This window comes from Helianthus annuus, chromosome 16 (assembly GCF_002127325.2).
Source record: "Helianthus annuus cultivar XRQ/B chromosome 16, HanXRQr2.0-SUNRISE, whole genome shotgun sequence".
Lineage (NCBI taxonomy): Eukaryota > Viridiplantae > Streptophyta > Magnoliopsida > Asterales > Asteraceae > Helianthus > Helianthus annuus.
In genome coordinates, this window is record NC_035448.2 from 9,970,357 (window position 1) to 10,042,445 (window position 72,089).

Sequence of the window (72,089 nt, forward strand, 5' to 3'; positions counted from 1 at the left end):
GGAAACATTGTTGCATATTATTACACAACTTAACTAATAAAATTACTCATTATAATGTTTTAAAAAAATAAAAAACTAAAGAAACATGGCAGCCCAAATTCAGCAAAATTCAGCCCCATATAGTTGGGTTTTGTGGGCTAGTTTCAAGGTGTAACCCCTTCTAAACACTTCCAAAGCCCAACCCATTGAAACCCTAATCCTTCCCCCTATAAATACCACTTATAACCAGCCTCCCTACCACTTTTGCAACACTAAAAACTCTCAAAACATCCTCCAAACCGTAGCTGAAAGCAAAGGTTCGAGTAGATTGACACCCCTTCACGAAAATGAGCATAACTCACTCAATTCTTATCCGATTCACTCGATTCTTTTTCCTACTTGCTTGTATAATCATGGGGTTCGATTCCTAGACTTCTCCTTGGAGAAATCAGACCTGGAAATGCCCCGAAATAGTCCATAAACTTTCTGTTTGTTTTTATGTTCATCAAAAACTTGTTTAAATCTATGCAACTTGTGTCCAACACATCTCATACCTATGTCCTAATGCTTACAACTTATCCCATGGTTGGTTAAGCTTAAAAACAAGGTTGAGACATCTAAATCAGAGGTTAAAACCTCATAAACTTTCTGTTTTTAATTAGGGTTTTACCCACAAGTAATGTTCAAGTGTGAAACTTGTTGAATGTGTGATGGTTGGATTAGCTTGGGCTATCCTTCATAAGAATCCACTCATTACTTGATGTTTTGCTATAGATTAGTTGTTGTTAATACCTTGATACTTGTATGTTCATGACCCTCCTTGTTGTTTATAACAACAAGTGTAGTGGTGAACAATAGAGGTGCCTAAATGGAAGCTTGTTCTTCCTACCTCATGTATGTATTCTATGACACAAAGAGGTACCTAAATGGAGACATTAATCTCCTACCTCATGCTTGAATCATAAGACTTGTAAACTATATAATATCTAAGTTATTCTATATGTATACATCTAAGTAACTAAGACTTGATGATGACTTAATAGTTATTTGTTAAGTGGACGTTACATCATCTATGACCATGCCCTTGTTACGACTCTAATGGATCTTAGAATCCATGAAATCATACCAACTCTTTTGAGTTTCAATAGTGTCAAGAACAAGAGTTATGCGTACAAGATGATTATTTTCACCTATGTTACTTTCTATATATTAAAAACTCCGAATCTATAATCTTCCGTTATACGCCAAACTCACACACCTACGTTTCCTTGTGTAGAAGGACAAGGTGCTCCGAACTAATTCATCTACAAACTTGCTCTCGGAATTTCAAGTCACCACTTGTAAACCGTGAGTATACTCGTATTTCCCCCTTTTTACTTTTACCACTTTTGGGGTGTAACATGTTTACCTATTAACTTACACATGAACACTTTGTTAAACACATGAACGTTCCTATAACATGCTTGTATACGTGATGACTTGATACTTTAAACTTGGGTTATTCTTATGTGTTGAACTTATCATTAACTTCGTACGAGCCAAACCTTGACATATGTAGCGCTATAGGATTAACGACCCGCCCGTAAACTTGAGGTTATGTCTTGAGCATATTGCGTTTTCTTGGTTTGATATGTTAGACACATGCCATATTTAAGGTTTATCTTGAATCATATGCTTGCCATGAGGAATTGATCACACTTTTTAACTTATGCTATGTACGTACCAAACTTGTATACTCGCCTTTGCTTTTGCATTGAATTGTATTTTTAAACATGTTACAGGTTGATGATGATGAAATGAAAACGGATAGCAAAGATGCCTAAATACTCACTTAGACGTTTAGGTTTAAAGTGTTGTATCAATTTTGTTTATGTTATGTTGAACAATGTTGTTATTTGCTTTTCTTGTAATGTTTTGACATTTATTTTGGAAATGAAATTTGGATTATTAAATTATTGTCACAAATAGCGTTATGATGTCTCGAGCAATCTTCACACTTCGTCTCATCCCGATGTTTCCGCCATTGGTTGGGGTGTGACAGATTGGTATCAGAGCCATAACTATAGGGAATTAGGAAAATTGCCATGCTTTTGCCCTAGTCTATAGTTTTAGGAACTTTGTCTCTTATTTGTTGTTTAAAACATTTGTGCTCTATCTTACATGCTTCCTAGCTACACTTCTTGTTAATAAATTTATGTGCCTTTCCTAAGGCTAACACGAATACACTTTTGCTATTTTATACTCTTGTAACATCAACGAGACAACTTTACCAAAATAGGCGTGAAACCCACAATTTGGTAAACGACTCTCACTCTACCTTTAATCTATTTTTGCACGAAATTTCACCATTAAGCTAGGAGTGACATCCACAACTTAATGGTAATTTCCATTTCAACTCTAGTGGACCCTTGTCAAAGTGTCAAAATTTTATTTTGGCCGACAAGTACCAACCACATTTAGGGTACGAAATCGTCAAGTTAGGGGTGAAACCCGCATCTTGTCGATTAAGTCCCATTCCTTGATTTTTTTTATTCTCGCCAAAGTCCCGAATGTTCCAATCATTTAGAGATGTGTAGTAACCGGAAGGGTAAGATACCGTTAATCGCTTCTCGACGAGAGTATCTTACTTATAGGCCAAAGCACAATATCTCTAAATCGAAAGGACTTTCGACCCACTTTGGAATTGTCGACGTTTCTCTACCCGAAACATTCCTATGTTTTATTGAGCCTCTCTTTTATGTATCTCAATTTATATGTGATTTTATACTTGAACGTTCATTCATTTCGAAATGTCGTTTTAATCATGTCGCACATTATCGCAATCACAAACAATAATAATTCTCATGAACCAACTAAATTTATATTTTCCTATTCGCAACTTATGTGCTATACATGTTGAATGTGTGTTGGAAACTTATGCTTTATGTGAACTTTACTTGGTACTTGAACATCTACTTGCTTTGCATACACAAACCTTGTTTTCAATTAATGATCAAAGTCTCATCCTTTCCCTTCTCTTTCAAATCTTTTAGATGTCTTCTAGTTCATCCAAGAAACTCAAGTCAAAGAAGGGTTCGACCTCCTCCGCCATGTCCCAAAAGGATTGTATGAAGTTTATGGCTAAACAATTTGCAAAGGTCCTACCCGACATTGTTAGCAAGATCCAAACCGATTCACCCCATGGTTCGGTCGACTCAAAGGCCGACAAACCCAAATCGACCTTCCAATTTAAGCACTTCATGGCTTGTAAACCCTTAGAATTTACCGGCAAGAATGGCGCTACCGCCATGATGAACTGGTTTGATGCCATCGAGCTTACCTTCTTGCAAAGTGGTTGCCCTGACGAACTAAGAACCTTGAATGCAACCGGTGTGTTTCGTGAAAAGGCACTTGAGTGGTGGACAACTGAGCGTAACAAGAGAGGAAACGAGGTCGCACACGCTATGCCGTGGGACGATCTCAAACAACTTATGAAGGATCACTTTTGTCCCCCTCACGAACTCCAAAAGTTGGAAAATGAATTCTGGAACCTCACGCAAAAAGGGAGTGACATGGATGGTTTGATTACACGCTTCAAGCAGCTTAGTGTTCTATGCCCTGGTCAAGTAGAAACCGCCCCCAAAACCGTGGCCAAATTCATTCGTTGTGTTGCACCTTCTTTAACAAACCATCTTGCATCTGCCAACCCTCAAACCATTGAAGACGCGTACCGCATAGCTACCGAACTTAACAACAATTGTGTTCTTCATGGAACCTTTGACAAGGTTTCAACAAAGAATGCGCACCAAGCCACCATTGACTCCCCTAATGAGTCTAAACCCTCCCAGCAATCTAAGAGAAACCAAGGCAAGAAGCGGAAGGCTTCAAGCCAAAACTGCGCGGTCGTCACTCCGCCAAACCCACAACCCCTTCAAACTGTGCCTGCTTTCGATGGTGAACGCAAGGTTTATACTGGAACGCACCCAAAGTGCGACAAATGCCGATATCATCACCCCCCAAACGCTCATTGTCGAAAGTGTGACAAGTGTGGCCGGTATGGGCATCTCTCGCCATACTGTCGTATCCCCCCACAGGCCTACCAAAACCAAGCTCTTTTGGCTCCAAATCAAGTCGCCCCTGTGCGAGCATGCTTCACGTGTGGTGATACCAACCACATGGCCAATGTGTGTCCTCAACGATATCAACCACAACAACCTCGACAGCAACAACCACAGCCACAACCCCAACAACAACAACAGGTTCAAGAACCCGCTAGGGGTCGAGCTTTCCTTCTCACCACAGCTCAGGCTCAAAATGCAAACGACGTCATCACTGGTACGTTTCTCATTAACCATGTCTATGCTTCATGCCTATTTGATACTGGTGCCGATAAAAGTTTTGTGTCGTTAGAATTCGAGTCTTTGCTCAAGTGTAAACGCTCTAAGTTGCCAAAATCTTTCGCTGTCGAAGTTGCTAATGGTAAAACCGTCAAAGTCAATTCTGTTCTCTCCAATTGTTCACTAATCCTTAACGATCATACGTTCTCAATCGATCTCATACCTATGCAAATGGGTAGTTTCGACGTCATAGTAGGTATGGACTGGCTTAGGCGAGTTCGTGCTGAAGTTGTCTGTTCTGAGAAGTTTATTCGCTTGCCTCTTCCAAATGGTGATTCTCTACACGTCTATGGTGAAAAGCCTTCTCAAGGCCTTAAGCTTATGTCATGCATCAAGGCAAACAAGTGCTTACGCAAGGGTACCTTCGCCTTTCTCGCCCACATCGTGGAAAAGAAGGATAAAGGCCCAAGCATAAGTGACGTTCCTGTTGTACGTGACTTTCCGGATGTATTTCCCGAAGACCTTCCTGGTCCTCCTCCTGCTCGTTCTGTCGATTTTCGCATCGATTTAGTGCCTGGCGCTACGCCTGTCGCTAAGTCCCCCTATCGTTTAGCACCCTCTGAGATGCAAGAGCTCTCGAGTCAACTTCAAGAGCTTCTTAACAAAGGCTTCATACGCCCTAGTACTTCTCCTTGGGGCGCTCCCGTTTTATTCGTCAAGAAGAAAGATGGGTCCTTTCGTATGTGTATTGACTATCGTGAGCTCAACAAGCTTACTATCAAGAATCGATACCCTCTTCCTCGCATTGATGACCTCTTCGATCAATTGCAAGGCGCAACCTGCTTTTCAAAGATCGATCTTCGTTCTGGGTATCATCAACTTCGAGTACTCGAAGAAGATGTGCCTAAAACCGCCTTTCGTACGCGTTATGGTCATTATGAGTTCGTGGTCATGCCCTTTGGTTTGACCAACGCACCTGCTGTCTTTATGGACTTAATGAACCGCGTGTGCAAAGCATACTTGGACCGTTTTGTGATCGTCTTCATCGACGATATCCTCATCTATTCCAAGACGCAAGCAGAGCATGAGCAACACTTGCGCCTTATTCTTGAACTCCTTCGTACTGAACACCTATATGCCAAATTCTCCAAGTGTGAATTTTGGTTACAAGAAGTTCAATTCCTTGGTCACACTGTCAACAAACTTGGTATTCACGTTGATCCCGCAAAAATCGAAGCTGTGAAAAATTGGGTCGCACCTAAATCTCCGTCCGAAATCCGTTCGTTTCTTGGTCTTGCTGGTTACTACCGTCGTTTTATCTCCAACTTTTCGAAAATCGCTGTTCCTTTGACCTCCTTGACTCAAAAAGAGAGACCTTTTGTTTGGGGTCCCGAACAAGAAGAGTCTTTTCAAACGCTCAAGGACATGCTTTGCAATGCTCCTATCCTAACGCTTCCTGATGGTAACGATGATTTTGTCGTGTATTGCGACGCTTCAAACCTTGGTCTTGGTTGTGTCCTTATGCAACGTGACAAAGTTATCGCTTACGCATCGAGGCAACTCAAAATTCATGAGAAAAACTATACTACTCACGACCTTGAACTTGGTGCGGTCGTTTTTGCATTGAAGATTTGGCGACACTACCTTTATGGTACTAAATGTGTAGTCTTCACCGACCATAAGAGCCTTCAACACATCTTCAATCAAAAAGAACTAAACATGCGTCAACGTCGTTGGGTGGAATTGTTAAACGACTATGACTGCGAAATCAAATACCACCCGGGTAAGGCGAATGTAGTAGCCGACGCCCTGAGTCGTAAAACTCACGTCCAAAGTATCCGTTGTTTCCAACTCGTCCACGATCTTCAAAATCGCATACGTAACGCCCAGTATACATCCGTTAATGAGGGTAACCTCTACAACGAAATGCAATGTGGTGCTGAGAATAGTCTTGTGTCCAAACCCGATGGTATTCTATACTATCTCAATCGCATCTGGATTCCCAATCGTGACGATCTTCGCAATTTCCTGATGAAGGAGGCCCATAACACGAAATATTCTATTCACCCTGGTGCCGATAAGATGTACCATGATATGCGTACTTCCTATTGGTGGCCTGGAATGAAGAAGGATATAGCCACCTTCGTTTCTAAATGTCTTACGTGTTCCAAAGTAAAAGCCGAACATCAACGTCCCTCTGGCTTGCTCGAACAACCAATAATTCCCGTTTGGAAGTGGGAGAGCATTGCCATGGATTTCATCACTAAGCTTCCTCGCACTACAGCTGGTCATGACAGCATATGGGTCGTCGTTGACCGATTGACCAAATCAGCTCACTTCCTCCCCATTCGTGAAGACTTCAAAGTCGAGAAATTGGCTAAGGTCTACATGAAGGAAATCATCTGTCGTCATGGGACGCCCATTGATATCATTTCTGATCGTGATGCTCGTTTTACGTCTCGTCTTTGGGAAACTTTTCAATCTGCTATGGGTACTAAGCTTAACCTTAGCACCGCCTTCCATCCTCAGACTGACGGTCAAACCGAGCGTACTATCCAAACCTTAGAGGATATGCTTCGTTCATGCGTAATAGATTTTGGTGGCAACTGGGATTCATACTTGCCCTTGGCTGAATTCTCGTACAATAACAGCTATCACACGAGTATCCAAATGGCTCCTTTCGAAGCATTGTATGGTCGCAAGTGCCGTTCGCCTATTTCTTGGCACGAGATTGGTCAAGCCCAAATCACCGGTCCCGAGCTTATACAAGAGGCTACGGACAAGATTTTACAGGTTCGAGACAACTTATTGAAAGCCAGGAACCGACAGAAGAGTTACGCTGACAAAGGACGCAAACCTATGGAATTCGAGACAGGTGACAACGTGCTTCTCAAGGTATCCCCTTGGAAAGGCGTGGTTCGATTTGGCAAGAAAGGGAAACTCGCACCTCGCTACGTTGGTCCTTTCAAGATTCTCGAAAGGATTGGCAAGGTTGCGTATAGACTGGACCTGCCTGAAGGACTCAGCAATGTACACCCTGTCTTCCATGTGTCCAACTTAAAGAAATGCCTAGCTGACGAAGGACTCCACGTTCCTCTCGAAGACTTGCAAGTCAACGAAACACTTCACTTTGTAGAAAAACCGGTCGAAATCATGGACCAAGGAACCAAGCAATTGAGGCGCAGTCGAATTCCTATTGTCAAAGTTCGATGGGAAGGAAAACGTGGCGCTGAATTTACTTGGGAGCTCGAAAGCGAAATGAAATCGAAATATCCTCATCTTTTCCCTGAGTCTTCCTAAATTTCGGGACGAAATTTCCTAAAGGAGGGGAGACTGTAACGCCCTGTGTTTTGTACTTTCTATTTATAGCTTGTCTTACTCGTGTTGCTAATTTTGGAAGCTTTGTATCATTGTACTCGTTCCTTCTAGTACTCGTTGTAAACTCGAGATTTTGATCATGAATGAAAACTTGCATTTCCTTGTTACATACTATACATACACCATAATACGATTAATCATGAGATCATTTGATACTTCTTTGTGATACTTACAAACATATGTTGAACTTGTAAATATGTGACATATACTTGTTACTTACAAACATGTTACATACTTGTACATTACACTTTTTGCCTAGTTAAATCATGTTTTATTTCATATTTCACCTTGTTACAAGTTAGGGGAAACATTGTTGCATATTATTACACAACTTAACTAATAAAATTACTCATTATAATGTTTTAAAAAAATAAAAAAACTAAAGAAACATGGCAGCCCAAATTCAGCAAAATTCAGCCCCATATAGTTGGGTTTTGTGGGCTAGTTTCAAGGTGTAACCCCTTCTAAACACTTCCAAAGCCCAACCCATTGAAACCCTAATCCTTCCCCCTATAAATACCACTTATAACCAGCCTCCCTACCACTTTTGCAACACTAAAAACTCTCAAAACATCCTCCAAACCGTAGCTGAAAGCAAAGGTTCGAGTAGATTGACACCCCTTCACGAAAATGAGCATAACTCACTCAATTCTTATCCGATTCACTCGATTCTTTTTCCTACTTGCTTGTATAATCATGGGGTTCGATTCCTAGACTTCTCCTTGGAGAAATCAGACCTGGAAATGCCCCGAAATAGTCCATAAACTTTCTGTTTGTTTTTATGTTCATCAAAAACTTGTTTAAATCTATGCAACTTGTGTCCAACACATCTCATACCTATGTCCTAATGCTTACAACTTATCCCATGGTTGGTTAAGCTTAAAAACAAGGTTGAGACATCTAAATCAGAGGTTAAAACCTCATAAACTTTCTGTTTTTAATTAGGGTTTTACCCACAAGTAATGTTCAAGTGTGAAACTTGTTGAATGTGTGATGGTTGGATTAGCTTGGGCTATCCTTCATAAGAATCCACTCATTACTTGATGTTTTGCTATAGATTAGTTGTTATTAATACCTTGATACTTGTATGTTCATGACCCTCCTTGTTGTTTATAACAACAAGTGTAGTGGTGAACAATAGAGGTGCCTAAATGGAAGCTTGTTCTTCCTACCTCATGTATGTATTCTATGACACAAAGAGGTACCTAAATGGAGACATTAATCTCCTACCTCATGCTTGAATCATAAGACTTGTAAACTATATAATATCTAAGTTATTCTATATGTATACATCTAAGTAACTAAGACTTGATGATGACTTAATAGTTATTTGTTAAGTGGACGTTACATCATCTATGACCATGCCCTTGTTACGACTCTAATGGATCTTAGAATCCATGAAATCATACCAACTCTTTTGAGTTTCAATAGTGTCAAGAACAAGAGTTATGCGTACAAGATGATTATTTTCACCTATGTTACTTTCTATATATTAAAAACTCCGAATCTATAATCTTCCGTTATACGCCAAACTCACACACCTACGTTTCCTTGTGTAGAAGGACAAGGTGCTCCGAACTAATTCATCTACAAACTTGCTCTCGGAATTTCAAGTCACCACTTGTAAACCGTGAGTATACTCGTATTTCCCCCTTTTTACTTTTACCACTTTTGGGGTGTAACATGTTTACCTATTAACTTACACATGAACACTTTGTTAAACACATGAACGTTCCTATAACATGCTTGTATACGTGATGACTTGATACTTTAAACTTGGGTTATTCTTATGTGTTGAACTTATCATTAACTTCGTACGAGCCAAACCTTGACATATGTAGCGCTATAGGATTAACGACCCGCCCGTAAACTTGAGGTTATGTCTTGAGCATATTGCGTTTTCTTGGTTTGATATGTTAGACACATGCCATATTTAAGGTTTATCTTGAATCATATGCTTGCCATGAGGAATTGATCACACTTTTTAACTTATGCTATGTACGTACCAAACTTGTATACTCGCCTTTGCTTTTGCATTGAATTGTATTTTTAAACATGTTACAGGTTGATGATGATCAAATGAAAACGGATAGCAAAGATGCCTAAATACTCACTTAGACGTTTAGGTTTAAAGTGTTGTATCAATTTTGTTTATGTTATGTTGAACAATGTTGTTATTTGCTTTTCTTGTAATGTTTTGACATTTATTTTGGAAATGAAATTTGGATTATTAAATTATTGTCACAAATAGCGTTATGATGTCTCGAGCAATCTTCACACTTCGTCTCATCCCGATGTTTCCGCCATTGGTTGGGGTGTGACAAGAATACACTTAAAATGTCTGTTTTCTAAAACGCAATGGACTGAAAACACATAAAAAAGTGTTTTACCTAAAACGCAATGCACCAAAAACACAAAGAAATGTCTTATATGTAAAACGCAATGGCCAGAAAACACTTAAAAATGACTCATTCTAAAACGCAATGGACTGAAAACACCTAAAAAATGTGTTTTACCTAAAACGCAATGACTAAAAACACTTAAAAATGTGTTTTTTTCTAAAACGCAATAGCCAGAAACCACATAAAACTCTCTTATTTCTAAAACGCAATGGACACATAAAACTGACTGTCACTGTGAACTGTCTGAATTGTCTACGAATTACTGTCTTCAATGCACCAGCCAGGGGCTCTGCCCCTTGGACCCCGCCAGGGGCTGCCGCCCCCGGACCCCCGCAAAGATCGTAAAACGCAATGACTAAATCAAAAACCCAGATCATGAAAATGAAATTAAAGAATTTCTTACACGGATTGAAGCTGATTTCTTCATCAATTGACGAAATTTGAATGATAGAAACACTTATCAACGCTCGAATCGAACGAATCGAGTGATTATCTCCAAAATCACCGGAAAAACGAGATTTTTTTTATGAAATTAAACTGGGTTTTCTTCAAAAAAAAAGCTGAAGAATACGTTGATCGGGTTCTGAATCATTGATTGGTGATGAAAATCGCACTATAATGTAGTGATTATTGAGATAGAAAGTGAAGAAATAGTTGAAGATGGTGGGTTTTGAAAATGGTGGGTTTTTGAATTTACTGGGTTTTGAAAAAGGAAGAAGAAGGAGTTGGATTGACTAAAATACCCTTTCTCTTTATTTTAAAATTAGCCACATGTCATAATCCTATGGCTTCCTATCCTTCCTAACGAAAATTAACTTCCTGTTTAATCTTTACCCACGAATATATGTGATTTAATCTTAATTTAAGAAAGTGATTTATAGACCATCCATTACCATTTACCAATGACCTTTCTAAATCCAATTTAAATCCTTTGTACTATGAACAACAAAAAGCATAAAAACATATTTAAAGATCCCAACCGTAACAAAATTCTCTTTCTTTTGAACTAGTATTTAAGCCCACCATTGCATATGTTTCCTTCATCACTACCACCACCTCCAACAACACACAACAACCCATACTTATTATGGCTCTTTCTACTTCCATCCTCTTCCAACATCTCCTCCTCTTCCTTTTCATCTTCCACCACCCCCCACCGTGCTCCGCCGCCGGTGGATCATGGTCCCTTCTCGTCGAAAACGCCGGCGTATCCGCCATGCACATGCAACTACTTCCAAACGACCGTGTTGTAATGTTTGATCGAACCGAATTCGGCAAGTCCGCCATCAACCTACCCAAATGCCTCCCCGATTTAGCCGACTGCTCTGCCCATTCTGTCGAGTTCGACGTCGAAAAGAAGACCATTCGTCCGCTTACTATACGTACCGACACTTGGTGCTCCTCAGGAAGCCTAACCCCTGATGGAAACCTTGTCCAAACCGGCGGTAATGGCAACGGTGCTAAAGGGATTCGGGTTTATAAATCGTGTGATACGTGTGATTGGCAAGAGACGCCTAACGGGATGGCTAAAGGGAGATGGTATGCTACTAATCATATATTGCCGGATCATAGGCAGATTGTGATCGGTGGTCGCCAGGAGTTTAACTATGAGTTTGTCCCAAAGGGTGCGGGAGATGATCAGGCTATTGATCTACCATTTCTGGCTCAAACTAATGATGTGAATGAGAACAATTTATACCCACCAACTTTTTTATATTCTGATGGTAATTTGTTTATTTTCGCGAATAATCGAGCTATTTTGTTCGATTATGTTAAGAACCAAGTCGTCAAGACGTACCCCACAATGCCCGGTGGTGAACCGAGGAGCTACCCGAGCTCTGGATCGGCGGTTCTACTGCCTTTACATGTTAAAAAAGGGGTGGTGGACGCTTATGAGGTTTTGGTATGTGGGGGTGCACACAAAGAAGCATTCAATAATGCATTGAATGGGAAGTTTGATGAGGCTTTGGGCGATTGTGGGCGGATCAAGATATCGGATCCGAACCCACAATGGGTTATGGAGGCCATGCCAGGGCCTCGAGTCATGGGTGACATGGTGTTGCTCCCGAATGGGCATGTTTTGATTATCAATGGTGCTACGAAAGGAGTTGCAGGGTGGGATCTAGGGCGGGACCCAGCTTTCCACCCTGTAATTTACAGACCCGATAATAAAATCGGGTCTAGGTTTGAGGAGCAGAATCCAAGCGATATACCGCGAGTGTACCATTCCACTGCGGTTTTGTTAAGAGATGGTCGCGTTCTTGTTGCTGGAAGTAACCCTCACGAAAAATACGAATTCGGGAACGTGCTTTTCCCTACCGAATTGAGAGTCGAGTCGTTTTCACCGGATTATTTGGAACCAGTAAGTGCAGATTCACGGCCTGAAATAACCGCGCCCAATAATAACCTTGAGATGCAGTATGGAAAACATTTCGATATCTCATTCACCGTAAAAGGCCCTGTGGACCCGAATATGATCTCCGTGACAATGTTGGCACCACCGTTTAACACGCACTCGTTTTCTATGAACCAAAGGCTGTTGTTTCTTGATAGCGACGTGCCCGTCAAGGATGCGGGAGAAAATAGCTATACTGTCGGTGTGACCGCGCCTCCTTCGGCCAACATTGCTCCAGGAGGATATTATTTGGTGTTTGTGGTACATAAAGATGTTCCAAGTCCAGGGATATGGGCAAAGATTGAGTGATAAGTATTAGCAAGAAACCGTACCACTATTGTATTGGTTTGTTACTGTTCTTTTTAAATTGTCTTACTTTCAACGGACCACTCAATGAGTGCAAAAGTTGTCTGATTAAAGTGTTACTGAAAGGTTGTATGTGAAGATTGTCAAAGTATGTTTACAATAATGGAAAAAACCTTAATTTGAAATTCCTAATGGATTATACGTTTATTATTGAATTGCATACCATAATACCCTTTGTTTGATATCCACAAAATGTTAATGAATTGGCAAGTGTGTGTGTTTTTTTCAATGATAGTTAAATTTATTAAAAAACTAGTTTATAAACCTGTGTATCATATGAATTGAATATCAACCTGTATTAAATAATGCATGTATAATCTAACTTGACCCAAAGTTATTTTCTAATACACCTAACTTGATGTTTTCGTGAGTATGTAGTTTTTAGTATTGTTCTATTATCAGTTCCATAGCCTCACTCAAATCATAGCCTCATTCGATCAAATCATATTGATTTTCTCTTTCGTTCTTCTGAATTTTTTACTATAAAATCTTTAAGGTTAAAATGTTTCAGTAGTGGCCAAAATAATTTAATTTTGGACCTATAACTTATAGTTGTCATTTGTTATATAAAAGCGTGCCAAAAAATATCTAAAAAGAATATTTTTATTGAAACTACGATTTATCTTTGTTTTCAACCTAAGCACTATAACCATTCAATAAAATAAATAGAAAAACCGTATAATCTATATCTATATCTATACTATATAATAAAAGAAACCACTTTGAGGACACATCTCATTCATTGGAGACATCTATTTTTTAACATATTAAAATTAAATAATTATTTAAAATTAAATAATTATTTATGAGATATACTTAGAGATATACTATTTAATATATATAATTACTAGGTTAGAACCCCGTGTATTACACGGGTTAAATAAATATAACTTTATATATTAAATAATAAAAAAGTTATATCTTTATGAACCTCGTATATTGTACGGGTTAAATAAATGTAATTTTATATATCAAATAATAAAAAAAGTTATACCTTTAAAAACCATGTGTATTACAGAGCTTAAATAAATGTAATTTTATATACTAAATACTAAAAACGTTGTATCTTTAAAAAACCTGTGTATAATCGGGTTGAATAAATCTACCAAATAATTAAAAATTACATCCTTAAAAACCTCATATATTACACGTGTTGAATAGATCTAAAAAAGAGTTATATCTTTAAAAACCATGTGTATTACACAGATTAAATAAATGTAATTTAGTATACTAAATACTAAAAACGTCGTATCTTGAAAAAACCCGTGTATAGTCGAGTTGAAAAATCTACGAAATAATAAAAAAATATATCCTTAAAAAACCATGTGTATTATACGTGTTGAATAAATCTAATTTTACATAGCAAATGATACAAAAGTTATATCTTTCAAAACTTCGTGTATTACACGGGTTATATAAATGTAACTTTATATAGTAAATAATAAAAAATATATATATTTTTAAAAACCCCGTGTTTTACACGAATTGAATAAATATAATTTTGTATACCAAATAATAAAAAAAATTATATTTTTAAAAAATTAGGATAACATTTAATATTAATTTATTATCTATATATTTAATATAAGATAAGTAGGAAAGAGTGGTATTTGTTTTAAAAACATATTAAATCAACAATTTAGATTTAAGGATAATACTTTATTAAAATATGATAAGATTTAATATTAATTTATTATTTATTTATTTATTTAGTTAATATAAAATAAGTATAGATTTGAGGATACTTTCAATGAATGACACGTGTCCTAAAGTTGGTTTCTTTTATTATAGTAGATAGATGAGATATACGTAGAGATATAGTATAGATTAAAAACTTATTTAGAAAATATAGTATTAATATTAAATTATTATTTTTATAATATATTTCCTTAGATATAGGAATAGGTTACATTATAGTTTTATTATATCGTAGAGAGATTTTATTTTAATATTTACATTTATACTTTTACATCCAAATTTAGGTAACATATTTAAATTGTCTATGGCTCTTTATAATCAATAATATGTTTTAAATATATTTAACTCTTTATAATCAGTAAATGTTTTAAATATATTTATTTTAAATAAAATATTATATATTTTTTAAACATGTTTTATAAAAATAAGAATATGACTTAAGATGTAATTTTAAGGAGAGAAAAATTATTATTATTTAATAAGAGAGAAAACGCAGGAAATCAAAATCTGAAATTAATCAGAACTCAATTCGTGTACTACACGAGGTTTTTTAAAGATATAAGTTTTTATTATTTACTATATAAAATTATATTTATTCAACCCGTGTAACACACGTGGTTTTTTAAGATACAACTTTTTTTATTATTTACTATACAAAATTACATTTATCCAACCCGTGTAATACATGTGGTATTTAAAAATATCATTTTTTATTATTTGATATATAAATTCAACTCGTGTAATACACGGGGTTTTTTAAAGATATAACTTTTTTTTTTATAAATTACTATACAAAATTACATTTATACAACCTGTGTAATACATGAGTTTTTAAAAATATAACTTTTTTATTATTTGATATATAAAATTAGATTTATTCAACCCGTACAATACACGGGGTTTTTTAAATATATAAATAATTTATTATTTAGTTTTTTTTTTCATTATTTGATTTATAAAATTATATTTATTCAACCTGTGCAACAATACAAGGGGTTTTAAAGATATAACTTTTTTATTTTTTAGTATATAAAATTATATGTATTCAATCCATGTAATAAACAAAGTTTTTAAAGATATATTTATTTTACTATTTAGTATATAAATTCACATTTATTCAGCCCGTGTAATACACGGGGTTCTAATCTAGTAAAGATATATAATATGATTTTTTTTGTATTTGAATGGTGTTTATCTTTATTTAATTATATAATATAATATTAAACTGGGGAAAAAGATTTATATATAATATTAAAACTAGGTTAGAACCCCGTGTATTACACGGGTTGAATAAATGTAATTTTATATATTAAATAATAAAAACTTATATCTTTATGAACCTTATATATTGTGCGGGTTAAATAAATATAATTTTATATATCAAATAATAAAAAAGTTATATCTTTAAAAACCATGTGTATTACACAGATTAAAGAAATGTAATTTTATATACTAAATACTAAAAACGTCGTATCTTTAAAAAAACCCGTGTATAATCGGGTTGAATAAATCTATCAAATAATAAAAAATTACATCCTTAAAAACCCCGTATATTACACGTGTTGAATAGATATAAAAAAAAAAGAGTTATATCTTTAAAAACCATGTGTATTACACAGATTAAATAAATGTATTTTTGTATATTAAATACTAAAAACGCCGTATCTTTAAAAAAAACCCGTGTATAGTCGGGTTGAAAAATCTACCAAATAATAAAAAAATTATATCCTAAATAAATGTGATTTTGTATATTAAATAATAAATACTAAAAACGTCGTATATTTAAAAAACCCGTGTATAGTCGGGTTGAGAAATATACCAAATAAAAAAAATTATATCCTTAAAAATCTCACGTTTTACTCGAGTTGAATAAACATAATTTTGTATACCAAATAATAAAAAAAAGTTATGTTTTTAAATAATTAGGATAACATTTAATATTAATTTATTATTTATATATCTAATATAAGATAAGTAGATAAGAGAGGTATTTGTTTTAAAAACAATAGTAAATTAACAATTTAGATTTGAGGATAATATTTTATTAAAGTATGATAAGATTTAATATTAATTAATTATTTATTTATTTAAATAAATATAAATTTGAGGATACCTTCAATGATTGACACGTGTCTAAAAGTTGGTTTCTTTTATTATAGTAGTTAGATTAGGAGTAAGGATAAGGGTTCATTTATTAGTTATTAAAAAATAAAAATAAAAATTATAAAGTTGAAAGAAAGAATGTTGTCTGTCATTATTTGTTATTTATTAGAATCAGATTAGATATGTTTATAGAGTAATATGTTATGTTACGTCCAGCTTGCGATGTGCGCATATAACATGTATATATGTGGGTTCTCAGAGGGGTAAAGTGAAATTGCCCTAATTTTAACATTGTTTACAAATTTTGTGAAATTAACATTAAAATTAGTGCAATTTCCAATGCCGAGATCCTAATTAGTGTTCGACGAGTGCGCCGCTGAAATGAGTACAATCGGAGTTCGTTTGGGTCGTTTCTCCACTTTTTTAGTGTTCCCTAATGAGCCCTCTCTAATATATATATATATATATAGGGTGGAGTTATTGTAAAAAAAACAAAAGTGTGAGAAAGGTAAGAAAGAATCTCAACCATTAGATCTAAATTAATTGAAAAGGGTAAGATTGTAAATGCATTAACAAATTCAAATATGGTAATCCTTGATTTAAGGATTTGGAGAGAGAAAATCCTTGATTTAAGGAATATAACTGTCCATAACATCATTCATTTTAATTTTTTTGCATCATTCACAGAATCAGAGCCATGTTCATGACATGGTGTTTTAAAAAAATTCATAGTTCGATTCATAGTGTTTTACGAAAATAATATAACATCATTCAGTAAACAAAAATATAACACAATTCAGTACACAAAATAACACCATTCAGTACAAGATATAACACCATTCAGTAAACAAAAAATAACACCATTCAGAAACAAAATAACACCATTCAGAAACAAAATAACACCATTCAGAAACAAAAAAAACCATCCAGCAAACAAAAAATAACATCATTCAGTAAACAAAATAACACCATTCAGAAAATAATATAACACCATTCAGTACAAGAATATAACACCATTCAGTAAATAAATATAACACCATTCAGAAAAAGAAAACAACACCATTCAGAAACAAAATAACACCATTCAGAAACAAAATAACACCATTCAGAAAAGAAAATAACACCATTCAGAAAAGAAAAAAAATCACCATTCATAAAAGAAAAAAAAACACCATTAATGAAAGAATATAACACCTCTGTATCATCTTCTCCACTTCTGGCGCCGTTCGATGTAGATAGAAAGAGATCGCAGGACCACCACCACTGCCAATTCCGGCACCACCACCGCCGCACCACCACTGTCGATCCAGCACCACCACCGCCGCTGCCACTCGCACCAGCACCACCGCCGCTGCCGCTCGCACCACCACCACCGCCGCTGTCGCTCGCACCACCACCACCGTCGCTGCCGCTCGCACCACCACCGCCGCCGCTGCCGCTGTCGTGTTTGATCTTCCGATTGGCCGCTGTCGTGTTTCTTCTTCAGATTGATTATGAGAGAGATCAAAATCGTAGATGGAGATCATCTGGAGAGAGATATATATTGTAGGGATTTTGATTTACAGTTTCCATTTTTTGAATGGATATAAAGACTTTATTACCCCTAGAATTTTCAATTCAGTCCAAAAAATAAATCAAATTTTACAGTTTGGTCCCTATTAATCTCAACCATTAGATCAAAGATCTAATGGTGTATATTCTTTCTTACCTTTCTCACACTGTAGGCCTTTTTTACAGGATCCTCTACCTATATATATATATATATATATATATATATATATATATATATATATATATATATATATATATATATATATATATATATATATATATGGGACCGCTAAAATGAGAACCACCTCGAGTTGTAAGAACCGTGAGAACTACACCGTACGGGTCGAGGTGGACCAAATTTTTTTTCATAAACGTAGATGCGTGTATTATAAACACATTTGTGAAAAAAAGAATTCAAAAAAAAAAATGTCGTGTGTGTAGTTTTGAGCACCACAAGTTTGTGTTTACGGGTACAGTAAATCCTACCGGAAAATTTACGGTACCCGTAAAAATATATTTATGGTGCTCAAAAACTTATTTTTTTGATTTTTTTACAAATGTGTTTATAATACACGCATTTACGTTTGTGAAAAAAATATTGGTCCACCTCGCCCCGTACGGTGTAGCTCTCACGGTTCTTACAACTCGAGGTGGTTCTCATTTTAGCGGACCCCTATATATATATATAGGGAGAGGATCATGAGAAAACTATATATAAATGAGAAAACTAGAAAACTAACTAAAATCCACTAAAAAGGAGGGGGAGGGAGACTTTTAATGAAGGAGGGGGGACTTTTAATGAAGGAGAGGTAAAATTGGAACAAAAAATATATAACTTTTCAAACATTTCCCATTTCTCCATACGTTATCATTTTAAAACAAAAATGGCACCATAAGATCACAAATTTTCTTATCTTTCATTCAAGTATATTCGAGCATATTTTTTATGACATAAAAAAAGAGTTATGGTGTCGTCTTGTTTTCAACACTATTATTATAGTAGTGCACATGTGCAATATAACATGTACTACAATTGCATTACATGCTTAAAATTAGCTTTTTGAGTCTAGTTTAGCTTTTAGGGTTAGTTTTTTTGGAGGTTTAGGATTAGGATTAGGTTTTTGGGTGTGGGGGGAGGGGGGTTTAGGTTTTTTTTGGGGGGGGGGGGTGTTTAGGTTTTTTTCGGGTTTATGTTTAGGGTTTAGTTTTAGGTTTTTTGGGGGGTGGGGGGTTTAGGTTTTTGGGGGGTGGGGGGAGGGGGTTTAGGTTTTTTTTTTTTTTTTTTTTGGGGGGGGGGGGTGGGGGGTTTAGGTTTTTTTTGGGTTTATGTTTAGGGTTTAGTTTTAGGTTTTTTGGGGGTGGGGGGTTTAGGTTTTTGGGGGGTGGGGGGGTTAGGCTTTTGGTGGGAGGGTGAATTTAGGTTTTTGGGGGGTGGGGGTGGGGGTGGGTTTAGGTTTTTGGGGGGTGTCGGTAGGGGGTGGGTTAAGTGGTTTAGGCTTTCCGTATTAGTGCACATGTCCAGTACAACAAAAATATTTTTTTTTTTTGAAAAATTTTTTCCATACATAAAAAGTAGCGATTTTTCTTTAAAAAATTGTAAAAAAAAAATGGTATTTTTTTTTGTTTTTTTTAGGTTTTTTTAGTTAGTTTTTTGGTTTTCTCATTTAAACTAGTTTTCTCATGATCCATCCCCTACATATATATATATATATATATATATATATAGGGTAGGGTTCATGAGTGAACAATGATTTATTTGTGAACAAAATGAACTTATCCTGACCATTGATTTTGTAGATCTAGATTTTTTCTTTAATGGCAAGATTGTAATTATCTTTTGTAACTTACAAGTATTTTAATAGACACAAGGGTATAATTGTATATTTCTATCTTCATTTAATTAATAAATTTTTTCTCTCTCCTGATTTTTCTTTCCAATTAAAAGAATATTTAATTACATTCTCTATATTTTTTTCTCTCACATATTACCTAACTTAATATTTCATAATTTTAAAAAAATACAAACATTATTAAATATTGTTCCAGCTAGAACACAATTAAAAATATTTAATTACATTCTCTATACATATATGTATTAGATCAATGTTTGATGAAAAGATGTATAGTGGAAACAATATGTAGTAATACACAAGTGTATAAGTCTGATATATATCGACATGTATACACAATATACTTGAATAATACACAGTTGTATACGTCTGGTATATACCGACCCGTATACACATATGTACTTGAATAATACACAAGTGTATAAATCTGGTTTATACTAACCCGTGAAAACAAGATGTAATAATACACAAGTGTATAAGTCTTGTATATACTAACTTGTATACACATATGTTAAAAATCATACTTTAATTAGGTTTAATATTTAATTTTAAAAGGAACATAACAATTTATTTAAAAAAAAAACATTAGCCCTTCAATCTCTTATAATTAAAATAATAGAGAAATAATTAAAAATGAGAGAGTGAGTTAAGAGAGGAGAAAATTGAGGAATTTTAATTTAAAGTACTTGGCTAATGTCAATCTTATCCTTTTAATCTAAAAAATGATCAAGAGCCAAGATTAGTTCACTAAGTTCACTCTCAAGAAGTTGTTCACTTATGATCCTAATCCTATATATATATATATATATATATATATATATATATATATATATATAGGGGCCAGTTACCATACAAAATGGCTTATCGTACATTACGTACGCTACAACCACAGCCGCCCGATCTCGTGCGAATTCACACTTTGTCGTGCGATTTCATCAACCACACCTACATCCATGCGAGATGCAGTGATCCATGCGATTTCAAGCACACACATACAACATGCGATTTTGCAACTCCGTGTACGCGCTTTTTCTTACAACATGCGAATTCGATGTCGCGTACCGTTCGTACGTTAAGGGTCTGGCCAAAGAGAATAGCCACCTCATAGTCAAATAGTCAACCATTATTTTGCTTTAGTATAAGAGATAAATATAGATATATAGATAGATAGATAGATATATGTATAGACTAGTGCTAATACCCGCGAATTTTGCGGAGTTGGAAAATGGTATTTTTTTTATTTTTTTGAAAAAAAATACGTTTAAATTGATCATAATCAAATGCATTGGCTTGAAATTACCAGTTCATTCAGCTATGAACCTTTGTGGATATAAATATATCATACATATCCATTACCCGAGATTTAGCTATGAAACTTTATATATGATTTAATATATAAATTACGTACATGCACAACCTAAAAAGCATAATTGATAATGTTATATATACAATTTACATATCACATGAATTGACTAATATAACATAGCTTTTAAATTTACCACGATATCAAGTGAAATAGTACATGTCTGGTGCCCATGATCGGTACCTCTATCTCACAGTTGCTTTAATAAAATTGTATTTTTGTTCTGCTTTTTTGAATATAACATTGTTCTAATTACAATTTTTGTGTGTGTACCAGGTGTTTTGAAGTTGAAAAAATGGTTGTGTTTTTACAGTGGGTTCAAAAAAATGGTTGCCTACCAGGTGTTTGATCAATTGCTTCCCATTTTATATGTATTATTTCGGATATTGTGTTTTGAAGTTGAAGTTGATTTTGTGTTTATTTCAGATTCAGGGTCTAGGTTACCTCTTAAACGGGTCAGAATTGTCTTAGAAAGTGGTTGCCTACCAGGTGTTTGATCAATTGCCTCCCATTTTATATGTAATATTTCATATATTGTGTTTTGAAGTTGTTTATATGTTTATGTCAAATCCAGGGTCTAAGTTGCCTCTTAAACGGGTCAGAACTATCTGAGAAAGTGGTTGCCTACCTGGTGTTTGATCAGTTGCCTCCAATTCAGCTCTTTTTATGGCTGATTACACTTACATTGTGTTTCTCTACACAATCAATGTGATGTGTTTTTGGTGTTATTTTTCATTTTCTTCCGGTCTTCTTAAACAATCAATGTGATGTGTAGGTAGGGTGTTCAATTAACACACGACTCCAGTTGTGACTTAAACCGCATTTCCCTAAGGTATTGTTACAAGTTTTAAGTTAAAATGGTTTGATGATGGAGGAGTTGCATGTTTTTTTATGTGTTTTTTTTATGATTGGTTACATGGGTAGTTATAAAAATGTGATTTTTTTGGGTTTTGGTTATTAGTAGGCATTAAAATGTATCAAAACAAGATTTAAGAAAAAAATAAAAACTTTGATAATGAAGAAATTGTTAAAGTAGTTATTTTTCTTAATTTGATTTTGATATGCATAACAGAGATGTTGAAAGAAGATGCTAATGGTGGAGAAGTGTTGTCTGATATACGTGCTACACTCAAAGAATTGAATGACTATCATCCTTGCAGGTTCTAATTATTTTCGATCTTACAATAAAATATTTAAATTAAATCAATGAATGCTTCATATTAGGATGATTCTTATTTAAACTTATTATTATGGGGCTCAACTGAATCAAATATTGGATTTCAATAATGTTTTTGATAAATGCACACTAACTGCTCGATGAAATGCCGTGTGAAACTGAAAAGATTGTTAGGCATCTTATGCTATTGATAGAAGAGGTCACAATTTATACCTTAAAAATGGACAACAATATAAGCAATGGATCTGTTTAAGCAACGGTCTCACGATTCATTTGTACCTGGAATCTGGTTTTGAGAAAGTAATTAACAAATGGTCAAACACTTATGCTACCACTTGGAAACAAGAAATACACTAGAGGCGCATAATATGTTCAAGTCAAAATTCTGATCGTTAGCAATAAAATTGAACATTCCTTTTTCGTCATTTTTCTATTGAACTTTTATTTCAAGTTTTATTGGACTTACATTTTGTAGTAAATGTTTAAAAAAGTACGTAATTTATCTTTTTGGTCGTATCTTCATATTAGCTAATTGACTTATCTTCATACAAGTCTGAATGGTTATGTCTAATGAGTATTTTCTCTATTGAACTTCGTGGGGGGTGTTTAAAAAACCGGTTCGGTCCATTTTACAGAACTGAGAAATCTTACCAACGGTGGTGGTGCTATTGGTCGTGAAACCTCCAACGACACTCCGATTACCGGTAATAATTGTGTAGCGCAATCCGTTGTAATTCAATGAAGTTTCTGGACTGGTACCTGAAGATTGGAGTCGTATCAGCTGCAATCGGAGGCTCTATGGAGTATTTTATGATCAAAACCGGCTTCTGTAAGTCCCACCTTTTTTATAATGATATAATCCACTGATGTATTAGTTATTTCAGTTTTTATCATTTGCCAGTTGAATTTTGTTTATCTGTTTGTGTTTATGAAACTATATATTCTGGTTAATCATCACTATTAGGGGAGGAGAGGTGGTCACTAGTGATAGAATTCTATCACTCCCACTATCCAATCAAATCATGCCATGTCATCACCCAATATTCTATCACTAGTGATAGAAATGTAGGGGGGTGGTATCACTAGTGATGGAATTCTATCACTCCCAAATTTTTTTAATTTTCATTTTTAAATTGGAAATTAACAATAAAACACTAAATTATAAATTTCATTAAACTTAAAAAATAAATTACATAGCCATATAAAAAAACAACTAAACGGGTGGCATCTCCCAACCCCAGTTTGCGCAAATCTCGCGCTTTTGTTGAATGACAATTGACTTGAACGGTTCGTCGAGATGGGCGTGGTTTTCACACAAGATTTTTAAATCATTTTGTCTTTCAATCGTTTTCAAGTATTCCTTGTACGCCTGCTCGCGTTCAACTTTTAGGGACATCATTGTTTCTTTTCTTTGTTCGGCCTTCTTGAATTGGATCATTTTCTCCTCTTCGATTCTGAAGATCGACTCCGCCACCGCTTCCTTCCCTTTGCTTGACGATTCGCCACTTTTCTTGCGTCGTGGCCTTGTAGGTGTATCTTCTTCAACGGGGTCGTCAACGGGTTGATCGGGTTCGTCAAGGGGGTCGTCGTTTAAGTTCATTTGGGGCAAGTTATCCGACGCGGAAGTCGTGTAGTTCCCCGAATCGGATGTCTTTGATCTTTTCGAACCTCCTCGTTTTTTTGGAGCCGTAGGACCACGCATGTCAACCAACTCAACGGGGACCCACTTCGGGTGATTTCTCACAACTTCCCATGCCGCCACGTGTGGAAAACCTCTCTTTTTGTACAGTCGGCAATACTCATCGGTGGCTTGTTGCATGATTGTCGCCTCGCTCGCTCCACTTTGTGGGTTTCGGTTCTACATAAAATATAAAAAGGTAATATATTTAAAAAAAACCTGTTTTATAAAAAAAACAGTTTTCTATTTTATTAAAAAAACAGCTTTCTTTTTTATAAAAAAAACAGTTTTCTGTTTTATTAAAAAAACAGCTTTCTTTTTTATAAAAAAAAAACAGTTTTCTGTTTTATTAAAAAAACAGCTTTCTTTTTTATAAAAAAAAGAAAACAGTTTTCTGTTTTATTAAAAAAAACTGTTTTCTGTTTTATTAAAAAAAACAGTTTTCTGTTTTATTAATTTTTTTTTCTGTTTTACAAAAAAAAATTTGTTTTATAAAAAAAAACAGTTTTCGGTTTTATTAAAAAAACAGTTTTTCGTTTTTTTTAAACAGTTTTTTTTTAAATAAGAGTTTAAAAAAAATTAAAGTTTATAAAAATACATACCTTTTGAATGAAACAAACGTTGAACTTACTAATTTTCCCGTTCAAATCCGTCCATTTCGACGTCATTTGGTCCATGTTTCGTTGCTTTGCACCAGGAAGTCGGACAAAATGATTAATGACCCGTCTCCAAAACGTTTCTTTTCTTTGCTCGTTGGCATGTTTCTTGCTCTCCGAGATGTGCAAGTACGCCTTCACCAAGGACACCTCCTCCTCGGTCGTCCAATGTTGTCGGACGGTTGGGACGATTTCTTGAACGTCATCATTTTCTTCTTCTTCTTCTTCCTCTTCCTCTTCCTCTTCCTCTTCTTCTTCCTCTTCCTCTTCCTCGTCAAGACTTTGTTGTGGTTCACGATACGCGTTTGCCAAAAGATGGATGAGGTTGTTGTCTTCTAGTAGTGGGTCGAGTGTGTGGGGTTGGGTTTGATACGTTTGGGGATGAAATTGGTGAGGTTGAAACGGTGGGACGAAGGGTTGGTTTTGATACGTTTGCGATTGAAAGGGTGGATATTGTTGGGTTTGAAAGGGTGGGACTTGGTCGGGTTCGTCTTGCAACCTAAAGCGCGTCGGCTCGCCAAGATTCGCTCGAACCTTGGGTCTTACGGGATTTTTCTTCGTACCCGAACCTCTTTTTTTCGCACCCCCACCTCTCTTGCTTGATCCTTCCATTTTTGTTGTATTATTTTTGAGTTTTTGAGTTGAATTTTTAGAGAGTTTTGGAATTGAATTGGAGAGTTTTTTAATTGAATGGGGGGGAATAATTTGGATTTTATATAAAAACCCACAAATTCAAACGGTAAAAAAATGCCAAACGGTCAAATTCAAACGTTCCATTTTTTGAAATCCACGCGTGATAAATTCGACGCGTTGAATTATAACGCGTGAAGGGGAGTGGAGGCGGCGGTGTTATAACGAGTGATAGAAAAAATCACGGTAAAATAACGTGCCACCCCGTGTGGCCTTAGGGTTTTATTTTATCTTTATTCATCACCGGTGAATTTTTATATTTAATCTGATTTTATTTTATTTTTTTTGGGTTTGATTTCGGTTGTCGAATCGTCGAACAATAACTCTGCTGTTCTCGAGACGAAATCGAAACGAAATAAGTACGAATGCTTGAACTGCAACAAGGTTTTTACGTCGTTTCAAGGGCTTGGCGGGCATAGACCGTGTCACAAAAAGAACAATACGGTCGGATCAAAACACGACAGTGGCGAAAACAGTTTAGAAGGTGACTTTGCACATACTTGAAAGGCGAAATACGATAAGAAAACGAAGGTGAAAAAGATCAAAGGGCACGAATGCCCGATTTGTTTCAGGATGTTTAAATCGGGGCAAGCTTTAGGTGGTCACAAACGGTCCCATTTTATTAACGGGTCGATGGATCATTATGCGGCCATGAGTCACGCGGCTCCATCGTGTTCGGAGGTGTTGACTTAGCTATATACGTAGCTTGCTTTTTTGCACTCTTTCAATGAGGGCTATTTATAGTAGAACCCCATATTTAACAACTGTCCATATTTGATAGAACATGGTTAAAATTTATAACAGTGAGTTGCTTCTTATGCATTTCAAGAAAAATGATTGGTCCTGTTGTTATACAGGTTCTAATGACTTGTTATATGTGTGCATTGTGCCGTAATTGTAGTTGTTTACATGGTGGAATTCATGTCTTATATGGCTATCTTTTGTAAATATTTTAAAATAGATGTTTTCTTTCTGAGTCCCCTTTCTTTTTATCGGCAGGCACTTGGAGAGGCCATCTAAAATCTAAAGACTAAAACTCACAGACATCAAGATTGACATTAAAAGAGTCCCTAATAAGAAAACCATGGTTTCTGGTATAGGTATTGAAGTTTTTGTTATTTGCAGATGTGAAGAACAAGTGAAAGAGCAGTTCTTAGGGAAGAAAGATTATCTTCTAATTTGTATTGAAAGGGGAATCCTAGCATTCCATGTAGGGTTTATTCAAGATATTTCTATGTTGATATACGAGTAATTAATCTAATATATCATCTTCTCCTCTGTATTTACAGGAACACTCAGCTGAGGTTCCAATTTATAGTAATAAATCGGTGAAGCACATGCAAGTTTCTTTTAAGTTTTGTTAATTATTTTTATTTTTATTTAGCAGCATCAAGAAACCTCACTATATTCACTTTTTAAGTATCAACAATGCGTGTACATTGAGCTAGGATTAGGATCAAATGGATCCTAATTGTAAGAAGTGTAAGAAGGATTTATAGAGTGACAAGTGTCCAATAACCTAAAAAAAACCCACTACACAAAAAAACCCTACTGCAAAAAAAAAAAAAAAAAAAAAAACCCTTAAACATCCACCACCACCAAAAACCTAAACACCCCCCCCCCCACATCACCCACCCTAAAAAATTTTTTTTTTTTTTTTGCCGAGGGGGTGGAGGTGGGGGTTTAGGTTTTTGGGTGGGGGTGGGGGTGGGTGTTTAGTTTTTTTTAGGTTTTGGGGGGGGGGTTTAGGTTTTTTTAGGTTTTTTTTGGGGGGGGGGGTTAGGTTTTTTTTTAGGTTTTTTTTTTGGGGGGGGGGTGGGTGGGGGGGGTTTAGGTTTTTTGGGGGTTTTTTGGTGAGGTATAGTTTTTTTTTGTTTTTTGTTTTTTGCCGGGGGGGGGGGGGTGGGGGGGTTTAGGTTTTTGGGTGGGGGGGGGGGTTAGGTTTTTGGGTGATGGTGGGGTGGGGGTGGGTGTTTAGGTTTTTGGTGGTGATGTAGTGGGTTTAGTTTTAGGTCATCGGACACTTGTCACTCTATAAATCCTTCTTACACTTCTTACAATTAGAAGCCTTTGTAGAATAACTTGACCCCATTGAGCTAATATGTTGTGCTTTCTCTATCTTTTCTGAATTCATATTAACATTTTAATTTGAGTGAATTGCAAGTTTTGTCCTTTATCTTTAAGCCATTTTGCAAGTTTTGTCCTTTATGTTTAAATTTGACGAGTTTTGTCCTTTATGTTTGAAAATCAAGCACGTTTTACCCTTTGGGGCAAAACGTGCTTGATTTTTAAGGACAAAACGTGCTTGATTTTTCAAACATAAAGGACAAAACGTGCTTGATTTTTAAACATAAAGGACAAAACGTGCTTGATTTTTAAGGCCCAAAGGGTAAAACGTGCTTGATTTTTAAACATAAAGGACAAAACTCGTCAAATTTAAACATAAAGGACAAAACTTGCAAAATGGCCTAAAGATAAATGACAAAACTTGCAATTCACTCTTTTAATTTTATTGTCTTTGAAAACAAGCCCAAGCTATTTTTGGAAAGCAGCATTTCTAACGAATGTTTCTAAATCTAAGGAGACCGCGCATTTCTTTACAACAATTGTTGCTTCTATGGTTAATGTAAACTTAAGACCCCACATTTTGTTGTGCCAAACTATGTACAGAACATAGTATGCCCTAATTTAACTATCTCCTGTAGCCATTTAAAACTTACCCAGGCGTGAAACGCGTTAAGGTTTGAATTATATTCACACCCATATTATCAACTACGCCGCAACGCGGGGGTTACTCACTAGTTTAAAATATAAGTGTAACTAAATGTATGTCGAAATCTAAAGTAAGGAAACAAAGCAATCCTCATCTACCTTCGTGAATACAATTGCAAACAATTTTACGAGTCTAAAATAATGATATATTGAAAATAAAACAAAATAATTATAGGTTGTAGTGGGAAGTAGTCTCACACTTAACGTAGTAAATTTCATAATCTTCTATACTATATAACTAGTATTAAGCCCCTGCGTTGCAGCGGTTGTCATAAAACTGTGTTAAGTAGTAGCAATACTATACTATTGTTAGCGACCACCAACACCGAAAAAGCTCGTAAAAACAAAATAAATAAAAACGGGGAAAAAAATAACGCAGAGCGAAAAGCAAACGTAAAATCTTTGAATCACGCACGCTTGTTGCTGACGTAAAACATAGAAAAAAAACTAAGTCCATCCAGGACCGCGTGTGGGACGAACTTGTCAAACGTAGAAAAATAGACGTGACGCGACGGGCCAGTCAAACAGGAAAAAATATACGAAAAAATGTTGAACCTCACACGCACGTTGCGGTGCGTTAACTCACAAAATTTAGAACGAAACGAAAAACTTGGGAAAGATGAAAAGTTTGGTGGATCAAAATTGAAAATAAAAAAAACTGGGATTAAATTGTAAAAGATGAAAAACTTTGGGTTAAAAGTAAAAAAAAGAAATGGTCTAAATTGCAAAATTGAAGTTATTCATTAATTTTAGATAAAGATAAGCATAAAAATAAGTTATACCTATATATATTGGTTATTAATTAATATTAATATTAAAAGAAATTTATCAAACAAATATAAATAAAATTTATGAGGTTGAAGGAGAGAATGACATGTGTCATTATTTGGAGTCTTTTATTATAAGTTAGATAAAAGAAAACAATGAATGGACACTTGTCATTATTCTAGACTATCTTAATTATAAATTATTATTAATTAATTTAATTTTAAATTCAGGAAAATTTCGATTCCTTATAAAAGTCATAATTTATATCCAAATTTAAATTCCAAATGGATAACTATGATCTCAAAGCATTAAAATTCTAAACAACTTCAAAATCATACAAATTATGTTGTTTTATATATTGGATTCATTGGAGTTTGATACCTTATTTTTTTTGGTTAATTACTTTAAGATGGTTAAGACATTTATAGTTTTTGATTTATTGAATTTGTTATTATATGTTTATGTTTGTTTATCAAGTTGAATACATGATCAATAATAATTTGACTATTAAATATAGAACAGATATTATTATTAATTATAAAAAAAATACAGAAACTCTTAACTAATTAAAGTCAATTAATAAGTTAGTTAAAAACATCTATATATAAAAGAAACGTATTTGGGGACACATGACACTTCCTCGGGCCCTCTCTAATTATGTTTTCCCACTTAAATCAATCTACTAATTTGGCTGTCTTTGTTTTACAGGAAATATTTATTATATAGTTTAAATTGTTCAGCCCGTGTAACACACGGAGAACTAATCTAGTTATGAAAATATACAAAGATAATACTAATCAATTCAAATTATAAGTTACACATACTATCCTCCAATCCAATGGACCACCTTTGGGCTTTGGGAAGATCTATTTTAATTGGGCTTTGTAACTTTTCTTATTCATGTTGGCCCATGCATCTCATTACTCATATAGGTAGATTGTTGTTTTTTTCTCCGTACAAATCAGGTTTTATCTCGTAAATACTAATCGGTAATTTTCAAAACCATTGGACAAGTAAAGATCGAGTGATCTCGTACAAACCAGATTATACCGGCGATTTCGTTGAACATCAATGGATTCAGACGTAGCGATGATTCCTGCCGGTGACTCATCGAGTCTTCCAGGTCCATCTTCAAAGAAACCGAAGCGTTTTGAAATCAAGAAGTGGAACGCCGTTTCTCTTTGGGCTTGGGGTCGGTATTTCAAAAACCTAATTCTGATTTTATGCTTTTTTATGATTAAAATCTGTTTGATGTTGTTTGATGCAGATATTGTGGTTGACAACTGTGCGATTTGTAGAAATCACATCATGGATCTATGTGAGTTCTTTTTTTTTTACTGAAAATTGATTTTGTTGTTGGATGGATCCAGTCTTAACTCTTCTTATGTGTTTTGATTTATTCAGGTATTGAATGTCAAGCTAATCAGGCTAGCGCTACTAGCGAAGAGTGTACTGTTGCTTGGGGTAAGTTTTCGGTTCTAAACCCTAGTTTTCCCTACACAGTTAGTGACTTGTTTTTATGCTTGTAGTTGTGTTAGGCCATCCGTAGTCATAAAGCCCCTTTGTGGGCGTTATGCGACACGTGTCGTGCCATGTCACACACAGGGGCTTTATGAGGCGTTATATCACTACAGCCCGTAGTCATAAAGCCCCATCCTCATCATTACTTAATTAAGTAATAACCCCTTCAATTATACATATGTATGTATATATATGTGTGTGAGTGGGGGGAAAAGTTTGCAGATCCTTCACGCCGCTATGTCCATCACGCCAACAACATTTCAAACCCCCATAGCGCCGCCTGTAGCGGTGTTCCGCGGCGCTATGGGGCGCCATGTCCTTCTTCCCCGTGAGGTCGCGCCCCACTACGCATGGACTTAGTGTGAATATATGCTGTGATTGTAAAACTGTTATGACTGATCATTAGTTGTTCTTTGAGTTTTATTTAGTAATTAGTTAGTAAAGTAACAATTTGTGGTACTAGTAGAAAAGAACATGTTATCTAATTTTGTTATTAGTTTGTTTTATTACACTAATAACAATATGCTCACCACCCCAGATCTGATTTTTTTTCTGTAATTTATTCACGTTATTTAGTTTATATGTATGGGGCGTAACCAAGCTGACCCCAAGCTTGATAAACCGGAGTTCGAGCTTTTACTATTTTGAAATCGAGTTTGGCTTGTAACGCATCCTGTTAGCTTGTGCCACTTGTTTGTCTGAAGAGCTTAAACAAGCTAAAGCTTGGCTTGATCTCGGCCCTTCTTGTGGCGGAACCTGAGATCACTGGTTTGTTTAAAATTCACTATTTTGAATGTCAATTTTGTTCTCTGTAGTGAAAAATACTTATTATCTCTACGTTTTCCTGGCTTTTACCTGTGTGATTCAATCCGAGCGGCTAGTTTGTTTGCATGCCTTAATATTATATCTTACTGTATGATATTTTACCAAGCTATACCATCTCGCAGGTGTCTGCAACCATGCTTTCCATTTTCACTGCATTAGCCGTTGGCTGAAAACACGTCAAGTGTGCCCTCTAGGTACACACCTGCTATTTATCATCATGATGTTTTTTTAATTATCTTTATAACATAGTGTTTAATGTTTTCGTTTCGCAGACAATAGCGAGTGGGAGTTTCAGAAATACGGTCACTAGAGAATGCTACTGGGCAGGCAGGAAAGCAGTCACTGTCAGATGGAAGTTTATAAAACATGAAGCAAGAGAGGCGTTTGTTCTCTTGTATTTGTCGTTTGGAGCTTGAAACTTTTTATTGAACGATTGCAGGGTTGCTTTCACAAATATTATATATGAATTGTATTTGCTAAACATAGCCTGTAGGCTATGGTTAACCTCCACCCCTGACTTTTTTAGATCTCGTATCGTACATTTAAAAGCATGAACATGGCTTACAACAGCAACAAACCGAACATTTAGGGCAAGTAGGACTGCAGCTACAGTTGCATGTAATCTCGGGACACTTGCAACATCCTGAGGTACATGTTTTCTTTCGACCACCCCAACAACAGCAGCCTTTTGCACATGAAAACAAAAGCATGTACAACGGACTTTTGTGTTGCAACAGCCACAACAGCAACAACACCGTAACACCGAGCCAATTTTTCTCCTGGACAAACCAAAGATTTAGGATAAACAGGGGATTTATCTAAATGAAATCACCAAGGCCTTAATAATATATTTTCCAGCAGCTTCTCGATCTACCACCAACCTGATTTCTGTTCCACGACACATTAACAAAACGTTAAAATGTGTCAACTTGCACATGTTTGACTTGCTAGAGATAAGACATAATTCGACAATAGGGGAAATATGAATTGGGCCGGAATGACCAACTATACGAAAAGGGAATAATAATCTATGGTGGATGAAGTGAAGGAGGATTCATACATTGCGACGAGTGGATCCGGTGTAGCTTCTACATAATCTCCAAGTCTGTTTGCAGTATTAGTTGGTCAACAGAAGCAAAAATATACAAGAAGTTTATATAAAGACTAAAGTGAAGGAGCATATAATTTTGACATGATCATATATAATTGTAATTATGCAAAGAAAACATGTCAAGTAACACACATTACAAAAGATAACAACTTCAAGCTCTGCAAGTGATTTAATCTCATCCTGTTTACAAAAGATAACAAAGAAAGAATTGTAATTATGCAAAGAAAACATGTCAAGTAACACACATTATCTAAACCTTTCAAACTTTCAAGAAACGTCACAAATCGTTTAACTTTTAACATTTTGAAAAATCGTCTAAGAGCTTGTTAAAAACAAGTAATTCTTTTAAATTGTAATAAAATGCAATGTTTTAAAATCCGTTTTTTTACCACACTGGATTGGACTCAGAAAGGGTATAATCGGGTGTAGCAGGCGGTTTGACCGATGCTACTGGCCGGTTTTTAAAACATTAAATGTAAAACAATTGATCAACTATGGAGAGTACTATTTGTTGGTAGTTCAAGTGATGAGACTAGAAATAAAAGTTATTAACATTCACATTCACTACCCCTGTTAAACTATAAACGTGTGCTTTTCATTAAACTATAAACCGATTCCCCACCAAACCATTCAAATTATGTTGGAGAATTTCAAATTACTGGATGATTAGAGAGATGTGTAGTCACTCTCAGATCAAATTATTTCGACGGTTCACCCGAATAATTCAATCGGATACAACTCTGATTTTCGAGAATTAAACCAGGGTATGTTTTGTGCGTGAATTCTTTGAAGCAGCAGATGAGTCTTTTGAACCAGGAGATGAATGATCAAGAAAAAAGTTTTTTTTTACTCACTACAATTAAAATATGTTATAATATTCAAAATATGTTTATATAATAACAAACTATCTATATAGTTGTTGGCGCACAAAAATGTTGAACTACTAATTTAGCCGGTCTTCGGTATGCCTCCATTCAGCATATAGGCTAGCTGAGTTCCTGTCGGTCAAACTAACCACTAGCACTCCGTGGAGCAACATATACTTATAAGACCATCACTGGAGAGCATGAATAATAGTATAAGGCTGGTGGGTATGGTGACGGAGGGAAGGCCGGCGACGGAGGGAAGACGGAGGGGGCGGCGTGGGAGGACTGGCGTCGCGGGGGGGGGTGGCCCACCTGTTTGGTCCGTCGCAACCAGCACAACTCCGACGGGGAGGACGGGACGGAGGGGGACGGAGGGGGGCGGCGTGGGAGGACAGTGGTGATGTGGCGGCGCCGGAGGGAGGACGGGGACCATACCGAGTGGCCTAATACCTCCACAGGTATTGTGCGACATGTATTATTCCAATCAGCAAAGGGGCATTGTGGGACATTATGTTAAAAGGTGTATAGTGAGGCTTGAAATCTTGTAGGACATTATATTTTAATAGAATTAAATAAAAAATAAAAACCTTTAAAAATGCTATTGGCCAAAGATTAGGAAGGTGTGTGGTCATTGGCCAAAAAAATTGAAGGAAGACATGGATTTAAGAACGGCTGGGACCAAAAATTTGAAAAACAAGGCCCAAGGGGGAGGGTAAGTGGCGTGTTTGGGCTTTTTTTTGGGAAAAACGCCAAAGAAAACCCATTACAGGTGGTCTAAATTTTATTTTTAGTTTTTGTTTGTATTTTTGCTTACAGGTAAATAACATATATTTTATAGAGTTTATGTTTAATTAGTTGGATCTATTGGTAATGGTATCTAGTCAATGATAGTCAGTTTTCTAATAGTGTAAGTATGGTGTAGTTTGAAAGTGTGGACTTCATCCTCATTCAATTGTGTAATGTACATTGGATGCCTCGTGCAAGTTGTAAGTGTAATGTGGCACCTTACTCAACTCTCGAATCGATTGCCTATATAAATTAAAATATACTGAATCATAAAAGACGACTATCTTAAATATGATAAACGTGTTTTCATGGGTACTTGTTGTGATGAAATCAGTGTTCATGTGCGTTAAAGTTCTCGGATGTGATCTCTACGGAATTTTCCATCATAATAACCAAAAGCGATGCCACAATCTTCAGTTGGGAAATTCAAACAATATTGGTTTAAACAAGAAGTAAGATGATACATATATTCTAGGAAAATCCTCACAATAAATCTATATGACTAGTCAACTTACATAATAATAATTGATTTAAAAGACACAAGAATAAACTTGTGCGCTTTTAGGTCAAAACATCTATTGAAATGCCTCTTTAAACTTTTGATCCATGGTTTTATAGACTAGTAACATTTCTGGGGTGAGATAAAACTTTGCAACCAATAGATTCGGGGTTCGATTCTCACAATTAGGTTTTTCCCAAATCTATTGGGTTTTCTGCTGAATTGGTGTAAGACATTATTGCCCAGTTGAGTTGGATATGATCGTATGGTTCTGTTGGTGACAAGATGATACTTTAGTGTCCGTCAATAATCCAAATTAGTCGTTAAAAAAAAATATATAAAAACCTTTAGTGTGCGACCGACGAACATTGACTCGTAACTCGTTTAAGCTTGATTCAAATAAAGAGTTATCTATATAACTTGATATACAACCCTAGCGTTATCTAATATCACAACATATCATAAGTAAACTTTCATTTTTTTTTTCAAAGTAGAAAAACGTCGTTAAACAACTTTTTTTATAAAAACACAACCGAAGTCGTGGTCATGTTAGAAAACACACACAAAAGAAACACAAAGATCCCGATCCGGGTGAACCTATCTAATCCAATAACAATCACCCACGTATGCACAACCCACCAATGAAAATGACCGACCATTGGCCATTTCAAACCACCCAAACACCCGTTGTAAACTTGAGCCCCACGTTTCACCTTTATATAATAACCCACCCACCCCCAATTCAACAACCCTCTTCACCAATTCAAAACCCTAATTTCCCAAATCTCTCGATCTAAAAAAAACAATGGCCCGTACAAAGCAGACTGCTCGTAAATCCACCGGTGGAAAAGCTCCGCGTAAACAGCTTGCTACTAAGGTGTGTGATTTTGTTTAAGTCGATTTATTTAGATCTGAATTCGTGGTTTGATTTATTTCTGAAGCAGTTTTTGTGTTCGATTTTTATAGGCTGCTAGGAAATCTGCTCCGACAACCGGAGGAGTGAAGAAGCCTCACCGTTACCGTCCTGGAACCGTCGCTCTTCGGTAAGTTTTATGATAATTTACGATTTGATTTTAAGCTTTTTATTTATATATGAATTGAGTTTTATGAGGATTTTGTATGGTTATATGTTTCGTTATCGAAGTTAGTTTTTTTTAAGAACATGTTTGGTGATTGTTGACAATGAATTTAATTTCAATACAGTGAGATCCGTAAGTACCAAAAGAGCACAGAGCTTCTCATCCGCAAGTTGCCTTTCCAGAGGCTTGTTCGTGAAATCGCTCAGGATTTCAAGGTTGGTGCTTCTTATTCATCCTACATTTTAAAAATCATTATTTCAGAATCTTGACCGACATGTTTCTTGGTTTTTGTAGACTGACCTGAGGTTTCAGAGCCATGCTGTGTTGGCCCTTCAGGAGGCTGCTGAAGCTTACCTTGTGGGTCTGTTTGAGGACACAAACTTGTGTGCCATCCATGCCAAGAGGGTGACCATCATGCCCAAAGACATCCAGTTGGCCAGGCGTATCCGTGGGGAGCGTGCTTAAGATTGATCCTTATGGACTACTAGTTTGATTTGTTTTGATTTTGTTACAGTAGTATGTATGTATTCTTTACATGCTGAAATCTTGTTATCTAGATTATAACGTATTCGCTTTTATATAGTTTGGAATTGGTTATGGAATTGATGATCGCTAATCTTTCATTACGTCTTTATGCTTCACTGGAAAGGAGTCATATTGTACCTCCATGTTCTTTTCATCTTCTCTCCATGTTGCCACTGTCCCCCAACCCTTTCAAATGCATACCCTTTAAATTTAGAGCATCTTTGGCTAACATTTTTCAACCAACTTATTTGACTTAATCAAAAAGCCAATAAAGAGTTCTAGTGATCGGTAAATTACTTTTTGAGAAGGAGAAAAAGTTATTTTTGAAAAGTTAGAATATTGTAACTTTTTAAACTAACTTATTGACTTATTACCTTTTAATCATTTTACATCAATAAGCTAAGTCAAAACATTTTTTAAAAAACAACTTCAAACACTTTTTTTAAAAACTCTTTTTCAAAAAGTGGATATAGGCAATAAAGGATTTGAACTAGATCTTGTGCAAGATTGTTAGTTCGATTCCCAAGTCCACCCAGGTTTTCGTCCCAACACTTTTACATCATAAGTTGTTTTTTAAAAAGTGTTTGGCTTAGCTTATTGATGTAAACATGTTGGGACGAAAACCTGGGTGGACTTGGGAATCGAACTAACAATCTTGCACAAGATCTAGTTCAAATCCTTTATTGCCTATATCCACCTTAAAATGACATAAGTGAGATTTGGGAGACGTTTGGGATTCCTTTTTAAAAACAACTTTTTTCACATACAAAAAAACTTAAATAAGTTAAGCCAAACACTATAAAAATAAATTATTAACTTTTATAAGTCAATAAGTTATAAGTTGCTCCAAAATAAGCAAGAAGTTGGGTCTACATTACAGTCTTTTATTTGGAAAACTCGAATGCCTTTAAATTTTAATATATACCGTCACAACTTTTAATTTTAATAATTACAGTCACAATCTTTTATTTGAAAAACTCGTTACTCTTTCGTTATATAACACTAACCTGGTCTGTTTTAAACGTTAAGCTTAGTAATGTGCACCCCCCATGTGAGAGCAATAAAGTCTTTGTCTTCTTCCCCACTAAAAACCCAAACCAGGTGATTATAGCTTCTACACGCACACCCACCACATTCAACAACTCTCTTTCTGCTTCTTCACCATCAAAACCCAAACCAGGTGATTATAGCTTCTACACGCACACCCACCACATTCAAGTACTCTATCTTCTTCTTCACCATCAAAACCCAAACCTCCATAACCACCTACTGAAAAAGAAACTCCTCAAATCTCATCCTAAATCTACACTCCAAACCCTAGCAATCTCAACACAAATCAGAGGAGTCTGGTGGTGACGGTAAGGGAGATGAATCCGACATCAACATCCAGCGTTAGTGGTTGTGTTAGATCTTAATCCCGATGACGACACGAGGTGGCACTAGTCGCCGGATGACCAGAAGACGACGACACAAGGAATTTGATGACCAGATCTGTCCGGATCCAGTGGTGGCAGTAGATGGGTTCAATGGTTGGGGGTGGCTCTAGTTTTTCAGATGGTCAAGATAAGCGACATCGATACATTCGAGAACCGTTACAGATTTGAAGACATATGCAGCTTTTGGGGTAAGTATATTGATTTGCGGCGACATCGAAGTTTTCAGTCACGTCTCTTTTTGTTGTGAGAATATATAATTAATATATAATACACTAGAAGAAAGATTGAATTTTGATATGCGGGTGTTCCAGATTGCGGAAAACCCATATGTTTATGGTGTTCAAAGAGAGGGAGGTGTGGATTTGACGTATACAGGTCAACCATTTAGGATTGATGGGGTGTTTGGGATTCCTTTTAACTTCTGACTTATACCTTATAAGGAGTCAAAAGTGAGAAGTTAGAATTTCTTACTTCTCAATTTCTCCTTCTCCAAGCCATAAAAGTCCTTCTAAGGGGGTGTTTAGGACATCATTATCCAAGTCCACCCAGATCATCTTCCCAGGTTCCTTGAGTACAAAATCTGGGCTCCAATCAGTTTTCGATTCGGTGACCCTTACCGAGAAGTTCTAAGCACGCCGCCGGACATCAATTTGCTCCGAAATCTTCCAGCCATCAGTGACTACTAACCCCACCACTTCTAATGCCAAATTCCCATCGTTTAGAGATGCCCCTGAACCATGAACAATTCTGCCAAACTGTTCAGCAATGTTGTCAAAAACTTCCTTATCCCATAGGTGAATAGGTACCCTAGTGATCTTTAGCCACGCCACTCTTTCGTAATTTAAAGTTTGTCCTTCCCAAATTTCAAGTGTTGAGAACCAAGAGAACCAAGGTTCCTTCTTCTCCTATATGAAACTGTTCGCTGCACGAAAGCTGGGGAATGATAGCATGGCTCTCATCCCACCCACATACCGGATACTCAGACTATCAATATTGTTGAAGGAGAGAAGATAATTGATGCGTGTTAGTGTGTATATGTTTTAGGTATATATTTTAAGCCCTTTTTACACTTTTTAGCCAAGTTTTAAATTTATAAAACACGATATTTACTAACACTAAACACACATATGGGCAAGTGCACCCATCGTGGACGTAGTATAGTGTTGGTAAGATACCGAGGTCGTCCAAGGACACAAGAGCTTTTAGTACCGGTTTATCCTCAACGTCTAATCAAATCAAAATGTTAGAAAAAGATTTTTAAACTAAGAAAATAAAACTAACTAAAATGCTGAAAAAAAAACCAGATAGACAAGATGAATCACTTGGATCCGACTCGTGTGTAGTGTAACCTTTGATTATTTTCGCACTTTTGCACTTGTTTAAGAGATTATCTTAGTTATTGTAGTAGGCCCCTCTTTTGAAGGCGACGTTACCCTCAACCCAGTAGTTTGAGTCAGCAAGGATACAATCCTAAAGGGTCAGATTATTTAAAGATAATTAATTAAGTTATTAATGCATAATGTGGTAGGCCCCTCTTTTGAAGGCGACGTTACCCTAGGCTAAGTAGTCTGAGTCAGCAGGGATACAGTCCTAAGTAGCCGGGTTAAAGTTTTAATAATAGTTTAACTTATGAGGGGATCAAAGAGTTTGGACCCCCGCCATACAATACCTTTGGGTATTGAAGGAGGTCCTACTAAATTTGACCCAGGTCCTTTGCAGGATCTATACACTGAACAATGGCAAGACTCTTACCAAACCGTTCCCTTAACCCCCGACCAGGTAGCCAACATACCTCCATATAGACCGTGGAGATATGAATGGTGAAAATCTTTTATTTTATATAGACAGTAAAGTAATGCCAAGACACCACGGACAAACGATAAGGAAGAATCACCTTCAACATAAGAAACTAGTAATTAAAGTCATTGATACAAAACCAATTAAAAAGTGCAAAAGATTAAAAATAAAAAGTATTACACTAAACACTTGTCTTCACCAAGTGATGTAAGAGACTTAGGCAAACATGGCCTTTGATTGTCAAGAACTCTTACGATCAATCTTGGATCCCGAGACGACTCACACACTCTATGATGGACAATGGATGATGGTGGTGGATGATGGTGTTGTGATGGTGGTGGGTGGTGGGTGAAGTGTGAGAGAGGTGGTGTGCCAAGGGATGAGTTGCAAGAGCTCCAAACACTCCTATTTATAGGTTGAACAGAAGCTCGGACACGGCCCCGTGTCCGCTGGGCACGGCCCCGTGTCCATCTGACACTCTCTCTTCATTAATTGTAATTCGCAATTACAATAAATGCGCTTGCAGGAAGCTGACCACGCCCCCGTGTCCGTTGGGCACGGCCCCGTGGTGGGCAGTAGAAGCTTCTATGGGTTTGTCTTTTCTGCTGCTTCTTGGGCACGGCCCCGTGCTCGCTGAGCACGGGGCGTGTTCAGTCTTCCGTCTTCTTTGTTTTGCTTGGAAGATGCTGTCGGGGGGTCAGGCATATCACTTTTGTTCATTTTCTTGTATTTATGTTTGATTTTGCTGTTTTTTTGCTTCTTTTGTTATTTTGAGCTCATTTAATCCTGGAAATACAAAAGGAAGACAAAAGCACATTTTTTCCAACATTAGTACTAAAAAAGGGTTAGTTTTAAGCCACAATTGATGTAGTTTATATGTTGCATTTTGTGCACATCAAATACCCCCACACTTGAATCTTTGCTTGTCCTCAAGCAAAACTCTTTATAATGTGGCTTTATTCACTCACAAATGGAATGGGTAGAAGAGAAAGTTTTTGGGCTTGTCATAGAGTGTAGGGAATTCCAAGATTATTTAGTTTTTATTTTTATTTATTTACAATCTTATTCGTCATGATTTATTTAAAACGTTTCATAAGATAAATTATTTATTAGGGCATTACATACCTTTTTTTAAAATTCCATTTATATACAAGTTCACATACCTCACGGGAGAATCACTCAACACTCGGCCGAAGGTGTATTTTTAGTGAATCACTCGAGAGCGACATGGAACTTACTTCTACCATAAGCTTGCCAAGCAATCAATCCTCTTCCTTTTTAACTATATACCTTTGTAAATATCAAGAGGACTTTTTGGGTGAGGGGTTAGGCTTGGGCTAAAGGTGGGTGGTTGGGTTAGTGGTTAGTAAAAGGGCGAAAAAAGCGTAACAAATATCAGTTTCTGAAAGACTTTTTATTTTTCATATTTTTATTTTATTTTGATGAATTGTTCAAACAAAGTTATTTTTGTTGAACTTGTTTGTTTGTTTGGTTTCATCAAAATACAGATTTTTTTTTTCACTTTAAGTCATAAGAAAACCGAACGTCGTTACTAAAAGAAAAGGGTTAAAAATAAAAAAGGTTTAGGTGGGTAAAAAGGGTGATTATTTTGGGTTAAGAAATGAAAAGGTTTAAGCTCAAAGGGGTTAACTAGGGGGATTTTTGGGTAGGTGGTAAAAAAAAATTGAAAAATAATGATGTAGAATGAAAAAGGGTTAGTCCTAATGCCTCCATCATTTACTTACTCGGGTTTAAGTTGTTAAGGACCGTGAATGTATTGTTGTGGCAAGTTCTAGAGTCGTACGAACCAAGCGGTTATTCACACAAGATACGAAAAATGAGCATTTAGTGTAAAGATATATATTTGTATGCTCGTTAAAGGCTCAAAACTCACTTTTGTGGGAAATGGCTTTTTATGTGATCAAGTATATATAATCAAATTTTAACTAAGTTTGTCATGCCTTTTCGTAATTTTCATATGTTGGTTCTTTTTATCACGACGCTATCGGTTGTAAACTTGTAAAAATATAACCTTGTTAGAACTTGAATTTCCAACTTAAACTTTAGACAAGTAAAAAAAATGAATTTTTTTTTTTGAAAAAATTTGGGGTGATTAGCGGTTCCAATAGAGTTTTGTGTAAGGCTTGTTATTAGGACTTGCAAAATTCAAGGTTTTAGCATCCCCCCACACGTAAATTACACATTGTCCTCAATGTGTCCCAAAAATAAGTTTTTAGGTTGATTGAATGTGTAAAATGGTGTTAAAAGCAAAATTTTATGTTACTGGCATCCCGGACACGGCCCCGTGAGGACCGGGCACGGCCCCGTGTTCAGGTGCCAGCGACAAAAATTAAAGAAAAGAAACAGAAGCCTGGACACGGGGGCGTGTTCAGCGAACACGGCCCGTGTCCAGTTACCTGAACTGGGCAATTCTCTGCAGAGTGTGCAGCACGGGGCCGTGTTGGGCGGACACGGCCCGTGCTGAGCTTACTGTAATGAAGAAATTGTTGTCGGATGGCCCTGTTTTCGTGCATGGGGCTATGTTTCTCGTTTCCCTTGTTATCCTTCACCATCCCGAGTGTGTTTTACTTATCACAACATCAGTTAAACCTTAAAACCATCATTTCATTAAGAACCATAGAGAGATACATAATCCTAGGAAATAAAAAATAAAGAAGAAATAAAAAGTCCTAAATTAGATAGGTCTAGTGATACATAAAATTATCATACAGAGTCCTTTTTTTTCTCATTAAGAACCAAATTCCGGGAATAAATTCTCGGTATTGTAGTAGGACTCTTGGCCAGGGTTATCTTCCTAGATGTTGTTAAAGACATTCTTCTATCTCTCTTGGGAGGAAGAAGGTGGCCTCGTTTTGTAGGTCCCTTTTCTCGGAGGATCGAGAACAAACCTAAACCTTGTTATACAAACTCACTAGCGAGTGCGGAATCCAAGCTAGCGAGCAAACCGGGATGATGCAAGAACAAACACAAGAACACACAAGACTCAACGATTAACACCACTTGTATTAATGCGTAGAAAGTTTCCGGTTACAAGCACAATGTTTACAATCAGTTTGCAAACTCTCAAAGTGTGTGTGTGTGTTTCGGACAGAATGCTCTCAACTCTCTTTCTGTCTGTCTGTGTGCATCTATCTTTCACACTACACTGCATGGGTATATATATACCCAGCCCATGATGTCTGGTCGAAGGATCCGATAGATGGTCCGAAGGATCATCTATCGAGTACATTCCATTCGAAGGATGAGCAGGGACCTCGAAGGATGATCCTTCGAGGTCTACCATTCGAAGCATACCTTTCGAGCACCTCGAAGGATCAACAGTATCCTTCGAGGCTATCCTTCGATACAGACATACATATTACAAGTTATTGGCTAAGTCAAACTAGGAGGATAGTTGACTTGGTCAACTTACAGACTAACTTAGGACATCGTTCACATACAGAATTGTTATAGGATGCTTATCTTAATGATAACTAACTGAACAACAAGAGTGTTTTGGCATGACCGTACACTGATATGATTCTCTTACCCTCGAAAACTCACAAAAAGAATGTTTGTATATATTTATTTATTTACTGCTTAACTTTTATTGTTTTCTTTTTAAACAGTTTCGTCGTTTGGTGCATATCAGCACGACATTAGCGGTGATGTCGTTTGATAACACTCAAAGGATTTTAAATTGTTGTCTTTTAATTTCAAAAATACCAAAAAGATTTTAGGCGTGTTTTAATATAAACTTTATAAAAGCCAAAAAGATTTTCTTTCTACTTTATTTTCGATCGTACGATGTTGGAACTCGAGTCTTCGTTGCCTGAAACCTGAACGAAAACCGAACTGACTAAATCTTCATAAACGGTCGAAATTTGAAAGTTTTGAAAGTTAAGTCTAAAGTTGAGAAATTTTATTAAACTTTCAAACTGTCGGACGGTGTTTGATTGTGACATGGTCATTCGTGTGTCATTTGTTTATACTATATTCCAAGCAGTTGTTCTCATTACGCGTTTAGATTTCTTGCATGTGCAGATTCTAAAGGCTAGGAGAACATGGTCGATGACAAGCTTCGGGATGAAGACACAACGTGAAGGCACTCAACTGATGAAGATGATCGAGTTGCCGCTGGCCATCATCAACACCACAAGGATCTCACTTCATAAAGATCAAGTCATTCACGAGCATAACTCAAGGGGGAGCTTATGTTAAGGGGGAGTTTGTCAACACACTTCCTACATGATACAGGTAGTTTGTTGATACACTCTCTGCTTTCAAGGCGTGAAGACTTTGAAGATCCTCCGACATTGAAGACTTGAAAGGACATCAGAGTTTTGGTAACTCAAAGACCAAAGACCGTCGAAGTTCGAGACGAGTCTACAACTTTAGAAGATAAAGACAAAGCTACAGCCAAGGGGGAGTTTGTTGGTGCACTTGTGTCTGTACTTTGTCTGTATTCGGTCTGTATGTGAACGATGTCCTAAGTTAGTCTGTAAGTTGACCAAGTCAACTATCCTCCTAGTTTGACTTAGCCAATAACTTGTAATATGTATGTCTGTATCGAAGGATAGCCTCGAAGGATACTGTTGATCCTTCGAGGTGCTCGAAAGGTATGCTTCGAATGGTAGACCTCGAAGGATCATCCTTCGAGGTCCCTGCTCATCCTTCGAATGGAATGTACTCGATAGATGATCCTTCGGACCATCTATCGGATCCTTCGACCAGACATCATGGGCTGGGTATATATATACCCATGCAGTGTAGTGTGAAAGATAGATGCACACAGACAGACAGAAAGAGAGTTGAGAGCATTCTGTCCGAAACACACACACACACTTTGAGAGTTTGCAAACTGATTGTAAACATTGTGCTTGTAACCGGAAACTTTCTACGCATTAATACAAGTGGTGTTAATCGTTGAGTCTTGTGTGTTCTTGTGTTTGTTCTTGCATCATCCCGGTTTGCTCGCTAGCTTGGATTCCGCACTCGCTAGTGAGTTTGTATAACAAGGTTTAGGTTTGTTCTCGATCCTCCGAGAAAAGGGACCTACACGTTTTCCTCAACATCTTGCGGAGGAGGGGAAACGACAACCGGGATTCCTTGCAATATGTCCCGAGAGGGTCCCGGGTGCATAGCATACCACTCGGCTGGTATGATGACTTCAGGCACCACGTTCCATGCCCTTTGGGTTATTATAGGCACCAAAGGAGGAGATGCGAGAATGTTCAACCTCTTGCAAGAGGTTGACCTTCTAGAGACACCCTTCCAGTCCCACTGTTAGATGGTTGATACGGTCGACCAATGCTTCTTCCACCCCCGTCATTTCATCAATAGCCTCTCTTAGGGCGTAAACATAGTTTACAAGAGAGTCTTCCGCCGTTGATGACCTCCTCCCCTGTCGGTTGCTCCTTGAGTGCGATGAAGATGTTCCGCTTGTTCTGCTCGCCATTCTGGGAAAACAGACCGAAAAGAGCTCAATTTTTGCAAAACAGTCCCTCGGACACGGCCCCGTGTTCAATGAACGCGGCCCCGTGTCTGAGTGTCTGTAAGTTTTTAAACCTAGGAATCTTGGAGTTTTAAATTATTTTCCTGGTTTATAGGTTAATTTTAAGCACAAATAATTCAAAACAAAGTTTGCATAACTTATTTTAGACAAGACTCCTAGAATAAGAACTTTACAAACACTACAATAAAGGTTGGAGACATGAAGCTTCCAAGCTTTAATGGAGGTGTTGATTGAAAATTGAGGAAGAAGGTAATGGACAAAAGTGGAAAAGACAAGATGGCTCTTGAGAACCTTCTTTTAGAACATACCTAGGATAGTATGAGTGAAGATCTCAGGAATCTCTGTCTTTTGAAGTGGTCCAAATGAGCAGGAATCATGCTGCATTTATAGAAAATGACAGCACGCTGGACACGGCCCCGTGTCGGCTAGACACGACCCCGTGTGCAGACAAAATCCTGACACATTTTTATCCGTATTCTGATAAAATCAGAAGAGAATCTTTAGGTGGACACGATGGTGTGTTGACCTGGGCACGGCCCCGTGTCTGGAAGCTGTCTTATAGAGTTTACTTATTTTCAAGGAACTTATCCGGATCGGGTGGTTCCTTACTGGATGGAACAACCCCAAAGTGCCTAAGATACCTTAATTGATCTAGATTAAGACGAGAACGCAAGAGGTTGTCGGTGAGGGTGATTCCTATGGACAAGTCCAACCCTTTTCCGGGCTCTTGTTAAAGAAGGTGTATGCCGAATCGCTCAGGTCTATGTATGCATCGAACGAAGTCGATGGGAGTCCTTCACGGCACAATCGGCACAGGGACGACTATCGTCCAAGTCTTCACTAGAGTTGAAGGTATTATCGGGAGCAGCGAGGTTGTTTGAATGCGCCCCCAACACTTCTTCTTGGTAATCGTCTTGAGATGAATTAAGGAAATCCATCTTAAGTTCTCTTAACCAATTAAGAACTAGATCTTCTAGTTGAAATAGTTTATCAAGAAGCATTTCTCCTAGAATATCTGGTTGGGCGCCTTCGAGGGAGAGATAAGGATTATTTTTACTTTCGCCCCTCTTAAGGATACAGGCAAACGATGGGTCTACATAGTGGGGCTTATAATTTAGAAAATAACATTCTAATTCATTATGACCGCCTCCACATAATTGACATCACGTACCATAAGAGTGCCGAAAGTAAAAAAGATCATTATCACTCATTTTTGTGTCAGAAATTACCAACCGTCGGGATCTTACGGTTCTGTTTTCAGTAACTGAATCTTGGCACGGGGGCGTGTTGAATGGGCACGACCCCGTGTTCAGCTTACTGTCTGACTTAAAACAGGATTGCTAGTTCCAGTGATTGGGCATGGGGGCGTGTTCAGCGGGCACGGCCCGTGCTGAGTTCTGCAGAAGCTGAAAAATTAAGAAAATCCTAAAAAAATAAAAAGAAAATAGAAAAAATGATTAGGCCGTTGATTCCTAACTTTCTTAAAATCCTTGTGTCCCGGCAACGATGCCAAAAACTTGATGCGTGTTAGCGTGTATATGTTTTAGGTATATATTTTAAGCCCTTTTTACACTTTTTAGCCAAGTTTTAAATTTATAAAACACGATATTTACTAACACTAAACACACATATGGGCAAGTGCACCAATCGTGGACGTAGTATAGTGTTGGTAAGATACCGAGGTCGTCCAAGGACACAAGAGCTTTTAGTACCGGTTTATCCTCAACGTCTAATCAAATCAAAATGTTAGAAAAAGATTTTTAAACTAAGAAAATAAAACTAACTAAAATGCTGAAGAATAAAAAAAATAAAAAAAAAAACAGATAGACAAGATGAATCCCTTGGATCCGACTCGTGCGTAGTGTAACCTTTGATTACTTTCGCACTTTTGCACTTGTTTAAGAGATTATCTTAGTTATTGTAGTAGGCCCCTCTTTTGAAGGCAACGTTACCCTCAACCCAGTAGTTTGAGTCAGCAAGGATACAATCCTAAAGGGTCGGATTATTGAAAGATAATTAATTAAGTTATTAATGCATAATGTGGTAGGCCCCTCTTTTGAAGGCGACGTTACCCTCGGCTAAGTAGTCTGAGTCAGCAGGGATACAGTCCTAAGTAGCCGGGTTAAAGTTTTAATAGTAGTTTAACTTATGAGGGGATCAAAGAGTTTGGACCCCCGCCATCCAATACCTTTGGGTATTGAAGGAGGTCCTACTAAATTTGACCCAGGTCCTTTGCAGGATCTATACACCGAACAATGGCAAGACTCTTACCAAACCGTTCCCTTAACCCCGACCAGGTAGCCAACATACCTCCATATAGACCGTGGAGATATGAATGGTGAAAATCTTTTATTTTATATAGACAGTGAAATAATGCCAAGACACCACGGACAAACGATAAGGAAGAATCACCTTCAACATAAGAAACTAGTAATTAAAGTCATTAATACAAAACCAATTAAAAAGTGCAAAAGATTAAAAATAAAAAGTATTACACTAAACACTTGTCTTCACCAAGTGATGTAAGAGACTTAGGCAAACATGGCCTTTGATTGTCAAGAACTTTTATGATCAATCTTGGATCCTGAGATGACTCACACACTCTATGATGGACAATGGATGATGGTGGTGGATGATGGTGGGTGGTGGGTGAAGTGTGAGAGAGGTGGTGTGCCAAGGGATGAGTTGCAAGAGCTCCAAACACTCCTATTTATAGGCTGAACAGAAGCTCGGACACGGCCCTGTGTCCATCTGACACTCTCTTTCTTCATTAATTGTAATTCGCAATTACAATAAATGCGCTTGCAGGAAGCTGACCACGCCCCCGTGTCCGTTGGGCACGGCCCCGTGGTGGGCAGTAGAAGCTTCTATGGGTTTGTCTTTTCTGCTGCTTCTTGGGCACGGCCCCGTGCTCGCTGAGGACGGGGTGTGTTCAGTCTTCTGTCTTCTTTGTTTTGCTTGGGAAGATGCTGTCGGGGGGGTCGGGCATATCACTTTTGTTCCTTTTCTTGTATTTATGTTAGATTTTGTTGTCTTTTTGCTTCTTTTGTTATTTTGAGCTCATTTAATCCTGGAAATACAAAAGGAAGACAAAAGCACACTTTTTCCAACATTAGTACTAAAAAAGGGTTAGTTTTAAGCCACAATTGATGTAGTTTATATGTTGCATTTTGTGCACATCAATAATCCAACCGGCATAACTGTGTAGCATCCCAGACCGTACTGATAAGAGAGAATCTTCCCCAAGATCGTCTGTCCTGCTACTTCTTGTTGGATAAAACCACCTTTCTTCTCCTCCCCACCTACCCATGTAAACTAGGCAACTCCGGCGGAGTGGGAGCCTGTTTGGCCGGAGTCAGCGTCACCTTTGGCTTCCATGCATTCCCCATTAATGGAGGGATCTTCCATACCTTTGGTTGGAAGTTGAAGCCCCTATTGACATCTTTTCTGATTTCCTCCTTTTTTTTTCGAATTTTGCTACATTAGCCTGCACTTTCAAATCACCAATCACAAGTGAACAGATTGCTTTCACCATCTTCTCCTTGTCTTTCACCCCTTTGATCCTAATGAAAGGAAAGAAACGACCTGCTTTGTCTTTCCTTCTAGCCAAGTACGCGTCGGTCATCTTCCCACATTGTCGAAACTCCTTCCACAGCATCCCGAGTGTGCAGTATATTGTTAAGTTTGATACACAGAAGGATGTTGTCTCTCCCCCATCAATCGTCGACTGTTGTTGCTCCGACAGTTTTTCAGTTCGAGGGTCTCTCTCTCCTACACTCTCTCTCACCATTTTTTATTGAAAACTGATTTGATGTTGGTTTTGAACCTCAATTTGTGTTAATGTTTGGTATTTGGTGATTATTGAATTGGCTCTTATGTGATTATTATTGAATTAAGAACCAAAATTAGGCCAATGTGTGATTAATGTTCAAAAGGCAAACACCAATCTTGCGGTTTACATGTGAAAATTGCAAGATTTCTACCATTTTGGCATCAGAAAAGAACAATTTTGAAAAGGTTTAATTATTGCAGTTTGGGAGTGATTGGATTATTTTATGGTTAATGTGTCATCGAAAACCCAAATACATTGAATCTGAAAACTGGAAAGAAAGAGGGCACATGCTTGTTAATATGTGATCGGAGTGTCGCGCTCCAGTCAAAGATAAGATTTATATACCCAAATTACCCTTAACAAATAGCTAGTGGTAGTAAGAGGTCGAACCACGAAGAGTATGTGGTTTGCGAATGGACTTGGTTGATTTTTAATGGTTGTCACAATTTATGAAGCTTGCTAGATTATTTTTGTGGTTTTTCTTTGATTGAAAGATGTCGAATGGAATTAATAAAGTTGATTGGATTGATTAACTAATAGAAATTAAACAATTGCATGAAAACTTGATTATAAAATAGGATGGAATAACAAGGTTCACACCCGGTTTCCACGAATGCAAGACCTAGGGTTACTACGCGTTTGAATTTGGTTTACTCGAATTAGTTCATTAACGAGTTAATAATCACAAAGCTTAGGTGCCAATCGCTATCAACGTCATGGACAACAGACCACGATGCACTTCGTTACCTTGGACTAGCAAATCCTTTCAAAAGACAAGGCATAAATACGTGTATTCGTTTCACAAAGTCAAATTTAATGATTCACTCGACAATTCATAAATTCAATACAAACGTAGGACAATTGTCTAAAGATTCAAATTCAATTCAAGTTGTCACAAACCAAACATCAACACATAGTAAACCTAAATCTTACATAAGTCTACACCGGGGTGAAGCCCACGAGAACTAGCCTCTCATGGTGTACGAAACTTGATCAGTGGTTGAGGAGAGCTTGAACGTCATCATCTTGAAGCCTTGAAGTGGTGGAAATGGTGATTAGGGTTTGGAATGATTGATGGTGATGAATGGATGGAAATGTGAAAGTTGATTAGGGTTGTGGAAGTGATTATGATGATCGAATCGAATGATTGTCAATTGAATGGATGGATTCGAGGATGAATTGGTGATGTATCTTGGCTCCAAGAGGTGTTTCTAACTTCAAAATAGAGTGTAGCCCCCGAAAAATAGGTTAAAACCCCTTTAAAACTCGTCTAACAACAAGAAAAACAAGAATTTCGCGACAACCACCAGGGGGCGACGTTGCCGACGCTGGCTGGAATAACAAAACGCTGCCGACGAGTTAACAAGCTGTCTAAGGACATTTTGGGCGACGGGGTGATCCATGGGGCGTCGCCGACGGCCCCTTTGGGTGTCGGCGACGGTGCTTACTTTCTCTCATCTCCGTTTTTCGCATTTCGTGCTCCCGGTTGACCCATTTTGTGTCCCGGTGGTCCGTTTTTCACCCCGGTGGCCCGTAAATCTCCCAAAAAGGTCCTTAAACTCCGCTAAACCCGCAAAACATATATCTAATCAAAAGTAGGCTTTTCAACATTAAACGTTAAGTAAAAACTTAAACTTAAACATAAACGGACACCGGTTTTCGACCACGTATCACATCCCCACACTTGTCTTTTGCTTGCCCTCAAGCAAATCTGTCTTTCACTTTCACGTGGGTCGAACAAGAAATACACTCCCGTTCCCGAGACTAAGATTAAGGTCAATTGTCATGCCAAAGTTCAAACTTTTTACAATTTTCAACATAATTAACGGTAAGGTGAATAATCACATATAAAATGGTTATCCAAGATTAACCCGCCCTTAAAACCAATAAATCCTGCACATCCCTCACAATGTTCTCTCCACTCGGTTTAAAATTGGCTAATAGTTGATGCATTAGCGCTTTTGAAATAATCACTCAAACCGATTAGAACACGTACCCGCATAGGCTTGCAACTCAATCATTCTCCACCACCGTACACGAATACTAAACACAAGTCAAAAGGTCTTTGTAAGGGTTGCAACGGGGCTAGGCTAAGGGTAGGAAGTAGGATATTTAAAGTGGCTAAGGTGATGAAAATTCAATTTTTATTACAAACCACTAAACTAAACAAAACAAATTATAAAAAACTTTATTCCTTAAAGTTTTTATTTTAACTTGTAATTATTCAATCAGATTATGGTTTTATAAAAAAAAAATTATAAACATCAACTAAGAGGCAACAACTTTCGCCTTTTATTCAACAACTACTACACATCTTTTTGTGTTTTTCTCAATGCTTTTTCATTCTTTTTCACAACATTTTCTGATCTATATATATATATGTATAACAACTCACAACTAAACTACTATAATTGAATTTTCATCACACAGGTTTAAAAAGAAAAAGGCTTAAGGTTATGGGCTAAATGGGTTGTCAAATGAAAGGATTAGGCTCAAAGTTGGCTACTAAGGGATAAATTTTTGGGTAAGGATGAATAAATGGTGTAAAAAGAAAAGGTTTACCTAATGCCTTAATCATTTTTGTGCTTGCATTCGGTCTATGGTCTCAAACGTATCAAAAGAGGCAAGTTCTACAATACATGACTAATGGTCCACTCAAACAAAGGAATATGTATATATGTAATGTATACAAGTGGCTCAAAATCTCACATATAAAGGGTATGGAAAATGATATACAAAAATTGCAAGTTTCTTAGGCGGATTATTCCTAAATAACCACCCGCTAAATACCCGTCATGCTTATTAATTCGAACTTGACCATGACAAAAGACCAAATGGGTTGTGTCATCCCTCGTTGACTTGGTTACTTGTGCTTTTAAGATCGCTTTAAACAAATACATTTTGAAAAAAAATTTAAAATTTTTCTCCCATCCCCACACTTGAGGTAAACATTGTCCTCAATGTGTAGTATTTGAATGAACGGGTCAAAAATCGAAAATCTTTTACTTACTCCCCCATCCCCACACTTGAGGTAAACATTATCCTCAACGTGTAAGAACTAGAGTTTTTAAATCGCACAAGGGATGTGACACGGCTAATTTCCCAAAAAATCACCCCGAAAACTAAAGTACAATTACAACCCACTTATTACTAACTAAAAATCAAAAGTAAAAGGAAACGTATGCACCTGTGTCACACCCCTATTTTCCACGTGTCACCGGTGGGCCCGGTGGGGAGTATCGTGACGTCATTGATATCATCATAGTCAAACAACACAACATATGAATGCACAGCGGAAGCAAAAGATATAGATTCATTTCAACTGAATAAATTGTAATGTTTAAGTATCACAAAACAGTCGAAACAGATCCACAGGCGGATCAAATAAAAAGGAAACTGTTCAACAGACTTTGACATCTAAAGCTTGCGAGACTTGAGTAATGATGCCTGGAGTAGCCAGCCTATTTCGTTTAGTACCTGCACTTAGCCTTTTTGGAAAATACGACAGTTTGCACTGGTAAATACAACTTAACTGACTCATTTTGAAAAGAGTTTGAAAATTGATTTGAATGCACTTCGGCAAAAGTATTTTATAACTTGGGACAATTATTCAAAATAATCTTGTATACAGTTTTACTCAATTGTCGTCCATTAGGGCCGGTTGCAAGGCCGGACTTAAGTTAACTGACACGCCACAGGTATAATGCCCACAAGGTTGATTCCTTATAGTGGGATACCAGTTTTTACATAATGCATCTGTCAGGTGTACGCCTACACCCCGTGCTTAGGTCGTGGCCATTTCTTTGAATGATGCTAAGGATATCCGGGACATGGTCATTTAACCCCCAAGGGCCATACACCAAATAATACATATCAAACAGGTTATTTAATATATCAATCACAATACGATTTAAATGACTACATACACCCGACCAAGCGGTACTTTTATAGTACCGTATCCTAAGCCCGTATAGGGAAAATAAGTTAAGGGTATTTACCTGAGAAATAGTATAAATCAAATACAGCAAGTGCACGTAGCTTTTACTGGGCTCCTAATCTGGAACGAAGGATTTTAATAATCTATTAGAATCCTAACGGGTCTTTAATTAAGCTTATACTTAGACCAGTTAGTTTTCAAAAGGAAAACACGGTTCAAACGCATGATAAAGCGAAGACCGGTTTAGAATGTGGTTTTGACCCGACAAGCTTGTATGCTTGTTTAATATGGGTAACTTAATCACATTCTGGATTTTGATACAAAAACGATATGGTTTGACCCGTTTCGGCTAATATATGCAAACTAGTTACATAGGCCGATCCGAACGCGAAACATGCGTAACGGGTAACCATAAGAGTCATGAACATGTTCCACAAGTTAATATGCCTTAAATATGTTGTGACATCAGTAGGATATCTTCTATTATGCCCAAAACGAATTTAAAACCAATTTATGCCCCGTAGGGGTATTTTGGTCATTTAAAAGGTTATAAAAGAGGTTAAATAGTAATCTGAGTTTCGGGTCTGATGTAATCCATAAAAGTACTTAATTTACTAAGTTATATCAGTAGGGTATAACTTATATGTGAAATCTATCCTTTATAACCAAACTATGCATCTTAAGGGCATTTTGGTAATTTCACATAAGCCTAAAAGGTCAAAATCGGAAATCTAAGCTTAAGACCTTTGCTTACTGTTAGAATGTAAATATTTACTAAAAATATCAGTAGGCATCAAACCTTATATTTATAAAATGGTTTTAATACATATTATGCGTTAAAAACGCTTAAAAAGGCGATTTGGAGCCATTTCCGGGTTTTCAAAGGAAAGCTGATAATTTTATTATTCCAGAAGGCTCAAAATACTTTATTTACCATATTAGATCAGTAGAAAAAGGTTTGGGGTCAAAAGGATTTGTAAAACTCGTTTTATAGCCCAAAAGAGCAAAACCGGCAATTACCGAATTAAGCTTAGAATCCTAAGTTATGCTCAGCCTAAAAATAAATAAAAATCTTCAAAAATCCCAAAATATTATATAACATCAGTGGGTAAAAGTTTGGTATCAAAAATTGGGTTTAGATAGGCTATATGCTAATTATTCGGTTTAATTATTAAAAAGCTTTCTAATTACGCTAATGAGCATAACTCCTAATCTAGACCTCAAACTGATATCAAATTTTAGGGACAAGTCTATAAATCAGTAGTGAAGGTTTCTATTCTTTCACTTTATCAAAAATCACATTTTAAGATGATAAGGGCATAATAGTCAACATTTAAGCATTTAACGGAATCATGCATATGAATCGGATAACTAATGAACCAAGTTGTATAATCTCAGAGGGTTATACTTATAGGTAACTTGGTCCTATTAGAGCTCTAAGGCATTCCTAAATCATGCTCAAACGGGTCAGAACTGAAAGTCAAAGCATAAGTCAAACTATGCGACTTTCGATCCCGAACCAAGCTTAAACTAAAAATTGTCGAGTTGAACATGTTTAGACATGTTCTTACATTAATTACCAAGTTATATTAATGTCAAAATAGGTTGCATAGCTTCTATATTGCTAATTATGCATTTATTTGAAAATTAGTATTCTGTTGACTTTTTATAATCAAGTTTGACTCGACAATTGACCTAATTAGAGTGGGAATCAGAGGGTGACCTTTTAAGGGTTTAATGCCCACATAATTACCAACTCATAGGTACTTTCAAAATGAAATTTGACTGGAGCAATTAAGATTAATGACGAAGTCAAACCTTAATTACGACGGTTTGACTAAACGCTAATAAACTAAGCAAAACTGAATTAAAGGAGGTTAAGCATACTTACAATAGTCCTAAGCACAACTAATGATCACTAGGAAAGATGCTTGAGCTCCAGGAACCTCCAAGAAGTGAGTTGTGAAGTTGCAAGTGAATGAGCAATTGAAGATCACAACTTCATGGCCTTATATAGGTTTCTAAATTCAATTTGATCATGCCAAACAAGTCTAGGATTGATTCCAGATCATTACAAGTGTCCCTAGGCTCTTTAAAACCATCAAACAAGCTCCAAGTATTGAAAACCAGGCTTCTAAGTCGGTTAAACCGGCTGGAACAGGCAGCTGTGCACATTTTCTGCATCTGGGGACCTTAGGCGGCCCGCGTAAGGATCCATAAGGATCTTACGCGCCCCGTGTGGGTAGTCTGATCCGGTTACAAAGTTTCAATAATTGCATAAATGGTCCCTGGTCCTTCCAAAACTTATTTTTAACTTGTTTCTTGCACTATAAACCCCCAAACTTGACTTTTAAGGACCTCAAGTCATAAACCAACTTTGTTTAGTCCCCGGTTATTCATACGTTCACCGAAAAGTCTTAAATTTCAACGTTGACGCTTTTAATCACTCGTATACGAATATTGTCATAACTTTCTCATACTTAATCGAAACCTCGTGAAATTTTTATCACACATTCTTGTGAGTATAATTTATCACTACAAAGCTTCGGGTTTGCTAAAAGATCACTCAGAGGTATACTTTAAACATGTTGACACATTTAGCCACTGTAGTTTGTAATTCCTCACTTTCTTTCACAATTAGCTTCGTATGATCCATGATTTATTCGTTTAAGGGTATAAACATCATGTAGGGTTATTGAAAGATATATTTATTCATCGTTGACATTTTGAATCCTTTTACACACATAGATTCCCTGTTTGTCAACTTTAGTCCCTCTAATTCATTCCTTTACACGTTTTAAGTCCATGACACGTGTCGATATAATATTGGACATGAATTTTCGAGGTGTTACAACCTGATTTTCTCGTTAATGGCTCATGTGCTCTTCTTCTTTTCAAGAAAGAGGTCGTCCCACGAACATAATGTACCTACAAATCTTAACCCTTGTGTAGAAGCATGCTTCTCACAACCATCAAAATTTGTTAACTACCTAGTTCTACCACTTTTATGAAAACATTACCACGACATACGTTATTTCACTTTGATTTATGTGGAAAAAAATAATGTACAATAACAACAAACCTAACTCACTTTCGTAGAAATCACGATTGCATTTAACTTATGCAACAAGCCCTTTTAAACCTCCCGATAGCTCGGGAGGACGAGTAGGTCTCGTGAGGGTTATATAGGGAACACACCCACAAGGTTCATTTAACTAAGAAAATAAGATAAAACGAATAATAGTACTAACTCTACAACAATCATACCTGATTTGCCTTTCATGGTGGTCGAAGTGCACATTTGCCTACCGAGTTTCCAACATATGCTCGGTAGTTGGCATGCCGAATCCACTCTCTTTTTCTTCTATTCGGCATGCTTATTGTACACCTTCAGGGTCGCTTCTTACCAAACTGGCCAATGTCTTGCAACGCCACCCTTCGAAGCCTTATACCCGAACCCGCATCCCCAACTTTGTTGGTTGAAGTGATAAGTATGGGAGAAGGATGGATATGAATGTGGGCTTCTTTTAGATCTGACCTGTCTCGCGATGTTATGTCTTCCGCTCGGTTCAAACATTCAGTTTCTTGCTTCGGAAGATCTATAACCTCTTCCACCACATCACCATCCACCATTGTACAATTAGCCAAAACCTCCCGCTTACGTTTAATTTGGGCTATTTCCTCCGGTAATTGACCCACTTGCATCACCAATACTTCATGGGATTTATCTCTCACTTCCTTCGCCTTCTTCATATCTTTGATATCCTCGTGATATCCTTTCACCATGTTTATGAGAGCATCAAGCTTGGAGTGCATCGAATCCTGAGGTTCTTCGGATGCCAACTAAGGGTATTCATTACAATAATCATCATACTCCTCCCGGTAACTTGAGAAATGTGTCAATTCGGGTTCGTAGTTGTTATAACCTCGCTCTTGCTCATAATGGTAATCCATCTCTGAATAGTAATATTCTTGATAATTTGGTGGTGGTGGTGGTGGTCTATCGTATGAATAATGTGAGGATGGACCATTGAAAAATTCATAATTCATCCTCCCATATCCGTACAATCCGCTGAGATAGTCTTCCCGATCCTTGTATGCTTGAACCCGCTCGTAGAAACCAAAACAATCCTCTAATAGATGCTCTTCGCTTCCGCAACACTCACACGGATCATCGATGGTGCCTGCAAAACATGTACCTGCAAAAACAAGCTCGACCACCCAAAGTAAAATCACAAAAATACAAGAAAGAAAACTAAACTAAAATCAAACAAGCAATGAAATAATAAGCGCACTAGCTCCCCGGCAACGGCGCCAAAATTTGATCGGAGTGTCGCGCTCCGGTCAAAGATAAGATTTATATACCCAAATTACCCTTAACAAATAGCTAGTGGTAGTAAGGGGTCGAACCACGAAGAGTATGTGGTTTGCGAATGGACTTGGTTGATTTTTAATGGTTGTCACAATTTATGAAGCTTGCTAGATTATTTTTGTGGTTTTTGTTTGATTGAAAGATGTTGAATGAAATTAAAAATGTTGATTGGATTGATTAACTAATAGAAATTATACAATTGCAAGAAAACTTGATTATAAAATAGGATGGAATAACAAGGTTCACATCCGGTTTCAACGAATGCAAGACCTAGGGTTACTACGCGTTTTAATTTGGTTTACTCGAATTAGTTCATTAACGGGTTAATAATCACAAAGCTTAGGTGGCAATCGCTATCAACGTCATGGACAACGGACCATGATGCACTTCGTTACCTTGGACTAGCAAATCCTTTCAAAAGACAAGGCATAAATACGTGTATTCATTTCACAAAGTCAAATTTAATGATTCACACGACAATTCGTAAATTCAATACAAACATAGGACAAATTTTCTGAAGATTCAAACGTAATTCAAGTTGTCACAAACCAAACATCAACACATAGTAAACCTAAATCTTACATAAGTTTACACCGGGGTGAAACCCACGAGAACTAGCCTCTCATCGGAACGGAACTTGATCAATGGTTGAGGAGAGCTTGAAAATCATCATCTTGAAGCCTTGAAGTGGTGGAAATGGTGATTAGGGGTTGGAATGATTGATGGTGATGAATGGATGGAAAGGTGAATGTTGATTAGGGTTGTGGAAGTGATTATGATGATCGAATCGAATGATTGTCAATCGAATGGATGGATTCGAGGATGAATTGGTGATGTATCTTTGTCACGACCCCCGACCCACCCTGGATGGAATCGGGTGCCGTGAGCAGTCCAGTGGTACCGGTGATTATTTTTATTTTGAAAAACATTGCAGCGGAAATTTCATCAGGACCGTGAGTTAGGAAAAATATCATAGTTTAGAAACAACGGATTTTATTTATTAAATAGATGGGATAAACCCATGTTTTACAAAGGTAGCTTTTAATATAAAAACGATATTTCTTAATTTGATTTAATTAATGAAATAAGCCACTTCTTGAAGTCCTTCAGTGCTGGATCTAATCCTTACTCCAATCTACTGTAATTACCTGAAACGCGTTTTAAAAAGGTTTTGTCAGCGGGAAATACTGAGTGAGTTCATTCAGTTTGCACAAAAACATATTTGTTATAATTTACAGTATTAAGAGCGATTACAATGTTTTTCTATCAACCAATTATCAAGAATGGGTATTTGTCACTCGATTCATTTCTGTGACTGTGGTCATACCACTATTGGGTCCCGTTGCCCTAATAGTGACGGTGTAGTCACACAGAGTAATAATTACTCACATAGAGTAATATTCACTCACATAGAGTGATAAAAATAGTAATGTGCACAATACCCCACATACCAGCTGTAATTTGGTGATTACAAAGACTTAATCCCTGTAATTATAACCTTGAAAATAATTTGAGGTATTGTAATACTTACTCACAAACTGAGAGAAAATAATTTTTTAAAAAGAAGAATGACTCACATTATAAACATGCAGATTCATACGGCCAAAGTTTAGTCTACAGATAAGCCTTGATATATTGCAGATTTATACAGGCAAAGCTTAGCCTATTGATTTAGCCTTGTAACCTAGTACACACGAACTAGGTAGGTAACTTAATACAACAATTACGATAACTCACGAGATCAAATTCTCACAACGAACGACAAAGTGCGATACTTAAACATCCATCGATTTAACGACGAACGACAAAGTATAACCCTAATGTGGGTGGCACTTAAACATCCATTGGATATATTGATCGGTCGGAAAATGAATCGTAATAGCGATCGAGTTAATACCCTGTATCGTAGCAGCACCCTGCTATACTAATTAGTGTTTGTAACGATTTAACGCTACAAAGTGTTTGTAATGATTGAAAGAATTCAATGATGACCGAATAAATTTATCGTTTTCGAATTTGAGAGTTTCAAGGAATCGAATCTAGATATTTCGAAAGATGAGACATTCTGATGAAATGATATAGTTTCCAAGGTGATTATGTTTAAGCCAAAAGATATATGATTTATAGATTCTTAAAATGAATGTGAAGAACTTTTTTGGAATTAGTAAAATTCTTTGTCAAGAAGAAAACTTACCTTGATTGGTACCTAAGGAAGACTTAAGATTGACCGGGTCAAAAAAAAATGAAAACATGAAAATGTTTTGTCAGATATTAAATTATGATATGAGAAAATTAATGTGTTGAGATGGGTGATTTGTAAGAATACATGAAAAGACAATAAAGTTAGTGTATTTTTGTCTTATAATTGTATTCAGATGATTTTAATCAAAATGTTTGATTAAAGATAGGTGATATTTTGATTTATTAAAATCCTTTTTCCTTTTATGTTATCATAAGGTAGAATAATAAATAAATATAGATAGGTTTAAATATCAAAACCCGTGGTAACTTTGACAAAATAATGATATAGGTTTACCCAATATTCTAGAACTTATGATTATTATTTTTAAAATCAAGTGTGTTTAACTATAAGATTGTGGTATTTTAAATCATAAAAGTAGAATAATAAATGTTTATTTTAATATCAAGCATACTTAAATATTGGCTTGCGTAAATAACATTTGATATTTTAATATAAAAGAATATTTCTATAAGTATTTAATGTTTGTGAAATATTAATCAAGATGAACATTTATTTATAATATGTCTTGTTTATGATTATTTAGATAATTCTATTCGTCCCTTTTAATTGTTTTATGAAAATATGTCTTCTCTTTACAGTACAAAGTATATATATATTTCTATATATATAATATAAAAATATTTTTATATATAATTGAAATTTACTAAATAAGTATGATGACTTAATTACCTAGTCATTATCACGGCGGATATTGGTTAGTGCTGCCTTGTTTAAGCATAGGTGGCCAGTCCATGCCTAATTAAGGCTAGGCTATTCAATACATGCCCCTGATAATAACTCTAGTATCTAAAAATAATACTAACACTAACACTATTACTATTAATATATTATTACTAATAATAAAACTAATATTAATTGCCAATAATAAATGCATAAACTTAAATGAGAATATACTTCAAACAAAATTTTATATATAAATTCTTTACCTTAATGGTTTTAACAAAAATTTTAAATGTAGGAATACTATATTGTAAGTTTCTATATATAATTAAGTTTATATAATGTTTTTCGATCAATGATGATAAGGTAAGAAATATCACGAAAGGCTCGATTTAGGTTGTAAGGACTAAGGAATTAGGACATGAAATGGTGGATCATTATCTTAGCACACAATTGTGTTAAGATTGCTTTCATAAAATAAATCAATAAAGCGGATTCAATATAAATAAATAAATAATTAAATCCTAGATTAGCGCAATCTTCAAATTTGTGAAAATGTCATCATAAAGGGATCGTGATCAAAGAAATGATTTGATGAATTCGAAGACTAAACAAGCATGTTATGGTTCAAGAGAATTGAAGTGCTTGTTGGGACTATTTTGAATATGATGGTTTCAATCCATCATATGGGACTTCGAATTGATTACGTATTGAGAGCAAGTTAACTGGGTTTGGATAAAACGAGTTTTAATAAGGAAGTTCGGACATGATCACAACAGAAACCATGTATAACCTTCAAAAAGAAAATCGAGTTTTTCAAAAAAAAATTTATCGATCAAATATCAAAGAGTAATCATTTTACAAAACGCGGTTTACAATGCAAAGATCAAGTATAGCGAAATGATATTTGAGGTTGGATAAAACAATAATTTGGAATGAAGCCTTCCTAGGGTCTTATAACTCAAATGAACCACATGCGCAACAAATAGTGCATGTGTATCGTATGGATTTACCAAGAAACGAAATGGATCAATATTTGCTATTATGAAAGAATTCTTTATGGTATGATGACCATTAAAAGAACACGAAAGTCAACTTATTATAGGCAGAAGTCAGAATTGTTACGAAAGGAATATAAGAACTTTTATCTGGAATTTTGTGTGATACCCGTTGTTAAGTGCCATTATCAAGGAATGTCGAATGAACTGAAATGGAATAGGGGATTTGTAAAGGTCTGGGACTCCTTTTTCAGTGATAATAATTATGACTTAGTTTAGACTGTGCATCGATGATTGTGAAATCTTGTTCCAACGTACCTCAGCGAAATGTAGATCGTTTGTAGGATCACGTGGCAAAGTGCTTCTTTTTGATTAGTAGTTTTCTACTGACAGAATTAGTATTGGTGTCATCGTGCCCAATTTATACTTTTCAAAGTTCTTGCCTTGGAAAGTCGTGTGTGATATATTTCAACGTCTGTGGACGTATATTTTAAGTTTCATGTGTTTTCTTGTGCATTAGCACAACTTTATATGTTTCTTACTTGTGCATTGTAAATTTTTATACTTTCGATGATATCCCATCTTTAAAAGGGTTCTCATTGTATGAGTTACGAGGTAAATGATCAAACAAAATAATGTTTGATATTGGAAAAGAGATTCCTGATAAAGAATTCTAGACACGGATGCTTGTGCTTTATTTCAATTTATCAATCCTTATGGTTTTTTTTTTTTGGAATTTCCTTATAGATATACCTATCTATATAATCACATATTTCACATGCTGAAATAAACATACCATTTATCAGGTCAATGTATTTAACAGATTCATATTTCCAAGAACCAGTCAGGTATTTGGTCATGATACTATTTAGGGAAATCTTGTCACTGATTTGACATATCATTTACCCCGTCTTATCCGGTTCGCGCCGGAGCGGTAATCTCAATATGTCCGGACAAGCTGGAGAGTCTGCTACTCTATACCCAGTTTTGCCGGAGAAAATTTTCTATTTCCCATAAATAGTATCTTTTCAAAAAGTGCCTCTTTTATTAGGGCTTTTATCCAGAATCAAGGAAATTTGTATTCCCATAACATATCTTTATTCTAGACCAAATAATATCAATAAGCAAGAATAAATAGCAGTTAAGTGCTATTGCCTGCTAACCGTCATACCAGTATCCATTATATTATACTTATATAAGTAATTTACCTTAAAGTTTATTTTAAGGCAAAATTCTTAAGTTCAAGTCTAAATACCATCCGGAGTGCTATCAGATAATATTAAGTTTCTAATTCTCCGTTTCACTTAGGTATTATTATAACACCTAATTGTGTAAACCAGTGGCTTAGCTTATACTAAGGCATCTTTTCTTATGTTCAAGTCTAACTGCTATCAGCTGTGCTACCATTTAATAGAAATCTCCTAACTCTTTTTATTTAAGCTTAAGTATTATTATCACAACACTTATAGGCTTAAAGCAGTGGCTCTGATACCACCTTCTGTCACGACCCCCGACCCACCCTGGATGGAATCGGGTGCCGTGAGCAGTCCAGTGGTACCGGTGATTATTTTTATTTTGAAAAACATTGCAGCGGAAATTTCATCAGGACCGTGAGTTAGGAAAAATATCAGAGTTTAGAAACAACGGATTTTATTTATTAAATAGATGGGATAAACCCATGTTTTACAAAGGTAGCTTTTAATATAAAAACGATATTTCTTAATTTGATTTAATTAATGAAATAAGCCACTTCTTGAAGTCCTTCAGTGCTGGATCTAATCCTTACTCCAATCTACTGTAATTACCTGAAACGCGTTTTAAAAAGGTTTTGTCAGCGGGAAATACTGAGTGAGTTCATTCAGTTTGCACAAAAACATATTTGTTATAATTTACAGTATTAAGAGCGATTACAATGTTTTTCTATCAACCAATTATCAAGAATGGGTATTTGTCACTCGATTCATTTCTATGACTGTGGTCATACCACTATTGGGTCCCGTTGCCCTAATAGTGATGGTGTACTCACACAGAGTAATAATTACTCACATAGAGTAATATTCACTCACATAGAGTGATAAAAATAGTAATGTGCACAATACCCCACATACCAACTGTAATTTGGTGATTACAAAGACTTAATCCCTGTAATTATAACCTTGAAAATAATTTGAGGTATTGTAATACTTACTCACAAACTGTGAGAAAATAATTTTTTAAAAAGAAGAATGACTCACATTATAAACATGCAGATTCATACGGCCAAAGTTTAGTCTACAGATAAGCCTTGATATATTGCAGATTTATACAGGCAAAGCTTAGCCTATTGATTTAGCCTTGTAACCTAGTGCACACGAACTAGGTAGGTAACTTAATACAACAATTACGATAACTCACGAGATCAAATTCTCACAACGAACGACAAAGTGCGATACTTAAACATCCATCGATTTAACGACGAACGACAAAGTATAACCCTAATGTGGGTGGCACTTAAACATCCATTGGATATATTGATCGGTCGGAAAATGAATCGTAATAGCGATCGAGTTAATACCCTGTATCGTAGCAGCACCCTGCTATACTAATTAGTGATTCGCGTGTGTGTGGTGAGGAGTATTTTCGGTAGTTAAACATATAGCTTAACAGAATGGAATACGTATTTGTGTAAAACCCAAATCAAACCTCAACGATAGTTATGAGATTCGAACCTTAACGAACTTCACAAAGTGTAGTCTTATTCAGACAGTACTTTGGCATCCGTTTAACGAACTCACAAAGTATAGTACTTTGGATTCCGTTTAACGAACTCACAAAGTATAATACTTTGGACTCCGTTAGTTGGTTCCTGAATCGACCGAACAAAATATCGTATCGGTGATTATTGGTTAGAACACCAACGTATGGAGAGAAGAAAAGAAATGAGCAAAGAAAAATGAATCCTAAGCTTCTTATTTATAGCAAGCAAGCAAGCAAGCAAGCACCTCAACATATTTCTGTCGATGTGGGATAGTGACGTGCCTGCCTACCTGCTTGACATGCTAGCTAGCTTGCTTATATATATTAATTCAGCTGCTTCACTCGTTTTTCTCGTATAACTTTTAAAATATAACGTTTTATAAAACGACGAATATGTCTTTAGAACGAGCATATTTTTATCTACGTTTTAACCTAAGTTTCATTAAAAACGGAGTAAGGGAAATAAAATAATATATTTAATTATTAATATTAAACGTTCTTATACGACCACATATATATCTATTTTTAATAAACCTTACTTAGCTTAATTAATCTTGTTAGCTTAATTAATATTGATTAACTGATTAATTAATCATACTAAGTATTAATTTTAGCGAGAGTTGTTACAATCTTGGCTCCAAGAGGTGTTTCTAACTTCAAAATAGAGTGTAACCCTAGAAAAATAGGTCAAAACCCCTTTAAAACTCGTCCAACAACAAGAAAAACAAGAATTTCGCGACAACCACCAGGGGGCGGCGTCGCCGACGCTGGCTGGAACAACAAAACGCTGCCGACGAGTTAACAAGCTGTCTACAGACATTTTGGGCAACGAGGTGATCCATGGGGCGTCGCCGACGGCCCCTTTGGGCGTCGGCGACGGTGCTTACTTTCTCTCATCTCCGTTTTTCGCATTTCGTGCTCCCGGTTGACCCTTTTTGTGTCCCAATGGTCCGTTTTTCGTCCCGGTGGCCTGTAAAGCTCCCAAAAAGCTCCTTAAACTCCGGTAAACCACAACACATATCTAATCAAAAGTAGACTTTTCAAGATTAAAAGTTAAGTAAAAACTTAAACTTAAACATAAACAGACACCGGTTTTGGACCACGTATCAATATGACAGGAGTTCCAAAACATGAACTTTATATCAAACAAAAGATGTGCAAAAACAGATGGAAAAGTATAGACCAGAAAATCAAAAGTATTACCTCGATTACTTACAGTGAATGAGGAAGGCCGACGACGACACCTCTGCCGGCGTTAGAAAGAAGTAGTATGGGTTATTTTTCAGTAGGTTTATATTGTCGTGTTAAAAAAAGGTGACGATGAAGTATGTTCTCAAGAATTTTATTCATGTGGTCAGACTACCAGAAAAAAAGTCGATCGCACCCCTTGAAAATATGGTTGAACCCATCATCCGCACCCCCAGAATAAATTCTTGGGTCCGCCACTACACACTACCAAATTTTAACAATGCTTATAAGGATTTGTTGATTACGTGTGGTGTTCATCATTGGGCCGACTCAACCGTTTTGGAGGCTCAAAGCGAGCTAGAGATTCGGGGCCCTACACCCTTGCGAAAATTATCGTTGTAAATTAAGAATATTTAGATTTTATAACTTATTAAGAACTAGAACACTCTACTTTAACTAATTATATAACCCCCATAATTTGTCCTTTTAAATTATTTAAATAATGACATACTTTATCTAACGAAATTTGGGCATGACCCGTTCGTAATACGAGCGGTCCCCTGTTTTTCACATTCAAAATTCATTTTTAACACGACGCATTTCAAAAGCCATAATATACACCATCAAACAAACCTTGACACACTACGAAACCATTAAGTTTAAAATACATGCATCCAACTAAGGTTTTCAAAAGACAAACATGATAAGAACTAGGATTAGCTACTAGTTATAGACAAAAGTGACAAAAGTATTAGACATTGTCTTCTTTACAAAAGTAGCGGAACATAAGACAGGCCTTGAAGCGTGTTCGAACCGGGCGAAGCTTGCCAGCTAAACTTGAGATTTACCTACATCGCCACAACAAAGTAAACTCCATTATAACTAAAATTCTTTCTTTTAACTCAAGATTTCAACTCGCGGATTTATAGTCATTATGACATCCGCAAACTTGCAAATTACTAAATACCTTAATATTATGCACATAAGTATGTTACAAATGGAACTTCATACCATTCCTTTCATTCTTGTATTCTATTCTTTTGACCCGTTCATAAAAGGGTCTACACACATTCTTTCTCTTGCATTTTACTTCGTCGCATTCGACCCATAAAGGGTCTTACACATGGTAATCGTTATGAATAACTCAATTACAACATCATATAGTAAAATGATAACATAATAATACCATGAGTTGTACAAGTAGCGTACCTCGATCTTGATTCCCTTGTTGCTTTGCTTGACTTGAACTTTCTTCCTTTATACCTAAACAATATCATTCATACTTAGAATTTATGTCTCATACTCGTCTATATACCCTACTTGGTAAGACATCATGAAATCTATATCTACATCATAAACACATTCAAAACACATAGCGTTTATGATTAACATGGCTGAAATCTTCAATAAGGCATTTCATCATACACTTGGTGTACACAACATTAACAAGGCACAAGGTACAAGTGTTCAAAGCATTGTTCTACTTGTTCATTTCATGGATTATCAAAACAATTTAGATTCATACATTTCTTTTATCCTACATCAACTTACCCAGAATTTCCCTTTTTCATACAAGATTACATATCAAAATTTCACCTATTTGCAACAACTTGATCATCATGTTCATCATACTATTTACATCAAGTGGGTATAGGCTTCAAATCATTCAAATAACCAAATTCTAACAAAATTCTTATTCTATTGTGTTTTCCTAACTCACAATTACACAGATTTCTGCATGCATTCATGATTGGGTCGAAACCCACTTTCTACAATTCATCAATTTTAGAAATTCGACTTACCACTTTGAAGGACAAGCTTAGATTGTTAGAGAAGTGGGTTCATGCATATGATTTGGCTTTGATTTCTCTTCCAATCTTGTTAATTTGTAGAAACTAGGGTCCCCCTTGGCTCCTTCTCTTGGTCGATCCACAGAGAACACACACACAGTGTGTTTTGTGTTTTATTTGTTATTTAAAAATTTTCATTCATTATTTACAAATTCAACCCATCTAATTCTAGTTACTTTATATTAACATACTAACTTCCATTCTTTTTAATCTTAGTTGATTTTACATATTTAAACATTTAAAGTAAAACATATAAATTGCATATTTTTCGGGTGTTACAAATTATTAGATAAAAAAATAGCAACGAGGTTCTTTTGATGAAAACAAAGATAGGGTTTTACCGATAAAAGAATTAGAGGTAAAAATATGCAACTGTTCCCAAAAAATCCTTTTAATTGTCTCGAACACCTGACCTCTTATTAAGAGTGAGTTTTCCACCAAACCAACATACCATCTTGATCTCATTCTCCCAGACTTAAATATTTATATACACACTAGAAGTGTTTTTTTTAAAACTTGGAGGCCTTTTTCAAATGGTGGCCCAAAGCCCTTGCTTGGGTTTACTTACCCTTGGGTCGGCCTTGGTTCATCATCAACTTCAACGTGTCTTGCTATTAGTAAAAGCTTATGCACGAAAGGGGACCCCAATTACACATAGTCTTAACTGCCTAAGCAATGAAGTTTATGCATGAAAGTGAACTGTAATAGCATTTCTGAGACCATATCCGACATCCAACATAAGGGTGTTTAGAACTCGATTCGGATTCGAAAAAATTCGAAATTCGACTCGATTCGAATTCGATTAAAAAAGTTCGAATTCGAGTTGATTCGTTCGAGTCCAATAATCAAATTAGAATTGAATACAAATTTATGATTTTCAATTCGATTCGATTCGAAATTCGAATTCAATTTATATTAACATTTTTTAATATATGTATATACACACAAACATATTTATACACACTAGTACAAATTATGATTTTTCTAAGCTTAGAAAATATTAATTTAGGCGGTTAGAGAAATAAACCGCCCAAAAATCAGCAGAATAAACTTACACGCAACGTTTTTTTGAGCTACATGGCTCCAAAAATGATTTTTTTTGAGCTGGTTTAAACTATAGCTCAAAAAGATATGTTTTTTTTTGCGAGGCTCAAATAAATAAATGATTTTTTTTAGCTAGCTCAAAAAAATATGTTTTTTTTGTGCTAGCTCAAATAAATAAATGTTTTTTTAGCTAGCTCAAAAAAATATGTTTTTTTGTGCGAGCATCTCAAAATAAAGAGTTTTATCATATTTCATAATAAAAAAACTTCTACGATTATGATGTGCGTGAAGTGTGTTATATTTTTGATGTATATTTTAAGCCCTTTTTACACTTTTAGCCAAGTTTTAAATTTATAAAACACGATATTTACTAACATTAAACACACATATGGGAAGTGCACCCATCGTGGACGTAGTATAGTGTTGGTAAGATACCGAGGTCGTCCAAGGACACAAGAGCTTTTAGTACCGGTTTATCCTCAACGTCTAATCAAATCAAAATGTTAGAAAAGGTTTTTAAACTAAGAAAATAAAAACTAACTAAATGCTGAAAAATAAAAATAAAATAAAAACAGATAGACAAGATGAATCACTTGGATCCGACTCGTGTATTAGTATAACCTTTGATTATTTTCGCACTTTTGAACTTGTTTAAGAGATTATCTTAGTTATTGTAGTAGGCCCCTCTTTTGAAGGCGACGTTACCCTCAACCCAGTAGTTTGAGTCAACAAGGATACAATCCTAAAGGGTTGGATTATTGGAAGATAATGAATTAAGTTATTAATGCAAATTATGGTAGGCCCCGCTTTTGGCGGTGACGTTACCCTCGACTAAGTAGTCTGAGTCAGCAGGGATACAGTCCTAAATAGCCGGGTTATAGTATTAATAGTAGTTAACTTATGAGGGGGTCAAAGAGTTTGGATCCCCGCCATCCAATACCTATGGGCATTGAAGGAGATCCTACTAAATTTGACCCAGGTCCCTTGCAGGACCTCTAAACGCTGAACAAGGGCAAGACCCTTACCAAACCGTTCCCTTAACCCCCGACCAGGTAGCCAACATACCTCCATATAGACCGTGGAGATATGAATGGTGAAAATCTTTTATTTTATATAGATAGTAAAATAATGCCAAGACACCACGGACAAACGATAAGGAAAGATCACCTTCAACATAAGTAACTAGTTATTAAAGTCATTAATACAAAACCAAATAAAAAGTGCAAAAGATTAAAAATAAAAAGTATTATACTAAACACTTGTCTTCACCAAGTGATGTAAGAGACTTAGGCAAACATGGCCTTGATTGTCAAGAACTCTTACGATCAATCTTGGATCCCGAGACGACTCACACACTCTATGATGGACAATGGATGATGGTGGTGGATGATGGTGTTATGGTGGTGGTGGGTGGTGGGTGAAGTGTGAGAGAGGTGGTGTGCCAAGGGATGAGTTGCAATGAAACCAAGCACTCCTATTTATAGGCTGAACAGAAGGCTGGACACGGCCCCGTGTCCGCTGGACACGCCCCCGTGCCTGTCTGACACTCTCTCTCTTCATTAATTGTAATTCGCAATTACAATTAATGCGCCTGTTGTACTTTCGCCACGCCCCCATGTCCGCTGGACATGGCCCCGTGGTGGGCAATAGAAGCTTCTATAGGTTTGTCTTTTCTGCTGCTTCTTGGGCACGGCCCCGTGCTGGCTGAGCACGGGGCGTGTTCAGTCTTCTGTCTTCTCTATTTTGCTTGGGAGGATGCCGTTGAGGGGTCGGGCAATCCACTTGTGTTCCTTTTCTTGTATTTATGTTAGATTTAGCTGTCTTTTTTCTTCTTTTGTGAATTTGAGCTCATTTAATCCTGAAAATACAAAAGGAAGACAAAAGCACTCTTTTTCCAACATTAGTACTTAAAAAGGGTTAGTTTTATGCCTTATTTGATGTATTTTATATGTTGCATTTTACACACATCAAATACCCCCACACTTGAACTTTTGCTTGTCCTCAAGCAAAACTCTTTAATATGTGGCTTACACTCCCAAATGGAATGGGTAGAAGAGAAGGTTTTGGCTTGTCATAGAGTGTCGGGAATCCAAGATTTTTTTTAGGTTTTATTTTAATTTATTTACAATCCTATTCGTTATGATTTATTTAGAACGTTTCATATGATAAATTACTTATTTGGGCATAACATGCCTTTTTTTTTTAAAATTCCATTTATATACAAGTTCACATACCTCACGGGAGAAATCACTCACACTCGGCCGAAGGTGTATTTTTAGTGAATCACTCGAGAGCGGCATGGAACTTATTCCTACCATAAGCTTGCCAAGCAATCAATCCTCCTCCTTTTTAACTTGTTACCTTTGTAAATATCAAGAGGACTTTTTGGGTAAAGGCTTGGGCTAAAGGTGGGTGAATGGGTTAGTGGTTAGTAGAAAAGGGCGAAAAGCGTAAAAAGCGTTGGTTTTCGTAAAACATTTTGTTTTAGTGACTTTTTTTTGTGAAGTATTTCTTCAAACAAGCTTTTTGTTTTAAGAGCTTTGTTTGTTTATTTCAAACTTCATCATCATATTTTTTTTTATTTTTTTTAGTCACACGAAAACCGAGCTTGTTACTAAAATAAAGGGTAAAAATAAAAAAAGGTTTTGGTGGGTAAAAGGGTTTTTAGGGTAAAGAAATGAAAGGTTTAGGCTCAAAGGGGTTAACTAGGGGGAGTTTTTAGGTGGGTGAAAAGAAAATTGAAAATAATGGTTTTGAAAGAAAACGGGTTAGTCCTAATGCCTCCATCATTTACTTACTTGGGTTTAAGTTGGTAAGGACCGAGAATGAATCGTCCTGGCAAGTTCTAGAGTCGTAAGAACCAAGCGGCTATTCACACAAGAAACGAAAAATGAGCATTTAGTCTAAAGATGTGTATTTGTATGCTCAATAAAGACTCAAAACTCACTTTTAGTGGGAATGGGTTTTTCTATGTGATCAAGTATATATAATCAAATTTTTACTCAAGCTTGTCATGCCGTTTCGTAATTTTCGTATGTTGGTTCTTTTTATCACGACGCTATTGGTTGTAAACTTGTAAAAATATAACCTTATTAATCTTAGAATTCCCAACTTAAACTTTAGACAAGTAAAGAAAAATTGAAAATTTTGAAAAAATTTTTGGGGTGATTAGCGGTTCCAATAGAGTTTTGTGTAAGGCTTGTTTTTAGGACTTACAAAATTTCAAGGTTTTAGCATCCCCCCACACTTAAATTACACATTGTCCTCAATGTGTCCCAAAAATAAATTTTTAGGTTGATTAGACGTGTAATATGGTGTTAAAAGCAAAGATTTTATGTTACTGGCAGTCTGGACATGGCCCCGTGTCCGCTGGACACGACCCCGTGGTGAACTGCCAGTAACGAAAACTTACAGAAGGCAAACACGGGGGCGTGTTGGTTAGGCACGACCCGTGCCTGATAAAAACTTGCAGGAAAGTAACCAGACAGCAGTCCTGGGAGGTGAGCACGGGGGCGTGTCGGCTAGACACGTCCCCGTGTGGACAGTCTGTAAGCCTGAAAAATAGGTTCCTTCCTCCGGTTTTTCCATCCTGGCCTTATGAGTGCTAAGACTTAGCACTCTAAGCCTCGGTTTGTACCTGTTTCATCACTTAATACCACACCAAGCAACCCAAACATCCTACATTACCATAGTTAATTGTTCCAAGCATAAAGTAAAAGAAAAATAAAGCGGAAAATAAAAGTAGTCAAGGAAAGTAAATTGTTCAACACTTGGCACGCAGGCCACAAACTGTTCGATAGATAAAAAGGGACTTAAACCTGTGGGCTCGCCATCAACCCGCTCCTGCTCCTTCAAACCCCCTACTCCATGTCCTCATCGCTATCATCACCTCCATTCCCCTGACCCGCCATGTACTCCCGGATGCTACCGATATCGTCTTGTATATCGTTGATGTTGCGTTCGATAGCGCCGACCCGGTGGTATATATTGTTGGCAAGGTTGTAGGTGTTCCTGGTACACATGAGGTTTTCCTGCAAAAGATCATGTAAGCTTTGAAAGTTAGGAAAACCGCCTCCTTGTGAGGAGGATTGACCCGGATCACCATGG

At 36.4% G+C, this 72,089-nt stretch overlaps 4 protein-coding genes across 4 annotated transcripts; 3 read left to right on the forward strand and 1 right to left on the reverse strand.

The window, feature by feature from the left end:
* Positions 1 to 11,125: 11,125 nt before the first annotated feature.
* Positions 11,126 to 12,860, forward strand: LOC110917778 (aldehyde oxidase GLOX1). Its single transcript, XM_022162225.2, has one exon. The coding sequence runs from the start codon at positions 11,163 to 11,165 to the stop codon at positions 12,777 to 12,779; it is 1,617 nt and encodes a 538-aa protein (XP_022017917.1). The 5' UTR covers positions 11,126 to 11,162; the 3' UTR covers positions 12,780 to 12,860.
* A 10,931-nt stretch (positions 12,861 to 23,791) lies between these two features.
* LOC118488162 lies at positions 23,792 to 24,933 on the reverse strand. Its single transcript, XM_035985371.1, has 2 exons — positions 24,859 to 24,933; positions 23,792 to 24,436 (listed from the first exon to the last, which is right to left on the reverse strand). Exons 1-2 carry the CDS (start codon positions 24,931 to 24,933, stop codon positions 23,792 to 23,794), a joined length of 720 nt encoding a protein of 239 aa, XP_035841264.1.
* A 5,167-nt stretch (positions 24,934 to 30,100) lies between these two features.
* Positions 30,101 to 31,998, forward strand: LOC110916508 (RING-box protein 1a). The gene is made up of 5 exons (XM_022161225.2): positions 30,101 to 30,334; positions 30,410 to 30,460; positions 30,547 to 30,606; positions 31,611 to 31,682; positions 31,761 to 31,998. The coding sequence occupies exons 1-5, from the start codon at positions 30,214 to 30,216 to the stop codon at positions 31,796 to 31,798; spliced, it is 342 nt and encodes a 113-aa protein (XP_022016917.1). The 5' UTR covers positions 30,101 to 30,213; the 3' UTR covers positions 31,799 to 31,998.
* Positions 31,999 to 35,432: 3,434 nt separating this feature from the next.
* On the forward strand, positions 35,433 to 36,455 carry LOC110916105 (histone H3.3). The gene is made up of 4 exons (XM_022160864.2): positions 35,433 to 35,627; positions 35,717 to 35,793; positions 35,954 to 36,044; positions 36,124 to 36,455. Exons 1-4 carry the CDS (start codon positions 35,556 to 35,558, stop codon positions 36,292 to 36,294), a joined length of 411 nt encoding a protein of 136 aa, XP_022016556.1. The 5' UTR covers positions 35,433 to 35,555; the 3' UTR covers positions 36,295 to 36,455.
* The last annotated feature ends 35,634 nt before the right edge of the window (positions 36,456 to 72,089 follow it).

Bases quoted from the DNA above. Each gene is read 5' to 3' on its own strand.
- LOC110916508 (XM_022161225.2), top strand. From the start codon at position 30,214: ATGGATTCAGACGTAGCGATGATTCCTGCCGGTGACTCATCGAGTCTT. The intron at 30,461-30,546 runs GTGAGTTCTTTT...TGATTTATTCAG, and splicing joins AAATCACATCATGGATCTAT to GTATTGAATGTCAAGCTAAT. The intron at 31,683-31,760 runs GTACACACCTGC...TTCGTTTCGCAG, and splicing joins ACGTCAAGTGTGCCCTCTAG to ACAATAGCGAGTGGGAGTTT.
- LOC110916105 (XM_022160864.2), top strand. From the start codon at position 35,556: ATGGCCCGTACAAAGCAGACTGCTCGTAAATCCACCGGTGGAAAAGCT. The intron at 35,794-35,953 runs GTAAGTTTTATG...ATTTCAATACAG, and splicing joins CCTGGAACCGTCGCTCTTCG to TGAGATCCGTAAGTACCAAA. The intron at 36,045-36,123 runs GTTGGTGCTTCT...TGGTTTTTGTAG, and splicing joins AAATCGCTCAGGATTTCAAG to ACTGACCTGAGGTTTCAGAG.
- LOC118488162 (XM_035985371.1), bottom strand. From the start codon at position 24,933: ATGGACCAAATGACGTCGAAATGGACGGATTTGAACGGGAAAATTAGT. The intron at 24,437-24,858 runs GTATGTATTTTT...TATTTTATGTAG, and splicing joins ACGTTTGTTTCATTCAAAAG to AACCGAAACCCACAAAGTGG.
- LOC110917778 (XM_022162225.2), top strand. From the start codon at position 11,163: ATGGCTCTTTCTACTTCCATCCTCTTCCAACATCTCCTCCTCTTCCTT.